The following is a 71728-nucleotide window of genomic DNA, read 5'->3' on the forward strand; positions in this document are numbered from 1 at the left end:
ATTGAGACCTAGGAAAGATTGAGAGTAACTTTCTAAAGATCATAAACCTGGGAATTGGCAGATTCAAATCCAGATCATTTGTTTTTGATGGTTTTATAACTGTCAATCAGAGGTCAGTTCTCATCCACACCGACTGAATGTAGATTTTTGGAAGTGGTGACAGATACATAGGTGACCAATGTATAGAGCTTGTTTGGTGAATCTTCATCCTCATTACATTTTCTGGACAGTCACACATGGATACAGTATGGGACATTCCTTATTCCTTCAGCCCAGACAGCTTTGCTGAGCCTGGCGTCAATGGGCATATCTGGAATTCGCATCTCCTCCGTGGCAAATTTCCGAACCTCTATGAGTGCCCACGGGGTGTGCTTCTCGAAACCCACTCCATGGATGTGCTTGTGAATGGAGATGGTGTATTCTCTGGTCGCTACCTTATGGTTGGCAGAACGGCCCTTGTCCTTCTCACCACGCTTCTTTCAGAGCCATTCACAGGGGCCGGGTTAGAAAGGAAGAGCATAAGGTATTCCAAATCCAGATCATTTTACTCTAATGCCCTGCCCTTCACTGTACTTACCTCCCTAAGATTCCAGTAGAGAGGAGCAGATTGAAGAAAGGGGAGTGATTTATTAAGTAAAGACCATCTAATACCTTAGAGAATGTATATAACATAACCTTAGTGAGTGGCAGTTGGTTCCATCTGGACCACGCTCCAGCAGTCCAAACGTGGAATCAGAATTGCCTCTCTTTTGTGCTCCTCATATAGCCTTCAGTTACCCTTCATTTCTTTATATAGTTGACCCTTGAACAACGCTGATTTGAACTGTGCGGGCCCACTATACGTGAACTTTTCTCAGTAGTAAATACTACAGTACTATACGGTCCACAGTTGGTTGAATTCACGGATGCCAAACCACAGATGCCGAACGGTGGTTACTGAGGGCCAACTATAAGCTATACTCAGATTTTCGATGGCACGGAGGATTAGCACCGCTAACCCCCGTGATGTTCAAGGGTCAACTGTATATTAAGCAAGGTGATAACCTACATTCCCTTTAATTGAAGTGTGTTTTTTCCCTTTAATTATACCCTTGGTTAATTACATGTAAGGTATATGTAATTTTGGCATCTTGCCTGGAATATTGATGCTGGACAAGCAGGAGAGGGGGGTGGGAAGCACTTGACCAGAGCGCATGGTGCCAGATGTGAAGAAAAACCTGGATCCACTGGAAATGCTTTGCAGTTCTGGGCAAGTGTCCTATATTGTGCAGTATTGAGAATTCACAAGAGGCAAGTAAAATGTAGCCTCCAAGGCCACACTAAGGAGGACAAAGGTCTCTCTGATTGGCTTTCCTAATAAACTACCCAGCTGACTTGGGATATGTTACAGTGCGGGGTGGGGCTGTGTGTGTGCAGAAGTTGGAGAGGCTTGTTAAGTAAAGCACTGGGAGATGAGATGGACTTGCATAGCCTTGTTCGTAATGCACCCTTCTGAACCAGGAGACAGCCTATAGCAGACACTGGTTGATTCCCCCTCCAGCCTTTTCAACCTAGGTGATAAGTCTAAGCTAATCACGGTACTCCCATCCCACTTGCTACTAGTTTGTTTGTTTGTAACAGCTTTTAAATGTCATTGACATAAAAATTATATTTTTATATATATTTAGGGTGAACAACTTGATACACATATACATTGTGAAATGACCACCACAATCAAGCGAATTAACATATCCATCACCTCTACATAGTGACCTGTGTGTGTGTGTGTGTGTGTGTGTGTGTGTGTTGAGAAGATTTAAGATCTATCCTCTTAGCAAATTTCAAGTACAGGCATACCTCAGAGATATTTCGGGTTCAGTTCCAGACCACCACAAAAATGCTAGTATCACATTAAAGTGAGGCACATGAAGTTTGTGGTTTCCCAGTGCATATGAAAGTTATGTTTACACTATATTGTAATCTATTAAATGTGCAGTAACATGTCTAAAAAAATAATATGCATACCTTAATTTAAAATACTTTATTGCTAAAAAATGCTAACCATCATCTGAGCCTTCAGCAAGTCATAATCTTTTTGCTGGTGGAGTTCGAAATATTGCAAAAATTATCAAAATGTGACACAGAGACACAAAGTGAGCAAATGCTATTGGAAAAATGGCCCCAATAGACTTGCTTGACCCAGGGTTGCCACAAACCTCCAATTTGTAAAAAAATGCAGTATCTGTGAAATGCAATAAAAATGAGGTAGGCTTGTGTATACAATAAGTATGTTAACTATCATTACCATGCTGTACTTTAGATCTCCAGAACTTATTCACCTTACATAATTGAAACTTTGTACCCTTAGACCAATATCCCTTTACTACTAGTTATTACTAGACATGGACAGAACTCAGCCAGTCTCAGCTAATAAAACATGAGACAAGAAAGCATAGAGCCCTCATGCATACTCGCAGCATCTTAGAACCACGGGAAGCTTTATGCTGAAGCCAATGCTAAGGACAGCAGAGGAGAGAAAAGAAGAACCTGGTCCTTGATGACATTTTTATTGACAGTCATCTCTGGTTTAGTGCCTGCCCTACCTCTGAATATCCTACGTAAGACAATAAATTTTCTTACTGTTTAAGCCAGTTTGTTTCTGATTTTCTATTACTTTGCAGCTGAGAGCATCCTACTGTATGTATCTGCTACAGCATAGCAAGCATAATGACACCAATAACATCCTCTAAGACTGTAAGCCTAACTGGACTCTTCAGGGTACCGTCAGGTCCCCAAGGGTCATGGCCACTCAAAGCCAAGGAAGAGGAATTGGCGGATCCTTGTGCCAGTTACAGGTGCAGGTATGTCAAAAGTAGAAATATGAAACTGGCTAGAATGTTTATCTCTGGGTTGTGCAAGTGAGGAGGGGAGGTAGGTAAGAAAAGCTTTACTTTTCAATGTATGCATTTTAATTTTTTTATCATAGGCATGTGTCACTTTTATAACTAAAAGCTTTTTATTGTGCTAAAATATACAATTTACCATTTAACCATTTTTAAGTACACAGTTCAGTAACACTTAGCACATTCATATTGTGAAATCATCACCACCATCCACCTCAAGAACTTTTTCCATTTTCTCAAACCAAAACTTCGTACCCATTAAACAATAACTTCCCATTTCCCTCTACCCTCAGTCCTTGGCAACCACTGTTCTACTTTCTGCCTATGAATTTGACCTAGGTACCACAAGTAAGTGGAATCCTCCAGTATTTATCCTTTTGTGACTGGAGTATTTTACTCAGCATAATGTCTTCAAGGTTCATCTATGCCCTAGCATGTTTCAATACCTCATCCCTTCTTACAGCTAAATAATATTCCATTGTGTATATATATATATCTCACTTTGTGTATCCATTCATCCATTGATGGACAGTTAGATTGCTTCCACCTTTTGGCTATTGAGAATAATGTTGCTGTGAACATGTGTGTACAAATAACTGTTCAATACTAAAAACTTTTAAATTAAGCCTCTAATAGGGCAGGATGAAATCTGGGGGAAAAATTAATGAAAATGTTAACTATGGTTGTGTATGGGTGATGAGGTTATTTCATTTTAGTTCATTATAAAGTCACAGACTTTAACAATCATATATTAATTTAAAGGAAGAAATGTACTTTTTTTTAAAAAAAGAAAGAAACTTAAAAAGAAAGGATAAACAACAAGGTGCTACTGTATAGCACAGTGAACTATATCTAATCTTCTGGGATAAACCATAATGGAAAACCATAATGGAAAAGAATATTAAAAAAAGAATGTATACATGTGTATAACGGAGTCACTTTGCTGTACAGCAGAGACTGGCACAACGTTATAAATCAACTATACTTCAATTTAAACAAAGACTAAAAAAAAAAGTTAAAGTAAAACTGACCTTAGGAACAGAAAAGTTTACACAAGGAAGGGAGGAAATAGAGCAATATTCACAAATTGCCTATTGTACGTGAGGCATTTAAGCAGGCCTTAGTACACTTTTTGGTGTGCTGGAAGCTTCTGATGAGGATCAATACCACTAAGTAAATAAATAGGTCATTAAGTTCAGAAAAGAAATGTTGTCTGAGACAGAAATGCTGATCTTCACAGAACCTTAACCAGTTAGTACACTCACAAACTTGCTTACTCTTATGCCCAGTTGGATAAATTAAGTAGAAACAACTGCACATCATCACCTATAGCCTCCAAAAGACCTTGTTTTTAAAGAATTGATTATGTGCTGGATTGTCCAAAAAGTTCGTTCAGATTTTGCCATAACATCTTCCAAACGAACTTTTTGGCCAACCCAGTAGTTCCTATTGTTGCAGAACTGTATCCAAAACAAAGTTTAATAGTTGGTTAACTTTCCTGAGCTCCTTCCCCCGCCTTTCAAACACTTTAGCTTGCCCCCTCTTCTACTCTGTAACAAGACTTCTGGCATTTCATGCCCCCAGGTCTCTAAATGTATCTTTGCCTCAAAAAAAAAATTATTCTGAATGTCTTTCCATGAAAAGGATTACTTGAAAACAATCATCCTGTTAAGATGATGCATTTCACAGTTCCTTGTCTACCACTGGGTAGTGTGCTAGGAAGAAAATCGCTTTCCCATCATAATAGGCACCAAATTCAGTTTCATCCTGTTGGCATCTGAAGAACTGAGCCAAAGGTGGGGCAGAATACTTAAATCAGCAGACAACACCGTCATCCTACAAGCCACCTTCCCTTAGCTCACATCCCACCAATGAAAGAAAATAAGAGGAAAAATATTAAAAATCCTGGGTACTAAATGGAATTAAAAGAATACTTTTGAGAAACTTGTCTCAAAACAAACTTGCAAAACTGAGATCTTTTGCCACCTGTTAAGGCAGAGGTTTGAATACTAATGTAACTGGCTGCTCCTTCATAGGCTAGTTGAGGTCTCCTAGGTGGTTCTGACTTCGGGGGACTTATTTCTTCCTTGTCTACTTTTTCTTCTCACCTCCTTATCTGAATCCAGATGAAGAAAAGGAAGTGATGCAAAACGACTGCCCATGGTCATTCTGCAGGCACTAGGTGACTTCCAGATGGCCACCTGAAGATCTTAGGAATATATTGTCTATTCAGATGCACAAAATAAAAACCAGCCAAATATGCAGTGGGTGGTTATAGTGTTCCAGGAACCATTCTGTGCTGGGGATACATTGGTTTCAAAAGAAATCCCCACCCTCATGGAGCTTACATTTTAGTGAGAAGAAAGAAGCAATAAATAAGTAAAATATACAATATGTCAAGTGGTAAAGACAAAAAGAAAGTGTTAGAGGAAAAAAACAGGCTGGAATAGGGATTTCTATGACCGGGGGAGATTTGTAAATTTAAATAGAGGGATAAAGGAAGGTCATTGAGAAAATAACATTTGAGCAAAAACCAGAATGAGAAGGAACAAATCCTATGGATACGTGAGGGAAGAGCTTTCCAAGCAGAGGAATATTTATTGCCAAGTCCCTGAGATGGGAACATGCCAAGAATGTTTAAGAAACAACAAGAAGGTCAGTGTCATTGGGGCAGAGTGAAGACATTGGCACAAAACTGGCTCCCTTTCACCCCTTCTCAGCTGAGTCTGAATGTGCCATCAGAAAATTTTCTCCTCTAGGAATCAAAACTCTCTGTAGATTAAAAGGCCTCTAAATCGCTGAAGAGAAAGCCTTCAAGTCCATGTCAAGGGATGATGAAGCTCTACTGAAATGGGCAACAAAATGAAACACATATTAGGCTTAGCTTATACATCCAAGGAGAAAACATTTAAATGGATCAAAATCACTGTTGAACTAAGGGGAAAGAACAGGAGCCGGAGTTGACATACATTGAAATCCATAAACCAGGCATCACTGAACTTGTGAACATGGGTTTTATGGACATCAAATAAGACAGCCCACAAAACTAATGTTAGCTCCGATTTTATTGATGAGAAAATTTAGACTGAGCATTTAAATAATAGCTGATAAGTAAAATTGAGATTTGAACTCAAGTCTGACTAAAGTTATTGATTTTCCTCCTGTTAACAAGCTGCCTTGAAGACCTCAAGAGGTCCTTGAGTCCATAGCATTCACAACTGGAGAACATTGCCCTGTGAGAAGAGTCATGAAACACTACTAATTAATTATTTCAGATGAGTGAAGCCTTATCTGGTCTCATCTGATACCCTAACCCTGCCATTATGGGAGTCCAGAGAGATTAAGTGATTTTCCAAGGCCAAATGATTATTATGTGGCAGAGCTGGGAGGCCTCACTGAGCAGTGCACAGGGCACTGAGATGGAAGGGAGAAGAGTTTCCAGCCTGATTCTCACTAAGTGTGTGCTCTGGGAAATCCTGAAACTTCTCTGGACTTCAGTTTCTTTGTCTGCAAAGCAGACGATCTCAGGTGATGCTTAAATGAGAATTCAGACAATAAACACACTGCATAATTTCCAGGAGATTTATTTTTCACCTCTATAATATAACTATTTCTGTAGTCATGATTCTAAAGCGAGAGACAGAGACGTCAGAGGTCGCTAACGTGCCCCACCCTCTACACCACCGCTATTAGGCCAGACTGGGCCCACCCACAGTAAGCGATCCTGGGCAGCCAACACCAAGACCTTCTCTGAGTTCCACCTTGGTTCTCCCTGGCAGCCTTGGTGTGAGAGGCTGTATTCGTCAGCTACTGCCACGGAAATGATGCATCACACATTACCTCAAAACTCATGGATTTGCAGTTCAGCTCTATTCCTGTGTCCAAAGCAAATCACATGGCCAAGTCCGATATCAAGGTTGGTGTGTTTGTGTGGCGGGGTGGGGCTGGGGCGGGGGTGACGGCGGGGAGAGTATACCGTTCTGAATTCAGGGAAGAAAACAAAACTTTTACCAGTTCAAGTCTTCCCGTGCTTCAATGCATGTCTGTGGTTTATCCCTAGCTATGTAGTTGAGACAATGTGACTATAGCCCCAGTGAAAAGATATTGACCATCATTTAATCTGCATATTTAGGTACTTTCTGAGATTTCAAGTTGTTGCAGTTCTAAAGGATCCTTGACTCATCCAAAGGCAGAGAACACAAGACCTCAGCCTTGCACCTGAAAGTAAGAAAGAACGAGCTCCAGGTAACTAATTGGGAAAACCCAGGGCACTGATTTGCAGCTGACACAGGTGAGAACCTTGGGTGTAAATAAATTCCAGTGAGCTCTTACTTGTTAGTTCTTGACAAGAAAGAAACTGAGCTAGAACAGCAATGATGAATCCCACCTGTTAAGCTTCTGTTTTCTCCGCGAGTAACTGGCCAAGGATTAGGCCAGATAGGGAAGGAATCTGATCAGGAATAGAAATTTATCAGATTCTCCACAACTAAGTCAGAACCTTCCAGAACCTCTCATACACAGCAGTCCTAGGCACCTACATCTGAAAGCAAGGGCTAAATACCTGTTATTCTAAATAGTTCAAGAGCTTTTACACTGAAAAAAAAATAGATAAAATACAGTTGACCCTTGTACTACACAGATTTGAACTGTGAGGGTCCACTTAGATGCGGATTTTTTTCCATAGTAAATACTACAGTACTACATGATTTCAGGTTGGTTGAAAGTGTGGATGCAGAATCTAAGATACAAAGGAACCGTGGATGTTGAGGAACTCTGTACATGGAGGGCCGACTCTAAGTTATACGTGGATTTCCCACTGTGGTGAGGGCTGGCTCCCCTAACCCCCGGAGGTTGTTCAAGGCTCAACTGTATCGCTATTCCATACTCTGTTTCACTAAAAAGCATCTCATTTGGGAAATCATCTTTCTTCATCCCACTCTTTTGGGAAAGGACTGATTTTGCCTTCGTTTTTGTTGAGAGAACTGAAAACATAGATACATCTTAGAAGCTGTCAGAATTGCAATCCAGACCTGTTATTTCCCTGGTGTCCAGTTTTGCAGTGAAACACCTTGCCTAATTAATACCAGAGTTCCTGTCCTGAGGCTACCTTTAAAGAGCAGCTCTGTGGGAAAGAGTCGGATACTCTGCATCCCCTCCTCTTTCACCAAAGGGACAGAGATTCTGAGTGTTTCCAGCCACTTCCGGCAGCATCTCTCGGCATTTAAAAAAAAAAAAAAAGGGCACTGCTTTGTGAAATATGGCAGAGTATGAGTGAACTGGAAAGGGCCTGCCAGCAGTTTTCCTTCAAGAACTGCTCCCTTGTGGAACCCGTTGTTCCCTCAGAAATTGTAATCTATCGCCACCTGGCGGTCCCTCCGTCGTCGTGTTTGAAATAGCGAGAACTGGGCGTCTTAAGATGTGCCCCAATACAAATTACTCTGTCCTCTTTGATTAATTTCTTTAATATTAGAATATTTTCATCTTCTGAATAGCAAGGGGGAAGGGACCATATGACGATTATCTGAGGAACTCAGCGCTGTTCTTTAGAAGAAAAGGTTGTAATTTCCGGAGTCCTCTCTGGCGGCGTTCTGGCTGGAATTCTCCCTCTCTCGCCACACTTTTAACCCTTTCCCATCTTCCAGGAGTGAGTGTGACGTCGTCTGTTGCGGGTAGGGGTGTTGATTTAGCTATGGTTCCCAAAGAAAGTCCAGAATGATTTGGGGAACTATCTTTAAAGTACACAAACACACCGAATAGACCTTCGCTCCCACTTACGAAAAGCCGAGTGTACGGTTAACGCTGCCCACAGCCCTCGTCTCGGGAGACAGACGTTTAAAAGGTGAGGACTGCCATTTTTTCCCCCTCTATTTTGGTCGTAAATTAGATGCTTAAAATAGACCTTAACGAGCAGGCTGAAACGAACCAACACTGTGGCTCTAAATTACCTTTCCTGGAGGCTAAAAATGCTAAATGCGTTAAAAAAAAAAAAAAAAAAAAAAAAAAGATTGACGTTTCATATTTACTCACCTGACGCGGACCATATTTTACGCATAAAAAATCTCCCCCGCAGCCCATCTGGGTGCCCCTTCCACTCCTTACTCCACCCACTCGCTTTTTTTCCTTTGACGAAAGGCTCATCTCCAAATCCAAATCCACTTGGAATATCTTTAAACCTCCCGGGGAAAGGGCATTGTGGGCGGAGGGTCGTATTCCCAAGTCCCAACCATCCTTAACCTGAAGGAAGGTTGTCCTCGGAAGACATAATCGAGTAGCTTGGGTTGCAGGCTGGCAAAACCTCCACGCCCGGCAGAGAGAGACCAGAGGGGTCGCCCTCGCCCCCTCCTTCTTCTGCCTCTGGACGTCTTGTTCCCATTTCTTCAAAGCGCTAAACCTTCGATCAAATGCAAACGAAACAGCTGGGCGGATACTACCCCCTTCCGGGCCACCCCTCACCACCGGCAAGAGTCCCCAGAGAGGATATCTTTTTCCCACCCCCAATATCCAAAGCATCTTCCCCCGGGAGTCATAAAAGATAAAAATAAGAGTGGAAAAATACCGACAAAAATATAGATCCCCAAATATTCTGAAGAGCCGAAAGACCACCACAACGACCCTCCTTGCAAATTCTTACCGGAGAGGCAAGAATGGGGCGACATACTCCACCACCACCGCGCCCCAACAAGGGAAACAAAACCCAGCAGTTACTGCGGGGAGGCGGATGGGGAGAGCTGGGCGGGTTTCCTAAATGCTGGAGACCTAAGCGGACTAACCCGAGGCTTAAGCGACCAAACCGTGGGCTCTGTCCTTGGTGCTGAAAGAGCCGTGCCCTGAGTCCGAACTCGCTGTGCTGAAACTGGAATTCCAGGCCTTCGGTTCCTTACCATCTCCGCTGAGCCCAAGAGTCTGGGTTGGAATGAGAGATAATTGGAAACTAAATCAAAGCCATGAAGTCCCCAACTCTGTTACTCTTCCCGCCTAATTGGAATGTTCATGAGTGCAGGGATAATATAAATTGCTGGACAGTGTAAGCTCCATGAGAACAGCGCCTAGCACAAAGTAGGTGATTAATAAACATCCGTTTAATTAATTACTAATATTAAACATTTTAAAATTAAGGACGAGCAAGAATCTTCATTCCTCCCTTCCCCCCTACATAAAGGAGAAAGGGAGGGATGTCCTTGCAGCTGGACGGACTCAGCTTTAATTTGAGACACACAGTCTCGTAGGAGATTTCTTTCTCCGGCGAGATTATTTTATTGGCTAAAACGTTAGGGGTGAGCGTTTTGGACACCGGGGTCAGAAGAGGGAGTGGGTGGAAATTTCTCAGTCTGATGCCACAGGTTAAGGTAAACGAATCTTCCTTTCTGGGGAATCTCGGATCTTAGGAGAAGGCAGAGGAGACAAGGTGAGCGGGCGTCTTCCTGGTACGGCACCCCCTGAGAGGAGCGGGGATTTGTTGCCTCCTCCCGCCGGCCTCCTTGCCCCAGGGCGTCTTGAATGATCGAGCACTAGCACCGGGCTCCCTGATTGGTGCAACCATTTCTTTTAGGAAGGCTCGAGGAAGGGGCGTGGGTGGAATTCCGAGCCTAGTCTCGTAGTAAACCGCGCATTCCAAGCGTGGCAGAGAAGCTGCGCGGTGCGCAGTTTGAAGGGTTGTTTCCTGCGCGGAGTGGGCACGCCCACCCTGCCCAGTCGTGAGCCCTGGCGCCCGGTGCTGCTGTTACCCACGCCCGCCGTTCGGGATGCTTTTCCGTCCTTAAAAAGTGCCCGAGTTCTTACTGTAAGATGGAAGAGGGGGCAACACTATTTCCTTTAGTATCAAGGGCAACGCGGTTATTTCAAACCTCACAACGAGATCCCTCGTACTAATCGAATTCCGTCTTCTCAGGGCTGAATCTTCGATCTCCCTTATGGAATATGAAGTGCTTTGTAAGATTTTCGGCATCCCCACTGTGTCATGGTGAAAGGCAATAAGATATTCAGAGAGAAGGGTCGGGACTCCGGTGGGCCAGCAAGGCCGCAGACATGTCCATATATAACCCCTGCCTGCTGCACCGCAACAGGGAAAGGAAAAAGAAAAAAAAATCACTGCGAAAACGAGTAAAGGAATCACTGGTTACACGGTGTCACCCAGACCCAAAGATCAACTTTGTTTTGCCCTCAAGAAAAAGAAACTGAGGTAGAGGAAAGAGGAGAACAAAAATTAGAGACGAGGGTGCCTGAGGGATGGCTTGAAAAGGCCAGAGAATAAACAGCCCCGCCAGCCAGTCTGGTTGTTGGCTCTGGCGCACGAGGAAAGCCCCGGCCAGCATAGGGCCTCTCGGTCTCTGGCCGCCTAGCGCCATCTGGTGGAAATTTTTCCGTGAACGTCTTTTTACCGTGAGGGGCTTTCCGAACCAGGCAGTTCGTTAAATACGTTTAAATATTGCAAAAGGAGAATTCTTAAAAAGCATGAAATCGAAGGGGGAGTGGAGGGGAGTGGGTCTAGGCATAGAGGGCCGGTCCGCTCCCCCCACCCCACCCCCAGGACACCTCTATGCTCGGGTTCCCCTTGTGTGTGGAGCGGCACTCGTGCGTGTTATTAACCTTCAGATATGATCAATCAGGAGGACTCCTTTCCCCATCACCAAGGGAACCAAAGCTAGGAGGGAGCGTACAGTGGGTTGGAAATCGGACCCTTTTCTCTGCGGAGGCAGTGGGTAGCTGAGCTCAGATGAAGTACTTGGGGAGGCTCTGAGCTGGATGAGGAAACTGAAATGAAAAGGAGATGGAATCCTCTAGGGTCTGAGTGTTCCCCCCTCGTCTCTGCCTTCTTTGCTTTCACGACAATCCTGGCTCAGTAGAGAGCCAGCAAGGACACGACCCAGAACGCGGTTTCGCTCAAGGAGGCATCGTGGGGTCGTAGAGCTGGAGGAACCGCGGGGAGAGTAATTGAGGCAAAGCTACTGCTCTTGTCTTCTCGAAGATATGGTAGTGGGGGAGAAGAAAGGGAGGGAGAAGCGCTCAGCGAGGCAGAATTCTTCATAGAAATTCTCTCTTGCCTCGCCTTACCCGACACTCTGCCTATTTCAAAAAATAGAGCGTGTTGAGTACGGTCTGGATTACTCATAGGGCTCTTTCTTTTTCTTTCTTTCTCTTTCTTTCTTTATTTCTCTTTCTTCCTTCCTTTTTTTTTTTTTTTTTTTTCCGGGCGCAAACCCGTGATCTGGATTTATAATCGCCCTACAAAGCTCCAGAGGCGGTCAGGCACCTGCAAGGAGCCCCACCGCTCTGCCGAGCTGCCCCCGCAAGCAGCGGCCTCGTGATTCCCCTGCTGAGCCGGTCCCCGCCTCCCCACTCCGCCTCCGCCTCCCCCGAAGCCAAGAAGCCGCCTCTTCGGGTTGCTCTTTTCTCTTCCTGGAGCTCCCGTGCGGGACGTTGCTAGCGAAACAGAGGCGGCAGCTGGAGGTGACGCCAGGCAGATTACGCCTGTGGCAGAGCCGGGCCGAGCCGGGCGGATTGCTGGGCGCTACGCAGAAGAGCGACCGGAGCGCACGGCTTGCTGTCTCCCAACCTAGGTGGGTAAGCGCGCGGCTGCCCGTACCTTCCCAGTACCCAGCCGCGACTGTTAGCTGGGTCCTCTTCACCCGCGGTTTCTTGACCAATCCCCACCCCAGTGTCTGCCATCTACCCTCCCGAGATGAGTGCGTCCCACCCGCCCCAGTCCTGACTCTCCGTTCCTGCGCGGCGCAGAGACCTCAGCCTTCTCAATCATCCTATCCCCATCAGCGAGATTCATGCCCCGGGGACGCACAGAGGCTGAGGCTCGCGCAGAAGTGGAGCGAGAGCGATTTTCCCCTCCGCTTCCCGGCTGCGAGCGCCGGTCTCACCAATGGGCTCCTGGCCAGCAGCAGCCGAAGGCGCGACTCAGAGCGGTAACCTGTTACTTCCCCAGAAGCCCCGGCCTCCCCGCTGCCTGCTCTGCTGGGCGAGTGCGCGCGCGGAGCTAGATGCGGAGTCCTATGCAGGGTCTGGAGGCCGTGGCCGGCGGGCGCTACTCTGCAGGCTCTTAGATGTACCCAGATTCGCCCGCACTCTCTGTCCCCTGGCCTTCGGAAGCCATCGCACCAGCGCCGAGCGCGGAGCAGGGGCGCCGCGCACCTATCCTTGTCTGCCACCTCTCGCGCGCTGGGCGCAAGTTCGTTTCCCCGGTGACGTTCCCCTTTCTTGCCTCTCTCACCCTCTCCGGGTCTGTACAGCGAGAAATCCGGGGACCTCAGAGAGTTGGGTGGAGAGGAAATACAGAAACAAGGATAGAGCCCCGTTCTTGGCTTCGAGATGACTCAAAGCGGGTGGGGCAAGAGGGAGACAAGCGAGGTTCCGACTCGCTGCTTTCTGGCTGTCTGGACTACAAGGTGACTGTATTTCTACCCCAGCCAAGTCCGAGGGAGAACGTAAAGACATGGACCCTTTTTTCCCTCTCACCTTGTCTCACCAAAGTCCCCGGTCCCCGGAGCAGTTAGCCTCCTTCTTTCCAGGGAATCAGCCAGACACAACAAGGGGAACCAGACACCGAACCAGACGTGCCCGCCCCGTGCGCCCTCCTCCCCCGCAACACCCGCCTGCCCGCCCGCCCGCCGACTGCTGAGAGCCCAATAGTGCTTGTCGCGGCTAGGCTGGAAAACCGCGCACTGAGCCTCCCTAGCCCTCCTAGCCCAGTCCCCCGCACCCGCGCGACCTGCACTGGCCTTGGGCTCTTCTAGTCTCACCGCTGCGCTCCAGGTCGCCGCGCCGCCAGACTGGAGAGCCACCCCGGGCTACGTTGCGGGCGCCCGAGTCCCCAGCTCGCGTGCACGTCTCTTCCTCCCCCCGTCCCCAGCCCGGCGCACCCCGACCCAGCCCGCTGGCTGCCGTTCCTCTAGCCTCTGTCTCCTGAGCCCGGACTTAAGCGGGAGCGTCCGCGCCCCCGACCGCTCAATCGCCTCCCGCGCGCCGGACCCCTGAATCCCTCCCCGTGCAGCTCTCGCTTCTCTTTGCAGCCTGTTCCTAAGCCCGGCCGGCCGAGGACCCCGGACAGCAGAGGACCGGGGACAACCGAGCAGATGGCGTCTTCGACCCCTTCTTCGTCCGCAACCTCCTCGAACGCGGGAGCGGACCCCAATACTACCAACCTGCGCCCCACAAGTAGGTCCTGCTCCAGTGTCCTATCAAATGGACTGCGTGGAAGATGGGGGCGCTGGGACGTGAGGAGGCTGCGCTGGCAGAAAGGGAAGGGGGAGCGCGGAGATGATGGAGGCTAGAAAGAAATGGGGCCCTGACCCAGGTCCCGACCAAAGGTCGTTCGACTGCCAGGGATACTAGGCGATTCCAGGGCGCTAAGGCAGTGGGAACCACGCAGGGTCGGAGCGGTGGCGATCCTTGGAGGCTTCGCTGCGGGGGAAGGACGCGCGGCGAGAGTGTTGTTTTTGTGTGTGGTTTCTTTGCTAGGTGGGACGACGGGGGTCAGCGCAAGGGGCGGTGTGAGGAGCTGGGAGTCTCAGCGGGAATAGAGTCTTCTGTCTTCGGCTTTCGTTGAGCCGAGATCTGACCCTCCCCCCCTCCTTTACCCCTGCATTGTGCTCGAACTCTATAATCAGCGGAAATTTCGACGTTAATTGCAGCTTTTAGAAAACTCGGGGTCCCTAATTGCTCCAAATTTGCGTCGAGCTATTGACGAGTGAGGAAGAAGCCAAGGGCGAGACAGGAGCATAAAATGGTTTGAGATTAAGCCTCGACATTTTAGACAATTAATTACATTTCAGAGACAAAAAAAAAAAAAAAAAAGCGGGCAGCATCCTGAGTGGCAAGAAGTGGGGAACCAGGAAGAGTCCAGAAGGTTTGCCAGGGCGGTAGGAGAGAGCAGCCCTCTCTTTTCTCCAGGGCAGGAGACCTGTCAGCAATGAACACCTCTGGAAGAGAGAGGAAGAAAAGGGGAACCAGATAAAGGTGGGTGGGGAGATGTATGCTTCCCCACCCCTAGCTCCATGCGGCGACTCAACCCATTTCCGGAATCTGTCTTTAATTCGGATTGATTTCCAGCATCTTTGTAGAGATGTGGAGATGGGGGAATTGTTTTCCTTTTTCCACTTTGGATGGAAATGCGCTCCCTCCAAATCCATGAGCTCTGGATAGTAACGGCCCCAGAATTTCTATATAAAAGGGCTTAGGGATGGCATTGTGGTTAGAAGGAGGGCTCATTGCTTCGCTTTTATAGCACTTTCTATAAGCTTGAGAAAACATCAATTGTTCCCATCAACGAAGGTTGGCGCAGGGGGGGTATCAGGTAAGCCCTCTATCCAACCCCTAGGTGCTGCCCTTGGCTTCCCGGCTGGAGGCCTTCTCTTAAATTCTTAGGCGGCGTTCCAGCTCCCTTTGCAGCTCCCTCCCCCAGCCCCCCAGGCAAGCTACAATTACCCACACAACAAAGAGGGGCTCAGGAGAGCCACCAGCCTTGGTGGCGCGAGAGCTGGGCACTGGCTACCAGAGCTGGTTGGACCAGGCCAAGAGAAACGGGAGGCCTGCGCGCCTTTGTCTGTTGCTCTGGCCCTGATGGATTTCTTTTCCAGTTCTCTCCACATTTCCTGCCCCTTTCTTTGCTGTCTGGCAGGGGTGGGCGGCCGTTGTGTTCACCAACCCTCGAGTCCTGAACCCCTACTGCGCCCCTACTTCCCAGAGGCAGCCAGCAGCAGAGCCCATGTGCCCAACTGCGGGTCCCAGACCCAGCAGAGGAGCTGACCCGAGTTCGCTCGTGGCCGGGCACGCCCGGAATTCGCCAGGGCGGAGGGAAGATAGCTGAGAACTGGGCCCAGGAAAAGCCTGCAGCACCTGTCCTGAGAACGCCGCCGTTGGCCCCGACAGCCCAGCCACCGTGAGCATTTCTAGGCTGTGCGCGCACGCCTGGCTCTCCACCCATCCTTGCCCTCCCTTGCAGACACATCCTCGCCCGCCCAGCTGGCTCTGCTTCTCTGCCCCGCCAGGGTCTCCTGGGAGGTGGCGTTGCTCAATTCGCACAACCTTACTCAACCTCTTGCTCCGGGGACACCTCCTCCTTGTTCTCAGCCACTCGGTCTTCCCTACTCTGGCTACGTCAAAGGATCTCTCTCACTACCTCTTCCCATCTCTCTTTCCCTTTCTTTCACTGCAATCCCCAACTCTAAAAGGCAGTGCCATGGGTCTGAACTCCAACGCCACAGCTGAGTGACCTTGGAAAACTCTCCTAGCCTCTCTGAGCTTCAGTGTTTTTATTTGTAAAGTGAGTCTTAGATTAACACTCCTCTTGCTTCCTAGGGTTATGAGGATTAGGTGAGATGGCGTTTAAAATGAAAGCACTCTATCGGATGAAAATAGCTCTTTACCTGCCAGGCATTTTTATTAGGGTTTAGCTTTCGCCCCGATTTACTACTGTCTGTTGCAAGAACTCCATCTGTGACACGCTCTCTCATTGACGTCGGGCTAGTTCTTCTCCCCGCTGGGGCTCTGTTGTGCCTCGGGTTTAATGGATGTCACTCTCCTTATCGCAGCAAACACTCGCGCCCGGCTGAAGGCACTGGCCCGGATGGGGTGGGGGATGGGAGTGATTGGAGGGTCTTGCTATGAGGAATCCGAGGGGAATCTCAGGCTAGGCCCACTACACCGGCTCGCATGCAGGCTCTGCAGGCACCGCCGTGCTTCTGGCTGGAAGTTGAACCCCGAGGGCAGGATAAACGCTGAGGAGTTTGAGAACACGGCAGCGCCTGAATCTGCGATTCAGACCTGGAGAAAAAGTGTCTGATTCCCTTCGCCTTCGCCTGCTCCAGATCCGAGACGTCCGAGGGAAGGGTTAATGAGGGGCATGTTGGGAAGAGGGGGCAGGGGATGAGACCCGAGGCGCACTATTGTCTTGCCGACTCCCCGGTCCCACTGAAGAGCGGCCATGCCAGCCCGACCATCTAGTCAAATACTATTTTTCACCCAATTAATTCCTGAACTCTTCCGCGACCCCATTTCATGCCAGTTTATTTTAAGCTGCCACTCAGCTGGAGACCCGCCAAGAAATTATGAGATGTGTTGGTCCCAGATGTCTCTGTGTTCCCTTTCCCAGCCGCTGTGGTCGCCCTTCGAGTCTGCGGGGCGGAAACCAAGGGACAGGGCCTGCGGGTGGGTGTTGGGCAACTCGAGGAGCCGGGCCTGGCCCTTTGCACCTGTGGTCAGCCCTGTTCCACTCCGACCCCGCCTTGGCGGCTACCCCATCGTGGTCGCTGGGAGCCGCGGGTGGGGCGCTGGGTGCGTGGCCTCTCAGAGACACTGTTCTGTACCTGAGGTCGGAGCAGGAAGGGACTGTGATGGGGTCTCGGGGGGCACAAGTCTCCCCGTCGGCCCAAAGATCTGGCTCTTAGCTCCTTTCGGGAAAGAGCTTTTTAATGAGGCGCACTGGCGAAGACCTGCTCCTACCCTCCCCAGAAAACCTTTGCCCTCGACCGGGTGCCGGACTGTCGAGCCTCACTGATCGCACGTCTCTTGGTTTCTAGCGTATGACACCTGGTGCGGCGTGGCCCACGGATGCACCAGAAAACTGGGGCTGAAGATCTGTGGTAAGTGAAAGGGCCGGCTGGGGCCCCAAAGGGGCTGCGAGGCGAGCGGGCTTTGCGGGTTTGGGAGAGTGGGACGTACGCGGAAGGGAATCCTGGCTCTTGGGTCTGTTTTCTAGTGTCTACAGCCCCTACGCCCGACAGAGAAGCTCCTCTACTGGCCTTGACCTTCCTCTGCCCTCTCCTGACGTGCCCCCCGAGGGACCTTTTCCGATGGGGGACCCTGGGCTACTTGAGACCTCGGAGCTCCCCTAGCTGGGCGCGAGCACAGCGCCCCCGCGCGACAGCCCCGTTCATCTTGCCCGGCGCTTTGGCTGTTCTGACCCAGGCACTCTGCCTACGCGACGCGAAGGCGGCATAAAAAGGGTCCGGGTTTACTGGAGAGCAGGCCCAAGGCGAGACATCCGCCTTAGACGGTGGCTGGCGCGTCGTATTCCTTCCCTCTCCACCATCGCGCGTTGAAAGTGGCTTCCTCAGCTGGATATTTTTGCCCGAGATGTCAAAACGGATTCAAATTTCGTTCTTTGAGGCCTTGGAGGCCAAGAGAATGGATTGCCTGCAGCCCTCGGTGGCCTACCTGGAGGAGGTGTGGGCGGTGCAAGCTAGAGGGTTTGAGGAGCTTGCCCTTGAAGGAGAGGAGGGAAGGGAAAGGGGGCAGAGGGGGCGTGGGGCCGCAAGACGGAAAGTGGGTATCGGGCACGATTTGCTAGAGAGGAAGGAAAATAGATCTGGGAGCTGGACGGGAGAAAGAACTGCTCTCCGGAGACGTAAGGATCTAAAATGAAAACGCCCAAGGGCTGTAATTTTTTTTTTTTTTAAGGAAAAAGGGAGATTTGTTCGAAGGGACACAGCTGAGTGGCTCCGGCTGAACAATGAGAACTTGCTTTCCTTGCTACATTTCACCGTCTAAAATTTCTAGCCTTATCGGGCCAGAAAATACGGACGTCCCCGGTCAGGGGGTGGAGAGGCGGGGTAAGATTAACGAGGGGCTTATTAAAAGGTCATCCGTCAGCTGCTGCGCTCTGGAGATAGTGGCGGCGCAGGCGTAGGCACGCCCGCTCGGCCCCTGGAGCGCCCGAGAGTGGGCCGGCGAGCCGGTGGCCTCCGGGCCTGATCTTCCCAGCTGCCCTGCAACCCGGGGCCCCAGGGAGGCGAGAGTTTGTGGCCGGAGCGAGAGGAGTTACTTGGCAGCTTTTGGGAGTCACCCTCCCTTCCCCGCCTTGCGGCGCGGCGCCCTCCTTGCGTTTCTGGGGCTCTGTCCCCTTGATCCCAGAAGCAGCTTTACGGTGAGGAAGGGTTGCTCGACTCCAGGACCTAGCCGTTTTGCAGGGAAAGCCCAGCCCTGCGGCGGGGAGGCCCGGGGGTTTGGCCCTCTCCCCAGCACGCGAGGCCCGCGGGGCGAGGCCTGGGCCGCGTCCCCGCGCGGGGGCAGCTGGCGGCAGTCGAGCTTTGTTCTATAAATAGCCCCCTTCTCCCAGCCGCCATTCCCGGCTTAATGGCCCATTTCGCGCCAGGTCCCTTCGGCGGCCGTGGCGCTCGGCTTCAGCAGCCGTCATTGTCATGCAGCCGGGCAAGCAGAACTGAGCAAGCCCTGGGCGCCCGCCACGGTCGAGGACAGGGTCGGGGGAGCCTTGGGGTGAGGGCTGCTTTCCTCGCGGTCCTAGGCCTGCCTAGCCAGCGGCCTTCATCCATCCCCATCCCCGCTTCCCGGCCTCGGACCTGGGCGGTGCCCCCTGCTGCCCCGACTGCAGACCCTCAGGGTCGGGGGAGAAGAGAACGTGTAAACGCCGCTTCGGGGACACACCCGAAGTGACCCGAAAAGGTAAAGGGGCAGGAGTATCCCCGGGTCCGGGAATAGATGTCCAGGCACAGGGGTACGGGAATTGGGGCGTAGAGGTTTGCATTAGCTTCCCCTGAGGGAGAGCTCTTGGGCATTTGGGGGCTACCATCCTCAGGGAGTTGCTTCTCTGTTTTTACCCACCTCCCCAACATTAATTTCAGGAAAGCTGAAACACCTGTGACAGGAGAGGGCTGGTAGTGTGTTGAGGGGAAATTGCCTTCTGCTAATACACATGCTTTGGGGGCCACAGGTTAGGAGGATTTACAATAGGTTTGATTCTGAAAGGAAACAAAACAACAGGAGGATTTGTTTTCCATACTTTGCGCCAACTCTGGCTTTCCATTTTAGTCTAGCTACCGGAGGCAAAGTGCAGTCTTTGGTTTTGACTTGAATCCACACACCCCTCCCCTCCCCCACACACAGATTCCCCCACTCCCTTCATCCCAGACGTTCACGGGCTTGAAAGGTGCCCTCTTGACCTGACACTCTCCAGGTTGGTTTGACCTTTCACCTTAAGAGAGTTGAGGGACTAATGGTCATCTTCTCACTTCCAGATCCATTGCCCTGGGGGACCCATCCATTGCCCTTGCCAAGATTCCACCCCACCCCCTCTCCTACCCCCTCTCCTGGATCCTCCCCCCGCCCCCCGAAGACAAAGCTGCAAGGAAGGCCCCTGGTCTCACCAGTGTAACCCTTAGCTCCGGAGGCAGAATCCTGTGGGAAAGCAGTCAGCCAGAAGACACCCAGGGTCTTGCCAAGAGGTAGAGAGCCAGGTGGCTACAGGCATGATAGCATGACCTAAATCGAAGGAGATGCAGGGAGCCCTAAGTTCTGGCTCTGGGCTCTGCTAACTTCCCAGTGTGTCCTTGGGCCTCAATCACTTCTGTATTCAGAGGTCCCAGACTGGCTGCTAGTTACAGCCCCCTGAGCTGTTTTATTTAGCCCATGCAGTGTGTGTGTTTGTGTGTTTAATTTTGTGTCAGTCACCAACTTTTAAATATACATTTCAAATATTCTGTATTTATTATGGCTTCTCTTGAAATTAAAAAAAAAAGTTTGAGGTGGGGGAGAGATCTGGCAGGGTACTTATAGCCCAGAAAAATCAAGAAAAGAGCCCCTTCCTCTAGGGAGATGCAACTCCATGCTACAGCTTGGTGAGAGACAGCAAGGGGGTTGGGCTTCAAGCCTCACTTGCCCCCTTGGCCAGGTGCCCTTATGCCAGGCTCAGTTTGAAACCCCACTTGGAAACAACCAGCTTGAACCAGGTGCTCTAGTTCCTCACACCTCCCCCCCCCCCACAGGGCTGAGTAGGCCTTTGAGTTTGGGGGCAGCTGTGAGGACCAGCCGCAGGATCGCCCCTCGGCTCATAGGTGGAAGCTAGCCAGGGTGCTACGACCGGGACAAAGCTCACCGCAGCTTCGGCTCCCCTCCACTTGCCTCTTTGCCTCTTAAGAATGTTCAGCTAAGTTACCTTAAACTAGGTCCTTATAGCTGAGGTATAGAGCAAAAGGGAGTACAGTCTGCTTTAGTCTCAGGGACCTCTGCTTCCAGGACCCCTTGCTAGCCAGGGAGGTCATCAAAGCACTGACCTCAATGTCATCCACCACCTCATTATCCTTGGAGAAGCATACGAACTTCCAGAGCCTCTCAGAGCCCAGAGAGGCCCGGCTCCTTGACCTTATTTTTGAGGCTCCCAATATTTTAGAAAACAAATACCTTCCAAAAAAGTGATATTCCAAAAATAATATCCATTAAGTGTTTATATTAGCAAATGGTTTTTAACACAAATTATAATGCAATATAAGTGTGCTTTGCATAGGATAGTTACAAGATGTATAGAAAACACTAATTCCTTGTGCACTCCAGGAAGTGTGGTCCAGGAATGGGATGCAGGTTTAAAGTGTCGTGATTGGCATCTTTCATTCCTATCAGGACACCTCTGGGAATGCCTGTGAGAAGAACTCCTTTGGAGATAATATCCAAAGCCCAAATGCAGGTCCTAGGTCCTTTCCCACCTAGGAAAGGAGTTGCTAAGGGGTTTCAAGGCAGAGACTTTCCCAGGGAGTGAGTCAAAACCAACCAGGGGTCAGAGACCTAAAGAGCAGGAGTTCAGCTAGGCAAGACCTCACCTCCATTAGGGCATGTGGACTTGGTCTTTTCAGCCTGCCTGAAACAAATTCCACTGCTGCCTGTTTGGGTGGAGGGGGGCAGTCTCACTCAGGATGCAGGTGATACTGCATCCCTCTGGCAAATGAGTGCTAGCTTCTCATTTTGGACTCTGGGGATTTGGAGGAGGAATTCAGAAAGTAGGAGCAGAGGTGAAGGGGAGGATGCACCCCCCATCTTTATATCCAAGTGTGGAGCTCTATTATAGTGTATTTCCCCCCTTCTGATGTCCTTTAGAGCTTTAGTGATAAGTTTTAAAGGTGCTGAGAACAATGAAAGGCCTGGTGCCTCTGCCTTCCTATTCTTCCCTCCAAAAATAGACCCTGCTTCTGTGTGTGGGAGGATTCTAATCACTGCAACTTTCCCCCTGCACCCCTCCTTCCTCCACCCCTCAACACTGAATTGCAGTCCTGGGGAAGTAAAGCTGAATTCCCCAGATTAACTTGCCTCTCGTGGAACCTCCCGGGACTTTCCTCCAAGCCTGCCTTGTGACGTATGTGACTCCCCAAGGATCTTGGTGTCTACAAATACAGCTTTGGGGTCACCAAGAAGCTTAGAACTTTCTTCGTCTTTTCAGGGTGTTGCATTTCAGACTAAGATTGAGGCTGAATTGGAGGAGATGCTGAGGGAAGGAGCGGGTCCGCGGGTCCCGAGCACCAGAAGGGACAGGTGGAGGTACTGAGAGAGGAAGTGTGCTCCTGGTTGGCAGAGCCTCAGCCCTTTCAGCTCAGCCTTCTTCTGGGTTTGCCACTGGTAGTGTTTGCACTGCTCAACTCAGGCAGGAGAGATTTCCACTCCTTCTGAGGGGCAGGGAGGAGGTGCTTTGACTCCCACCCTGGGCTCAGAGTTCATCTCTGTGGAGTTCTTGGATGGCTGTCTAGCTTTATTACATTGTTGGTCACCATCTGCCAGTCTGCAAGCTCCTGGAGAAGAGGGGATCTGTCTCATTTATCTTTATCTGTCCCTGGTCCTAAATGCTCAGTAAAGTCCTTTTCCACAATAGGTGCTCAATAAGTGTTTATGGAATTAAATGTCACCACACATAAGATTTTAGGCTTTCTTGTCTCTTTCTCCAGTACCTTTATTTAAGGAGAGGGTGTGGTACAGGGAAAGCTGCCCTTCAGTTTTGGGTGAGAAAAGTTAAACTTACATTCAACCCTGGTAGCATTTACCTGGAGTCCAAGGAAAGCATCTTCCCCAATCCTCAGTGCTGGTCTCACCCCCTCCTCCCTCTGGTTGCACAGCCCATAAACCCAGAGCTGGCAGCATCCTCTCCGTTTGTGTCCCTTCCCTTAAAACCCTATCCTGGGGCTGGTTGCTGGAGTGGAAGCTGTCCAATTGACTTAATTCTGCATTCACTGTCATGTTGAGAGAGGAGAATGGGCTTCACTTACTGTTTTTCTCTCTTGCATGACTGGGTCTGTGCCACTGATGACACTTGGTACTGCCCCCTCCCCGCCTGGAGGCGAGCAGTGCCAGAGCCCTTACATATAAAACAGACACTCGGCTTCTATTCGGGAAAAGTGAGAACCCTGCTTGGAGAGTCGACCTGGGCCAGCAGCAGACCCTCCGAGGCTGGGAGTTTGGTGCCCTTCCTCTGACCCAGCTTCTTGTGCTACAGGCTTCTTGCAAAGGACCAACAGCCTGGAAGAGAAGAGCAGGCTTGTGAGCGCCTTCAAGGAGAGGCAGTCCTCCAAGAATCTGCTTTCCTGTGAAAACAGCGACAGGGATGGCCGCTTCCAGCGCACAGAGACTGACTTCTCCAACCTGTTTGCTCGAGGTAGTCCCCACCCCCAGCCCTAGTGCTATCCAGTAGGTTGCTTATTGGAGTTTCTTTACTTTTTCATGAAACCTTGCTTCTTTTACAAAAAAAAGCCATTATTCTCTCTGAACCATCATGAAACTGCTTTCCCAACATTTGAATATACTATACTCCCTCCTTCCCTATTGCCCAGGTCTCCATCATTTGAAAGCTGGATGAGGGCAATCCGTAAAACAGCCAACTCTAAAGATACTTGCAGGGACGAATACACAGTCAGAGAATCTCAGAATCCAAAGAAATCTTTCATATAAGAAAATCCAGCTATTCCCTCCATAGCATTTATCCTCCAAGGGTGGTGCCCACAACAGCAAAAGCACCCTGTAGGAAGCTGTGTAGCTGGGCCTCATGACCAAGTGCTGTCCTGAAGGTCATTTTCCTTTTGAAGATTTTTCACTCATTACCGCTGCCCCTACAACAACGGTCTCAGGAGGTGCTTTCCCAGTCTTTCCTGACCAGCACAAAGGTAAACCCACCCCCCTCCCCCTTCCGTGAACCCCCCACAAGCCATGGAGGCCAAACCAGAACAGTAAACAAGATTCACTAAACCTTGGAGAGATAATCCAAAGAATAGACACAGAGCATCATATACAGCCAGTCTGTTCTTGAGCTATGGCTGACAACTTCCGTTGGGGCCCCCTACAGCTTCCCCCGCTGGCTACCCCCGAGCCTGACTCTACCTAACACAGACCAGAACCCAGAGTCACCTTCTGGCATCCCAGAGGCCAAGCCCTAAAAGGTAAGGTCAAGAGAGGGGCAGGAGTTCCCTCTCCCACCTTCCTGAGCCCCACTTTCCAGTTCTAGTTTTCTGTCCAAGGACAACATAAAGAACCATCCCCTTCGGTGTGACCTCAGCCTCTACCCACAGAAGCCTCACCCGCCACCAGCAACAGATCAAGCACATCATAACACCAAACCGAAAGCCCAGTATCTGAGCCAGATGTACAGAGACACACCTGGTACTAGGGGAGCAAGACAGATGCCCCGTCCATCACATGCCTGACAGGTGCCCAAATGGATAACTGCAGGGGAGGCTGCTCGTGACTTCTCAAAGCGTTTCAATTAAGAGCAGCCTAACTATCAGAAACTCTGTGAACCCCCAGAGAATATATGCAGCGCTTCTGTGTATACGCCGATGTGCATTGCTCTGGGGAGATGGTACATCAGATTCTCAACGCGTGCATATCCTGGAAGAAAATCAGTCCTGTAAAGATACGGATATTAGGGAGTTCTAAGCTGACTGAGGAAATCCGGATAGGAGTCAGGCGATAACTCCTCATGGGCTTCCCCCCACCAGATCTGCTTCCGGCTAAGAATGGGGAGGAGCAAACTGTGCAGTTCCTGCTGGAGGTGGTAGACATACTCCTCAACTACGTCCGCAAGACATTCGATCGCTCCACCAAGGTGCTGGACTTCCACCACCCCCACCAGCTGCTGGAAGGCATGGAGGGCTTCAACCTGGAACTCTCTGACCACCCTGAGTCCCTGGAGCAGATCCTGGTTGACTGCAGAGACACCCTGAAATATGGCGTCCGCACAGGTAAGGGTGAGAGCCAGGTGGACACGCAGTGGCAATCTTGGCCTGCGTCAGACCTTTGCCAATTGCCAGGATGTCAAAGTCATGTTGAAGGAGAAACACAAACCGGGGTGAAGGAAGGCAGCAAAGCACTCCATGACCTCAGAACCACCAGACGCAGTGACAAAATCCAATCATTATTTATTGTTGTAAAAATAGATTTAAAAGATACAGATACATGGTGCTGTGTCAAGTTCTGTATAAAGAGTTTTAATTCTTGGTTTGAGGCTATTCACAACCTAAAGAGAGCAGAATGATCCATTCTCTACTTCTCCCACTTCCATTTTCACGCCTACTTCATTCTGATAAATCCGACCCTTGCCTGTCCCTGAAACTGGGGAGAATTGGGCCCATTTCCTTTTCTTTCTGTACTAGTTTCCTAGGGCTGCCACAACCGATTACCACAAACTGGGTGACTTAAGACAACAGAAATTTATTATCTCACAGTTCTGGAGGCTAAACGTTCAAAATCAAGGTGTCTGCAGGGCCATGCTCTCTCTGAAGACTCTTGGGAAGGAGCCATCCTTGCCTCTTCCAGCTTCTGATGGTTGTGGGAATTCCTTGGCATTCCTTGGCTTGTAGATGCATCCCTCCAATCTTTGCCTTCATCTTCACCTGACGTTTTCCAAGAGTCTGTGTCCAGGTTTCTCTCCTCTTTGGATTAATGCCTACCCTAATCCAGTATGGCCTCATCTCAACTTGTTTACATCCACAAAGACCCTATTTCCAAAGAAAGTCACAGGAATCGGGTTAACACTTGAACATATCTCTTACAGGACACAATTCAACCCCCCACACCCTCTATTTGCTAGGCCCAAAAGCCACACACTTACACACCCTTTGCATTCTACTCCATCCTCTGGAGTTCAGGTATTCTGAGGCACCAAATCCTCTCTCCAACAGGGAGCCCTGGAGGATGCCCTCTTGCCTCCTTTCCATGTTATAGAAACTCTCTCTACTCAGCAATCCTGGCCAAGTGGTTACTCTCCAGTTGCCTCAAGTTCAAGGACTTTTGGGATCTCTGTCTGGCTCTTTCTAAGCCTAGGAATCAAGCAGTGGTTTCTTCTCCCTACCGTCTTTCCCCACTGCAGTCTGGCTCTCCTGAGCCCTTGGGCAGACTGATGTACAGGAATTGGCAGTCCATAGCATGGTTGTCCCCACAGAGGAGCCCCTGAGGCCATGACTGGTAGCCTCACTCTTCCTAGTCATTTGAAGATATGACTGGGGAGGGTGTCGTGATAGGACTGAGTAAGGCTATTGGATGTCAAAAACAAGGGTTATAATGAAATAATGAGGCTGGCCAAAGAGGCATTTTTAAATAATGAATCCCAAACAGCTTTTAAAGTCTGCCAACACCACTGGTATAGGTGTAGCTTTCTTGAATCACTGCAAGATGGACAAGACTCAATTATATTACAAAGTCTGTGTTTGATTTTTAAAGAAAAACACGCTCATCAATTTAGTGACATCTCACCTTGGTCTGATGGCTAATCTGTTCCTGGTGGAGATCAAGTTGTTATTTGGCTAGGGAAAAAAACAGAGTTCTCTGTGTATGTTTTAGCTTGACCAGCTTTGGTCCACTATTTTTATTTTGTCAGTTCACGCCACAAACACTTTATCAGAGAGATGAGACCACGTACGTTTATCACGAAGCTCAGAATAGTGTTGCCCCTCAAAGAAAAATACATGGATTTGTCATAATAGCAACTCATATCGCCTACAAAACTGAAGTATCACATGGTCAGAGAAGCATGGACTCTTACTAGAGTCGAGTGTGTGAATCCAATTAGATACTTAGCCTGGAGCCATTCATCCCTGTTCTTCAGAGCAGCTTCTAGAAGCAGATATTTGCATTTGTAGAGTTCATAGTCTTCAGGCAATGTGAAACCTGCATCACAGGGTGTTGACCCTGGCAAAGTGTACTGTTGCTTTCATGGGAAAACACATTTCCTAGTTGCTGGTGTGTAGTTTAGATGTAGTTACTGGAGCAATAGAGTAAACCCACAGGTATTCTGCAATGGAAGTGGAAGATATTTCTTAAGAGTATTAATGCACAGCCAGAATAATGAATAGGGTTTTAGAATGAAAACATACTGATCTGGGAAGCATCTGTGGAGGGATGATGATGGCCTTTGGAAATTTCCCTACAAATTAACAAAGACTTCTGAAAAAGGAACCAATGTATATACATTCTCCAAGAACTCAGAGAAACGCTAGTCAGCCCTCAGTCACAGTAGACATGCTGACTTCCTTAGTTTTCCTTTTTTGAACTTTTTATCATGGAAATTTTAAACTTATACAAAAATAAAACAGTGTAATGAACCCTATATACCCAACACCCAGCTTCAGCTATTAGTAGCTCTTGCCAGTGTTGTTTCACCTGACACCCCACCCACTCCCCTCTCTTCTATAGTATATGGAAGCAAATCTCCAGCATAATATTATTTCATTCATAAATATTTTTTATCCTCAAGGACTCAAAAAAAAACACATTATCATTGGTACATCCAAAAAAATTTATAATTTTTTAATATCACATAGTGTTCAAATTTCCAGTTGTCTCATGAATGTCATAAATGTTTTATTTTGTTACAGTTTGAGTCAAGATCCACAAAAGTCCCCCACATTGCAATTGCTTAATATGTCTCTTAATCAATAAATTTCTTCCTGCATCTCTTTTTTTTTTTTGAAGCTTATTTGTTCAAAAATTTTACTTTAAAAAATTACTCTTTCTTTCTCTCCAACCTGACTCTAAGCCATGTGCTGCTCAGTACCACGTCTATCATCTGTTAGTATTTTTGTTGACTATAGACAGTTGAAATTGAAATTTAAACTAGGTCATTTTGTTGCTTGATAGAAATTCTGGTATGAGATTTTGGGGACATTAAGCCATAGCCATAAGAGGAAAGTAAGGTTTGGGGGGACTTTGTGTCCTTTTATATTTTAATAGACCATGAGATACTGTTTCACTTTTGTTTGAGGGTATTTGTGTCAGTCTGTCTGTCTGTCCGTGTCCATCTTTTGTCTCTGCTATGCGATGTGATTTTGATACATTGTCAAATGGTGTGATTGCATTTATTTATCATTCAATCTTGTCTTAAAATGAAATGTTTGTTGTTAAAAGTTTTCAAATGGGTATTTTGTGTGTGTGTGTGTGCGTGTATATATATATACACACACACACGTGTATGTTTATATATATGTACATACATATTTATATTTAAATGGACTTCAACAAAATTAGTTACATTGTAGGAGATCTCATAGATTTTGTTGGCACTGAGCCGAGTAGAGCAAAATGGACCAGTTTAAACTATTTAGAGTAATCTACATGAATGTCTGGAATCTGGCCTTGAATTTACACCAAGCTTACTGTTTATGCTTCTTTTATTCTTTCTAAAGATCAGTATTATTTTTCGAGGACTCTTGAGGTGCGGGGATCTATATATTCTGCTCTAAGAAGTCCTAGTCTAGATGTTCTGAATGAGTCCTCATCGCAAGGAGGGAAGGATATACTTCCTCAGAGAGGGGACTTAGACCAGGAACATTCCAACATTAGCTCTCTGACAGTTATTTCAGAGGCAAAAGCAATTTCCTCTGGAAACACAGCAGTCAGCACATCTTTCTAACACCAGTTCTCTGTCACACACCCCTAGATAATGTATTGCGTTGGCGCCTTTGTGTCAGCCAAGCCAAGCCTGCTGTATGGGGTTGAGTTTTTCTGTGAACGCCAAGTTGGCCAAAATTTGGCAATAATCCTGAATTTGCTGAGAACAAAGCCTGATAAAGCATAGAGTAGGTTGAAAAGGACTTTTGAGTTACATAATAATAAAAATTATTTTATCAACAACTCAATGAGTGAATGAGGCTGTGTCTGCCCCTGTTTCACAGAGCAGATGCCAGGTCATCTCAGCAATACATCTAGTGTAACAGTCACCTGACTATACGTGGGCAAAACACACCAATGCTTGGCATCGTATTTGACTGACACAGAGGCCCAGAGAGTGATGGCATGCCTCGGCATCAGCCTCAGAGCTGGCACTTACCCTGGGCTTGGTTCGGTTCACAGAACCACTGACCCCTTCTGAGGCCTGCAGCCTCTCCTCCTCCCTCAGCATACCTTGATTTGGAGAATAAAAGCTTGAGGTGTTAAATTAAAAACTGAAATATTTATGGAGAAAAACAGGACCACCACATCCAGATTTGTATTTTAAAAAATACAACAGAGGAGCTCATCTGGAAATCAACGATACTGGACAGATTACTTGTTTTATGACATTGGATTTCTTTTACTTTAAAAGCATTATGCTTTAGAAACATGTAAGTTTGGGAGACATCTTCAATGTTAAAGGTTGGTATAGGGTGGGTCAACGTGCCCTTCCTTCAGTATTCTTGGGCAGCCCTATTAGACCATGGGGATAGAGGTCCCATCACTGTGGCCTAGTGGAGTGGACCTTTTGATTTGAAGACAGCTTGAAAAATCTGGATTTGCCTTGATGCTTGTCTGTTACTTACCTCTTTAGGTCATCCTCGATTTTTCAACCAGCTCTCCACTGGATTGGATATCATTGGTTTAGCTGGCGAATGGCTGACATCAACTGCCAATACCAATATGTAAGTCCCACATATTATTTCCACGTAAGCAAACATGATGTCTGAGTATGGCTTGTTGTATTAAAAGTCCAATTCCAATGGTTCTATAATAATTTTATTACAGTTTGCCCTAGTCATCTTTTCTCTTAAAATCTTTAGGTTTATCACAGTTCTGAGTTAAAGGTAGATACTTGATAAACTATTTTTTAATTGAATAATGCAGTTTAATAAGAGCATGGTCATAAGAAGTCATGACTCTAGCTTTCAAAGTTTAGTGTGAAACTTCATGTTAAAAGACTCCATATTTCTTAATGATGTATTTAAAGAGAACATGTTCTGGGGTATAATCTTGGTCCATTTTCCCACCCAAGCATATTGCTCCTTATTATTTAGGTCATATTTTCTTCATAATTAAAGAGGCCATAAAGCCACAAACCAATTTGATCAGCCTATTGTTCAACTAAAAATTCTAAAACAATTCATGTAGTGATATCCCTTTGAAAGGAATTATATATCCCTTTCAAAATAACTGTTTTTCTGAATGTGAAATTTTTTCATACTTGAGTAGGCAAAGCCTTTGTTTGTTTCTAAGTTCTTGTAAATTTATTTGAAACTGGCTCTAAGGTCCTGGCAGTAGGAGGGTTGTGTGTGCAAGTAATACCTGGGTAGTCTTCTGGTAATCACCCCACAGTTTCTTCTACACACAACGTGCCATCTTTGGAGACAAGGACAGGTTACAAGTTGATGGAGGGGCATCATAGCTTACTAAGTACTGTCTTTTCTTTCAACGCTAAGATAATGTTTTACCACTCTCTATGTATCCAGACAGTGGTACCACATTCTATGAAAGTGTCCAGAGGGAAATAATAAAACAAGGTTATCGCAATAAGTTAAAAATAACTACATAAGAATTATATGGGTTTTAGTCACTGTGGAAATATTTGGAAAATAACCGTACACTTTTTAGTTCATGGTAAAGTAGATTTGAAAAATGAATTTAGGTGAAAGGGTGGTATTATTTAAAATGAGAAATTCCATTTGATGTCAAGATAGAATGTAAGTTATTAAAGTTCAAGGTATTCTATTTTTCTTAAACTACTACCAGCCACAGAACCTGAAAGGGCATTTTAAACTTATATATTGATTTGTGTGTGTTCCAAAGCTGTTTAATGCTGTGACTCAAAATACTTAACTACATTCAGAAAAGTTTCTATTCATTAAGGCCTCCTACTTTGTTTGCTAATGTAAAACAACAACAACATTTAAAAAGCAAATGTGACAAGTGAAACCATTAGTGCTAAAAGATTAAATTGATTGAAGTCAAATGGTTTTCCTGCTCCCTGCTTGCAGGTCAAGGTTAACTTCACAGAATGTTCATGTTGGATCACTGAGGCTCTGAAGGGCTGGGAGGAATTCAGGTCAAAGATAACAATCACCTGTATGATCTCCTCAACAAAAAACTCCCCTTTGCAGTCTTTATGTTTATGGTTTGTGAGATAAAAATATATCAGCAAGCATAGACATCATAATATATTAATTATAACTTGAAAAAAGACAGTAATGTTTAACTGAAACATCTCACACTAAGGAATGATTTTAATTAGAAAGTACAGCTTTAAAAAAAAGCTTAACTATTTAGAAAATAAATGAGAAAAATAGAGTAAAAGGTACATACCCATTAAGGCCCAAGTACCCTTATTAATATAGGCACCAAATTCACCCAGTGTCTTTAAGTATGTATTCTGTAGGCCTCTCAGCTGTGATTTCCTAATATATATAGCTCAGTCTCAAGGTAAATAAAAGGAATTCACCCCGTTGAACCATTTATGACCACATATTCTCCTAAAAGACTTTTCTTTAACCAGGGAAATCTCACAAATTTTCCTTTTTTTTTTTTTTTGTATATGTTCATAAAATGAAAGTCCCTTACTCTTCCCTTACCTCAGCTCAGCCATATGAAACGCTAAAGTATTGTCCAACCATCTGAGGTCAAGGCCAGTCCAACTAAATGGCGCATAGTAATTGCAGCTGTACTGAACAGTGGATATTTATAAAATATGATCCGATTCCAACAGATCGATAGCAAAGGTTATTTAAAATACTGAAATAGTTTCTGTCAGTTCTAGAGACAAGGCATTGTCTGAAGAAGTAATAACTATAATCTAGAAATTGTTCTAAGCCAGTTCCCCTGGAAGCTCATGAAATGTGGCAGCACTGTCAGGAGCTTATGCAGAAATTTGCTCCCTTGTGACAAGTCCTTCTGCAGCTGGGAACAGTGTTCGTAGTAGGCCTGGGAAAGAATGGCAAAAGGATCTTTTTTGGCAGCGTAGGATTTAATTAGTGATACACTCGTTTTTTGGACCTGTACTTCATCGAGTTTGGATGGCACTGGTAATAGAGAATAATAACTACATTGCTCAGTATACTCTCCCTAAAAGAACTGTCCAATATTTTAATCCAAGTGGCAAAGTGTAAGGTATCTGATGGTTAGAATAGAAGGAACATTTATGCCCATGCTTTCACACCCACCTGTGCATTCAGCTTTGAGATATATTCTTCCAAGCTAGGACTCGGTGAAGATGCAAAGAAACCGTCACCAATGTGTAGTTGGCCGTGGCATGTACAGCTCTTTTCTTCCGAAACACGGGCACCGAGCAGGTGTAAACAACAGCCTGCCCTCAAGCACCTGACGATAATACATAATCCTAGTGGCAAGATCTATCACAGCCCTTTGTTATGAGGTTATGACTTCAAGTATCTAGCACTTTATTTTCATAGAAATTACACAGGAGAAATTTTCTATGGGGGTTATCAGTCATTTTACACTAGTAGGCAGGTTGTTACAGAGGAGCCTGCAGTAAGTAGTTCTCATTTGTCATAGAAAAGCAGCCGTGATGTAAAGGACATGGAATTCCAGCTTGGAAACATCCTACATGTGAGATCTTAAAACAACTCACTGAATTTCTCTGAACCCCAGTTTCTACTTCAGAAAAATGAAGAATAATTGTATCCACCTTACATAGTGATTCTGAAGACTAAAAAAGACACCAGTCTTAAGTGCCCAGTGTATACAAGGTACAATGCACACACCCAGGAAAGGCAGCCAACCCATAGGTCACTGTTGCCATTTGCAACCCCTCCCTTCAACATCCCAGCTCTTTTGTTTCTGTCTCTCATCATCTCTGGACACCAAAGGGGCTCACTAAGCTCCCCCTCAGGTGTATTATCTTTTAAGGTAGAGATGGGCCACCCACCACATCCATAAGGAGGATAAAATCTAAGAGGAATGTCAAGTTAGAGAATCAACGTAGAAAATTATTTCTTCCTCTCATTAAAGAAGTTCCTGGTTTGGCAGTCACCAGGGATGCAGGATCCTTGTGCCTTCCTGGTTCATACTGAGGCATGTGGCTCTCATCTTCAAAGTTACTTCATGGTGCAAGCTAGCTGCTGGAGTTCCAGCCATCATTTATGTGTTCCAGATCTCAGGAAGGAATGCAGGCAGAGGGAGGAAGGAGGAAGGAAGGAAAGAAAGAAAAGAGGGAAGGAGGAAGGGCAAAAGGGAAACACACTCTTTCCTTCTAAGAAACCTTCTCAGAAGCTCCACAAGACATTTCTCATAGCATCTCTTTAGCTAGAACTTAATCCAATGGCCACACCTAGGGAGGCTAGAAAATACAGTCTTTGATCTGGATGAACTGCAACTCCAAATAAAATTGAATGAAGGAAGGGAAATTTTGATACTGGTTAGCAACCAGCAGATTCTGCCATCAGAGAAAATCAGCTTAACAATCAATTTGCCTCTGTTAATCCCACTGAGAAGGTGAGTTGAACTACTAAAACAGGGCTGACTCACTACTCTACTCAGAATATAAAAACTCTCCTTTAGTGTCATTCCCTGAATGTCACAATCATACTGTTTTTAAACCCTTACTTTCAATCCCATGTTCTTATGCTTCAACCCAGAGCTTTTAGCAGGTTTAGTTTCTTATCCTCCGATTCTGAAATGTCATCTTGTACTATGACTTTAGCATCAAACTAGCTTCTTCTGAATCCATATTTGACCTTTCATCTCTTGCCTTTATCCACTTTCATCTGTCACTTACGGAAGGGGTACCAAACCTGGAGTCCCAGTTGCAAGAGGAGACTCTCCTACAAGTGTATATAAAATGATGTGCATATCCTCATTTTCTTCCTGGAGAGAGGGACCATAGCTTTCCTAGGAGGCCCAAAAGTGTCTGTGATCTCAATTAAGTTAAGAACCACTGCTCTAGGGTGAACTTCAAGGTCTTCTCTAAGGCTTTGGATGCAGGCAGACACCCAGTTGTAAACACGGCCGAGGATGAGAAGGCAAGTTCAGAGGAAGTGTCAGCAATGGGGGCACCACGTTAGCCCATGTGACAGGTCTGGCTGAGGATCAACAGCCATGGGGCAATCTACCAGCTTCTAGGAGAGGGTGTCAGGACTAAGGTCACGAATCAGAATAAGCTTGGTGTTAGCTGTAGGGTAACTGATCCTTCAGACCCAGGCAGGGACTGTCAAACAGGATGCAGCTAAGGCCAAGAGGCTGGATTCATCCTAGTAAGCTTCCTCCTCAAGGTTGGGAATTGTGTCTTATGACATCTTTGTCTCCTCAGTACGTAAAAAGCCATTTGGAAGAAAATAGTCATTCATTAAATATTTGTTGAACAGAACTGAAAGAAAGGTTTCAGAATCAGGAACCTGGTATAAGTAAGGAACCTGAGATAGATGAGATCAGATAATCTCACGATCAAACTCTCTAGACTCTTCCTCCTGATCCTGAGAGTAATAACCATATTCCTGGTAAGAAGACTAATTCATGCAAACCTGGGCCCTAAATTGATTCAAATCCTGAAGTGGACCAACCCTCTGGTCTTCAACCCCATCCTTTCTCCCTTCCCCATGTGGTTCCTGCACTGACTTGACTCTGGTCCAGCTTTCATCCAATCCTTGATAAGGTTCTGATATTATGGTGTATGATTCCATTGGTTCCTTGCCTTACCCTAGAGAGCCTTCTCGTTTGGTACTGTGAGACTTAAACACACACACTGCCACCAGTACCTCTTCACCATGCAAACATTTTTGCCATTCCAACATTTCCAACAATCAGTGGCACTGTTGATAACGCATTTGTTCAAGAATGGTTAGAACCACATCATGAGTTTGCCCCTTGGTACACTCAGCAGCACAGGCTAAACCAGGAACCCTTCTCTTCTTCTTCCTTTATCAGGCCATCAGACATGAGGGAGTGTTGGTTGCTACGGTGATGGGGCTCAGAGCAGAACCAAAGCATGATTGTGACCTCCAGAGGTGATGGTAACTGAACACATGATTTCCAAGGGTCTTCCTCCTAAATTTCAAGGTTCCTCCCAAGGAAAATGGACATATTCTTTTTGCAAACAAAATTCTTCTATGAGGAGATATATACCCTGAGGATCCTTCAGGATCTTTTTGTCCTCTTTTACCACCATGTGATTAATTTGATTATTTTTCTCCATGATTAAAATTTAGTACCTTCACCTGGGTCTTTGTACAACAATTGTTATTTCATCCTTGCAAATAGCTTTTCTAAATCATGAAGCCAGCAAAAATTCCCATTAATTCCCAGCATTGGCATTCAGCCTAAACACCCTAACCAGGGATGAAGTCTCCCCATATCACTTGGCTGAGTCAATCTAGGAATCTCCCTTCGGCGAGCATTGTCTGAGCCGAGCCCACAAACTCTAATGCTTAAGAAGGCCAAGCAAAAAGAAGAAAGACAAAGTCTCACAGTCAGTAAATATCTTTTTGTTTTCTGGTTTAATTTTCTGTAGATGGACCTTCTTTGATTTCTCTTAAGCCCTTTGCCTTGGTACCATGATTTTGTTTCAATGATTAGTCACCAGACTGTGTTTTGAATGGCTTTGAGAAGAGCATGGCTTGCTACTTTTAAGTCAGTTAATTAGAAGATAAAGCTAACCTACCAGAATATCTTGATACCCACAGTTAGCTGTGTATGCCAGTTGACATTCTTCTTGTTTTTTTTTAATTGGTAATTAGAAAATCATCACTTACAATTATTCTTGACAGATATCGACTTCAGAGAATTATAGAAGCATTGCTGTCCTTAGGGATTATCAGTAGAAAAACCATGTAGATAATTATATTGAGATCTTTAAAACCTAGGTCAATACTTCCAATTATCTTCATGGTTAGCTTTCAGGTATTTACATTGTTTTTAAAAGATAGACTTTTTGGGAATTCCCTGATGGTCCAGCGGTTAGGACTCCGTGCTTTCACTGCTGAGGGCGTGGGCTCAATCCCTGGTCGGGGAACTAAGATCCTGCAAGCCACCTACCTCGGCCAAAAAAAATTAAAATATAGACTTTGGCTCTGGGTTTTATAAATTCTACAAGTGTGAAGTTGGCAATCAGTTTTTTTAAATGTTGCAAACCATTTATATAGAATTTAGAATACATTTTTTAAATTAGCATTTGCATCATCCTATAATCTTAGAGGTGAAAGGGACCCAGAAAAATCATTTTCTTTCCTTCTATTTCTCTGGGTGGACCACACCTAAGACATTCCGTTGAGATGAAAGTCTGTTTTGTTGGTGAATCACAGAGCAGGTACTTCCACCACCTCTCTCGGTAACCCAGGCTGGTTTCTGACATTTTATGATTGATGACAGTGCATTTCCAGGAAATTAATTGTTTTAGTGGTTTTAAACATCTTTTATTCGAACCCAAGTCCAAATGCTAAACCAGTTATCTGTGTTCCCCAAATAAGTGGTTTGACTTCTTTATTTTCATTCTTTTTCTCACCACCTTTCCAGGTTTACATATGAAATTGCACCAGTGTTTGTCCTCATGGAGCAAATAACACTTAAGAAGATGAGAGAGATAATTGGATGGTCAAGTAAAGATGGTGATGGGATATTTTCTCCTGGTAGGTTTCTGTTCTCTTTCCCCGGCTCTCCTCAAGGTTTGCAGTATGGATCCTTGGGATCCATGAGAACACTAAACACAAAGTGAGTTTGTAGAAGAATAACAAGTTTTTCAATAGTCCTGCCTTCTTATCTTTGTCAGAGTGAAGGCTAGCAAGAATGCTACATTCTATGTGTACTAACCAACAAAGGCTGTGCCTAAACCTGTACTAACTGACAAAGGCTGTGTCTAAATCATGCTAAACAGCTCTGGTCTGTCGATAGCAGTTTGATTAAGGTGGGGATCAGAGAATCAAGACCTTATCAGTGGACAGATCAATTTTGGCCAAAAGAGTATATCTACTTTAAATCTCTAGTTCAATATAGATACAATAAGAATCTTTAAAACAGGGACAGATAATCTTGTAGAAAGGAGGGAGTTTGGAGTGGTGTCAGAGACAGTGTGACTGTGTACAAAGGGAAGAGAAAAAATAAAAATTGCAATTGTTCAGGCAATTGAATCAGTCCATGAATTTGCCTGTTTGTCAGGTAACTGATGCAAACATGACTGTTTGTGTTGGCCAGACGTACCTGGTTACCTCAGTTCTCCTTGCATCTTGATTTAAGTAAACACGAGTTTGGTTTTATTTTAATACACTTGGAGTTCTTCTAAATGACTCAATAACTCAGTTGGGCTGTTCTTTGAGGAGAGTATCCAGGCAATGTCACTGTTCCCTTCCATAGGCTCTATTACTCTCTCTTCCTCTGTCTTTCTGACTCAGAGAAAAGATTCATCTTTGTTCAGTAAATAGATTGAGTAGAAAATGGAAGCAGGAGGGTTGTAACTCACCTATCTCTTTGCAGCCGCTGCTTCTGCCACCCCTTATATTCCTGTCTAGGCTTCGAGGTGGGACAGGCACCAGAGTACGTGAATCACCTCCAGCCAAATTGCCTAAATGGCTTTGGTAATAAGTGTAATTATTTGTATCTCCAGGGCAAAGGGACCAGAGGGAAGCCCAGGCAATAGGGAAGCCAGCAAAACCTATCACGATATTGTCCTTCCCCTTTCTGACCTCCCTTGTCTCTTGAGACACCACGTCAGCCTTTTTTGGTAGAAACAGTAATGAGGAAGTCCCAACAGCTCCCAATGTGTCTGCTTGCCGATAGGGGGAGCCATATCCAACATGTACAGCATCATGGCGGCTCGCTACAAGTACTTCCCGGAAGTTAAGACAAAGGGCATGGCAGCCGTACCCAAGCTGGTCCTCTTCACCTCAGAACACGTGAGTTGGGTGCTCTTGCACATGGATTGTGGTGTTTTCCAAGGGACTGTCTAACATCTAACCTCCAGCCTCTGTTGCAGAGTCACTATTCCATAAAGAAAGCTGGGGCTGCACTTGGCTTTGGAACCGACAATGTGATTTTGATAAAGTGCAATGAAAGGTAGGCAGGGGAGAGTGAATATTAGGTTCTTGATGTATTAAATGTGCTCATCTGTTAAATTTGTTTTATTGTGCTTAAGGACTGACTCAATACAGTGTGCCAAGCTGCTAATGGTCTGTTGAAAATATCTGATTAAATTACTTTTTGCTGCTGTTGAAGTTTTTTTCCATGTGCAATCTCACTGATTGTTCATTTTAATTTCTCTCCTTTTACAATAATTACAGGGGGAAGATAATTCCAGCTGATTTAGAGGCAAAAATTCTTGACGCCAAGCAAAAGGTATGTACTCTACGGTGCATCTAAACTCTGGTGAATATCGATTTTTTAAAATACCTTCTTTCTGCCCTAGACAATAAAAGTGTTTGATAATATAAGAGATAATTTTATTGTGTTTCTAAAATTCTTTTCTCAGATGTTTACTTATTTTCAACTTGTGTGATGACATGGCTTTAAAGCTGTGTCTACACAATATCAATTTTTTTTGAAAAGTGGAAAATTCAGTCATTAAACCACTTGTTCTGTCTTCACTGTGCTAAATGACTAGTTTGATGTACTTCAATAAATCCACTATCCGCGTCTCATGAAGATGCAGCCTAATTGAGGTTTTCACTTGCTACTTGTTAAGTGTAATCTCATTTTAACAAGTATCATTTAAGGTTAGGATTCTATTTAGCAAACTGCTTGCATGCCCTGGCAGTTGGCCCATGATACTTGGTGAATCCAGCCTCAATAAATTCTCTTAAACAGAAAAAATCGCATAGAACAGATATATGCACGAGGCACTGCCAAGTAGCTGTCAGGCCATTTACCAACTCATTGTTGTTTTGGTTACATTCTTGTACCTCCTTCTCTAACTATGGTTGTCTGCCGGGTCTCAGCAGAGGAGACAGAAATGTCGCTAGGACTGAGCAGGGAGCAGAGGAGGAGCTCCTAGAACTCATAGACTTCCCCAACCCTGTCTGAGCTCTATTACTTCACTTTCTCATTTATTTCTTGTTCACACCAAAATTTTACTGTATCTACTCTTAGGGAAACTGTGTATAGACCTGTTTTCAATAACCAAACAATGCTTCAGTATTATTCCTTCAGTATTATTATTACCTCCATACACTTAGAACAGCACAGCTTCTAAAATGTAGAATGTCCAGATGACACTCAGATACCTGCCCATCACTCCACTTATTACTCTTTCCTGCTTTATTGTTTGCCATAGAACTTATCACTACTAAACATGCTATTTATTTTGCTTATTTAATTTTGTTGACTGTCAGTCACTCCCGACGCGAATGCGAACTCCACAAGGACAGAAATATTCGTCTTTTGTGCTCACTGCTGTATTCCCAGCATCCACAACAGGGCCTGGCACATGAAAGTCTTCAAAACTATTTGTTGAATAAATGAAGGAATGAGTGAATGAGGTAACAGAGAATAGTCCCAGATATAGTATCTGGTAACACACCAGCTTAGCTGATCTCTGCTGGAAATAAATGCTACAGTAATTCTTCTCCTTCATGTGGAAAGGAGGGAGGTTAGAAAGACTAATCAGCTTGTCCCTCTTGCCTTATAGGGATACATTCCTCTGTATGTCAATGCAACTGCCGGCACGACTGTTTATGGCGCTTTTGATCCCATACAGGAGATTGCAGATATATGTGAGAAATACAACCTCTGGCTGCATGTCGATGTAAGCGCTGTAACTCAGAGTGGCCTGGTCCCGTCGGGGGGGCGGGGGTGGAAGCAGCTCTGCTTTATAATTTGCCTCCAGCTTCTCCCATTGCCTCTCTCCCCACTACATTTCTCTGGCCCCTAGCAGGCCATTCATGACAGGTGCACACCACACGCCTGTCCATCCTCTGGGGCTCACCCAGTCCTTACTGGCCAATTGCTGTCATCTGTGATTCATCCTAGAATTTCATCTCTGTCACTTTCCCGGAAAGCTTTTGTCTGAACAAATGTTTAAGAGTGAAGGACAACTGATTTCGGAGGGAAAAGATGTAAGATACAACGTATAGAAAGTGGCCATGAGTCTGAATCTGAGCACTCAGCTATCTGCCTTCAGTCCAGCCATCTATGACACTTTTCTTCCAAAAAAAAAAAAAAAAAAGGAAGGAAGGAGAAAAGAAGAAAGAAAGAAATGCATACTGGTACATGTAGGAAAAATAAGGCAGCATATGGAAGGTGTTATCAATTAAGAGATTTAGTTCCAAATTTTCCTAGGAACATAAGAGGTACATTTTCACATGTGTGACTGGATGTGTTTTTTCCTTTTTCTCTCTCCATTCTCTTATGGGTTTAACTTCTCACAACTAGACAGTGGGGTGATCTGCCCTGCTATTGGACAAATGATAACAAAGGCTGTTCTTGTGTCACATGGTATCCCAAGATATTCGATCCCCATGCATCAGAGGATGCATAAAAATGTCATGCTATTGCAGGAGTGGTTGTGGGACCTCCAAGCCCACCAGGGCTGCTGCCTTGTGAGTTTTTGAGGAGCCCTTAGAATTCTGCTCTGGGCAGAATCAGACAGCAGTCCCTAGTCCTTTGTGTCGCTCCCAGAGCTCCACCCCTTGTCTCCTCAAGTGTCCCTGGCTTTCCAGAGCACTTTGGGCCTTGGGTCTCAGCACCACAGACTCAGCCCCTATTTACCTGTATCACTTGCACTGTGACTCTGACAACCAGGAGGAACTTTTGAAGAAGTGATAAACGATGAATAAGCACAACTGCCCCTGGTGGAACAGTCAGCGTGGGTTCCATTTGTCAGAGAAGCTTACGCTTTTCGCTGTTTACATTCTCGCTCATGTTTTGCTAGAGATGTGAAGTGACCGGGTGTGGACTCCTCAGCGCCACCTCCCTCTCCCTCTCTTTTTCTCTGTCCTCACAGGCTGCCTGGGGTGGCGGGCTGCTCATGTCTCAGAAGCACCGCCATAAACTCAGCGGCATAGAAAGGTAAGGGCTGAGCACAGGGCCTCCCTCCGTTCAGGCCATGCAACACGCTGTGCCGCTGAGTCCCTAATGTCCCTGCCCTGATTCCCAATGTCTTATTCACTCTAAGCTCACTTTTGTTCAGTAGGCACTTATTGAGCACTTACTGTATGCCAGGCACTGGGAAATTAAAGATGATGGATTTCCCAGTCAAATGAGTTCTCGCCTCAATTCACGATTTGGAAAGAGAAAAAGACAAGTATGCAGATAGTTACCACACCATGTGATATGCTCAGCAATAGATGTGATTGCAAGGTGCCCGGGTAGGAGAGAAGAGAGACTTACCAGTGTGGGGATTTGGAGGCTAAATGGGAGTTTGTCAAGGGCACAGAAAGGGGAGCTGATTTATTTCATTCTTTATTCTCACTAAGCTTACGTTTCCCATTAAGCTGGGAAAAGGGTAAGACACTCAGCTTACCTGACTTGTCTCACGAACAAAGATATTTCATCTGCCAAGCCATGCTATTTTAGACAGTGTAGTTGGAGGCCTTTCTGAGGAGGAGGCGGTTCAGCAGATACTGGGATAAAGGGAGAGAGGAAGCATGAATACAAGGAAGAGTGTTCCAGGCGGTAGGAAGGGCAAATGCAAAGACCCTGAGGTAGGACTGTTCTTGGCAAGCTGGAGGAAGGACTGTCACCGAGACCATTGTGGCTGGAGCAAAGTGAAAGCAGTGAGAGCAGACCGAGGGTGGAGAAGTGGACGGGGAGCAGGCGTCAGGGAAAGCACTCCAGTGGCTTCAGTGTTTGTTACCTCTCCTGTGCCTCTTCCCTTGCATTTCAGTTTTTTGTGTTTTTTTGTTTTGTTTTTGTGGTACGCGGGCCTCTCACTGTTGTGGCCTCTCCCGTTGCGGAGCAACAGGCTCCGGACGCGCAGGCTCAGCGGCCATGGCTCACGGGCCCAGCCGCTCTGCGGCATGTGGGATCTTCCTGGATCGGGGCACGAACCCATGTCCCCTGCATCGGCAGGTGGACTCTCAACCACTGCGCCACCAGGGAAGCCCGCATTTCAGTTTTGAAAGGCCAGTATTGAAGCGAGTGAGACTGACTCGTTGAAGCATAGTTATATGACCCTTAACTTGGAGGACAAGATCTTAAATGTGGATAAGCCAGTCCAGCTGTACTTTAGATTTCTCAGGCAATTTCCATTTTCCATCTTTGAGTCAAGGAAAACTTGAAACATTTTGCACTAGACTTTTTCTTTTCTAACATTTTAAAGTACATATGTCTTCTGAAGGAAATTGAATCCACGTCATGTCTTATTACTTTCCACCTGTAGCACCAAAGAATCATTTACTTCAGACCTTTAGGACATTCAAAAAACATTTAAGACATTTTGTGAGATCTATGTATAACTGGTTTTTAAAAACTTATTTATTTATTTATTTAATGTTTTGGTCTGCGTTGGGTCTTCGTTGCAGTGTGCGGGCTTCTCATTGAAGTGGCTTCTCTTGTTGCGGAGCACGGACTCTAAGCGCGCGGGCTTCAGTAGCTGTGGCACGCAGGCTCAGTAGTTGTGGCTCACAGGCTCTAGACCACAGACTCAGTAGTTGTGGCACAGGGGCTTAGTTGCTCCGCGGCATGTGGGATCTTCCTGGACCAGGGCTCGAACCTGTGTCCTCTGCATTGGCAGGCAGATTCTTAACCATTGCTCCACCAGGGAAGTCCCTATGTGTTATTGTTTAATGATTCAGTGAATGATAGCAATGAGAAAATGGATTAAATTCACTACCTTCTAAATAAGGCTTGACAGTGATTTTTTTAAATAAATTTATTTATTTTTGGCTGTGCTGGGTCTTTGTTGCCATGCGCAGGCTTCTCATCACAGTGGCTTCTCTTGCTGTGGAGCACAGGCTCTAGGCACGCAGGCTTCAGTAGTTGTGGCTCGCGGGCTCTAGAGCGCAAGCTCAGTAGTTGTGGCACACAGGCTTAGTTGCTCTGCAGCATGTGGGATCTTCCTGGACCAGGGATTGAACTCGTGTCCCCTGCACTGGCAAGCAGATTCTTAATCACTGCGCCACCAGGGAAATCCGACACTGATGTTTTTTAATGAAATAAACATTTAGTCAACTTTTCTCAGAACTTTTCACAGTCTCTTTCATAAAGGTTTTCTTTATTACGCACATGGGGGAAAGTACATCGGGTCTTTCTTTCTTCTCCTTGAGATACAGCGTACGCCTGTGGTCATGTATACACTAAATTATTTTCCCTCTTATGCACCTAAGCAAGATGAAGAGGTTAAAAATTCGCAGCAGGAATTTAGCTCCAGGGAGAGCAGAGGCAGTATAATTCGGAGCCAATTGCTATGTCTGGGGAAAACATCCTTCACAGGTATTAAAGCATAGAGCCCAGCTGTGGGCTAGGCCATTGGAAAGGAGCTACCTAAGCTTTAATCATCATACATTACGCGTAGTTGTTTCCCTCATGTCCTAGCTAGTGTGCTCCTTAACCATTTAATTGTGTCTGACGGAGTGTTGTGGTTGCTAGGAGACCATGCTTGTTAAGCTATCATTGCAGCCTAAATAGGCAAGATTATGTTTATTTAGCATTTAAACAATGCTGCTAAGTAGTCAAAGTCTAGAATTGTCCAACTGATCCTTGCTTTTATGTGTCAGTCTTCATACTACCTTATAAGCAGGTAGGTCAGCGTCACCGGTCCAATGTATTAGTAAGAATGGGAAGGCAGAAAGAAGCTGAGTCTGTAGCCTAGAGGGAGGCAGTCTAGTGGAGAGGATATGAACACTGGCTTGACAGTTAGACTCCCTGAACTTGAATCTTGGCTCCAGCGCTTCCCAGCTGTGTGACTTTGGGTGATGTACTGAACACTTTTGTGCCTCAGTCTCTCCATCTAAAATAGGGGTGATAATAGTCCCTATATGATAGGATTGTTGTGAGAATTAAGTATTCAAGCATGGTTATTAGCATTATATATTTACTAACTCATTTAATTCAGTTCCTTGAGGCAGATACTGTTCTCCCCACTTTACGGACAGGAAAACTGAGGCTCAAAGGAGTTATGTAACTTGCCCAAACTAGCAAATGTCAGAGCCAGGTTTCAGACTCGGGTACTCTGGCTCCAAAGCTTGAGCTCTCAGCCATGACACTGCACTGTTAAAATGCCTGTAACACTCTTAGAACGATAGGATACATAATAAACGATGTTCGTAAATGTTAGGTAGTATTAATACAGTTATTTAGAAGAGGCAGTCTGCCACTTAGTACTCTTGAGACTGCCTGCAAAATATTTGTTTACCACTTGATTAGTCAATTTAGGGGACGAGGTGTCGAAAACTTGTCTTGACTTGAGTTGCGGTGGGTGATGTTTTCCTCAAGAGGACGGTTGCCTCTTGCTGACTCCTACACCTCCTCCTCAGAGCATCATGTGTTTCTTTCAGGGCCAACTCAGTCACCTGGAATCCTCACAAGATGATGGGCGTGCTGTTGCAGTGCTCCGCCATCCTGGTCAAGGAAAAGGTCTGCCCTTCCCCCAAAGATGAGCTGGTGGCCTGCACACCCTTTAGAAGGCACAAAAAGAGAAAAGCATGGGTTTTTTGTTTTTGTTTTTTTTTTTACAGTACTGGCTGAGGAACTCACAAGATTGACAGCCCCACTGGGCCTGCCATGGCTGTTCTTTCCCACCTGCACATGTTAGCCTTCGGCTAACCCAGCATATCCTGTTGGCCCTTGTTCTGAACTGTCCTTCTTCCTTGTTCAGCCCCCACGGCCCTGCCAGTGATAGAAACTACAAGGGCATTATTTGAGTTTGTGGTCCCAAGAGCTGAAACAACTTATTTGGAACCACAACTACAAATGTCAACTTAGGGCAACAAGGAATATTGACCAAAAAGCTTCTGTAAATGACGATAGTTGTATAACTTGCCCAAATTAGCAAACGTCAGCCAGATTTCAGACTTGGGTACTCTGGCTCCAAAGCTTGAGCTCTTAACCATGTCACCGCACTGATAAAATGCCGGTAAGGCACTTAGAACAATAGGTAGTATATTCTCTTCCTAAGAATCTAATAGGACCCTGCCGTGGAGGGCCTTGTTCCTCCAGTAAAACTGTTGCACACTGAGCCGTCCTCAAAAGCCTGTCACCAACCTGTGGGGGCCAGTACCTATACAAGCTTTTTACTCCCAAGTAGAGCACCTGTTAACTTCATAGGAGCTCCCGGAAAGGATTGGAACACTTTTTAGGGGGTGCTTTGGCGGAGGAAAATTCTTCTACGCATGAAACTGTCCCACCCTCTACAGGAAGTTTATATCCCCAACCCCTGCTGACTGAATGCCATAGCACTTCCAGTCTGTGAAATAACCGAAAACACCCATGGACATTTCCAGATGCTCCAGTAGGGTGGGCTGTTGGCATCTGAGACAAAAGATCGTTTTCCAGTCAGAGTGATAGAGGAGAAGGGGCGAAGGGTTTTCCAAGGGTGGTTTTGGAGAAGGACATCAGAACAAGTGCACGGCCTCATGAGACGTTAGAAGAAAGATTGTATGTGACCCTAAGTCCGGCCTGCCCTGTTTCAAAACCATCCACACCTCTGCCCTGTGAATACAGATGCACGCCTGTCTTGATTTCCATTACAGGGTATCCTCCAAGGATGCAACCAGATGTGTGCAGGGTACCTCTTCCAGCCAGACAAGCAGTATGACGTCTCCTACGACACTGGGGATAAAGCCATTCAGTGTGGCCGCCATGTGGACATCTTCAAGTTCTGGCTGATGTGGAAAGCAAAGGTACGAAGGAGGGCATTCAGGAAATAGAGCAGAAATGTAATTTGCACAGGCTAGCTGGCAAAAGTGAGGCAAAGATATATCCCAGATAATCCATTATGTGCGAAATCAATATCTAGATAATTGAGTTAACTATTTTCTTTGCAAATGAAATCACTTTATCCCTTATGTCAAATTCTCTCTCCTTCCATTCAGTCTTCTCAATTTGAATTAGCATGACTTTTCTTATAACTTTCTCTTATAAGCACTAAAAATTTTGTCAAGATAAGGACTTCCACAGCAGTCCTTAGGGATGCTGAAATTGTTTAGTGCAGATGTAGAGAAAGAGATAAAGATAAAATTACTACATTATTCTGTGCAGAACCCTGAGTTCCTTTATATGGTCTCAAATCATGGGATATATATGACAGTTTTAAGTTCTATTTAAATAATGGCTTTCCCATTATTTGTACTTCTATGCTCTCTTCTAGAAAATGCATACTTTATTCTAAGAAATCCTAGACTGAGGCATGCTGTGTCTGCATTCATCAGTCTTTCAGGATGCATTTCTGTGTCTAGAAAAAAAAGCAAACTACTGGAATTTCCCCCAGTGGGGGTGAGGGAGAGGAATACCATGGGACTATTTATTTCAAAAGTATTTGTATGCAATCAAGTAAGGGCAATTTTTATTTCACAGCTTTATATTGCAACCATCGTTTTATTTTTCTACTGTTAAAGTAATTTTAATAAATTTCCATATATAAGATCGGGTCACCTAATACCAAAACAAAGAAGGGTTTCCAGCCAAACATCTAGTCCAATGTTTTTTCTGTAAGAAGAATTTGATGGATTATTAGTTTTTTTCCTCATTAAGTTATTTTGTCTTAATATAGAAACAGTGTGAATTTGATTTCTACCACAAAGTAATCATAGGTATTTTAAGCATATAAATAGTCATAAATTGCAACAAGAGAAAGAGCCCTATCATTCAGAAATATGATAACCACATGGCCTGTCTCAGTAACTTGTGCCTTGGTTTTGCCTGACAATAACCGCTTGAACAGTCTGCTGGAAGTTTAGCTCAAAGAGTATTTATTGGTTACCGACGTGGGACCTGGTGCGGGCTTCCTTCCCAAGAAGAAAGTGGACTGGCCCGAGCACTGCTCAGCGGCAGCTGCTGCTTTGCCAGTGCTGGGCTTGGCCCAGACACATTAGCAACCCACAAGCCTCGTGCATCTGCTCTCCTTGTTAACACCGACGCACTCAACACCCCCCATGCTGCTGTTACTAATCAGCCATGCTGGCTTTGGAAACTCATGCTCAATCAGTTTGTCCATAGATGGAGCTACTGCCATCTCAGGGCACATCCCGAGACCAGTGCTTCCCCATCTGCCTGCCTGCCTCTCACTAGAAAGGGGTAATACCATGTTATGTGGAAGGTAGCCTGCCTGGGAGGGAGGGGGACGTGTTTGGCCAGGACTTCCTGCTGCGGGAAGGTGGGTTCTAAAGTAGTATTTCTCCAACTATCTGTGGTGAAGAACCAGCTGGGGTGTTTTTAACCTCTCATAGACCAGTACAATAAATTGGTCTTCACTTAATTCATTTATTGTACACTACAATAAAGGAATTGCTAGAAAGGTGAAATAAAAAGCCATACCAAGTATGAACACCGGTTTTAAAAATGCAGTTCAGTAGGCATAAAAGTACTCTGTCAAGTGACCATAAATGTTCCTTATTACTTCATCTCAATTTTTGGACTCATCTTATCATGGACTGGTTACATTTTGTGGACTGGCCTCAGTCCATAGACAACAGTTTGGGTGGCATTATCCTAAAGCAAACCAGAAATGGGCTTCAGGCTGTGAATTACTAGCAAGAAGCTAAAAGCCCTGTTGAGAATAACTGCCCAGAGACTAGAGTGCCTTCAAAAGAGATGAGGCACACTTTATCGCATGCAGAGCTATGAGAAAGACATACATATTTAATGAGATGGTTCTTGCTAACCATCTCCAAGAATACTCTTATATATATTTCCGATAGACAAAGACAGCATAGCCCTCTCAATGCCATCACAGGGAAATTCAGCCTGTCACCAACAAACATGACTTTTCCTTTTTTAAAACAGGGCACAGTGGGCTTTGAAAATCAGATCAACAAATGCTTGGAGCTGGCAGAATACCTCTATGCCAAGATTAAAAACAGAGAGGAATTTGAGATGGTTTTTGATGGTGAGGTAAGTTATCATCCTGGACTAGATATATAGCATTTCTGGAAAATCTCTTGAGGGAAGCTCCTGAAGCTGTAGTGTCCCACATTGCTGGAAGCTGCTTCTGAATTTTCATTCTAGCACTCTTCATTTACTTCCCTCTGTGTCCATGAATGTTTCTTCTGGTAGCATTGGGATGACTTTTCCCCTTCACCTCTTCTAGAAAAGACATAGTTCTCAGCCAGCCCTTCGTAGGCAAGAGGTCTTTCCTTGGCAGGTCTGAATCCTGTATAATTCTGGGGTCTTATTATGGTGTTGTACCTCCATGATAAAGTGTTCCTCAGTTCCAAGAAGCTTATAGGATGGGTATATCCTTGTCTTCCAAGACTGGTTCTAAAATGAAGTTCTACTTTACAATAGATTCATTATGAAGAGAGCAAGATACGGTTGTCTCTGCCCTGAGTTCAGATCCGTATTGCACACAGTAAGGTACTTGTCATACCAGTGTTGGCTGAGTGCCTGCGGTGTGCCTTGCCCCAGGCCAGGAGCTGGATTATAGTGTAGTGACCAAAACAGGTACTATCTCTGCCCTATTGGAGCTCACAGTTGAATAAAGAAAGTTGGGGGCTTCCTTGGTGGCGCAGAGGTTGAGAGTCCACCTGCTGATGCAGGGGACACGGGTTTGTGCCCCGGTCCGGGAAGATCCCACATGCCGCGGAGCGGCTGGACCCGTGAGCCATGGCTGCTGAGCCTGCGTGTCCGGAGCCTGTGCTCCGCAACGGGAGAGGCCACAACAGTGAGAGGCCCGCGTACCGCAAAAAAAAAAAAAAGAAAGTTGGAATAGGAGCCAGTGCTGAACAAAAGGACATCCACTCATAATCCAGTGTAATAAACACCACCTGCATTCAATTCAGTCCATTTATCAGGCACCTAAAGTACTGGGAACACACCGGAGTCACCAACTGAGCAAAAGAGCCCTGAGCAGTTCAAATCAATCATACAATGCTCATGCGTTCCACCTCTGGGACCTCACTCTCATCATTTACACTAATTTAAACATTCAACCAGCAGGTTAAAACAAATGTAATGTCTCTAGACCATGAGAGGCAGGCACAGTGATGGCAGACAGCAACTAGGAGGGAAACTGAAAAACTACAGCGAGAATACAGAAGGACTTAAAAAGCATGAGTCTTTAGGGCAGGAGCACTAAACAGTTCTAAGCATCTCAATAAGCCCTGTCTTACAGATTAGAACCAGTTTTAATTTTCATTATGGTAATCCTGAGTCTTCAGAGAAGGTTCAGTATTGATAGAGTAAACAGAATACTCAGTACCAATAAAATTAACTATGTTTTGAGCATCTTCTATACATGAGGCACTACAAAATGGCAAGATGGATAATACCCTTTTTTAAAATGACCCAAATGTAATTTTTTTAACATTTCAGTGTTGAAAGGTGGGTAACTTTAGTCATCTAGAAAATGGGTTATGGGAAACAGTTCTCTTGTCAGATATGATGGGATTGACCAGGCTTTGTTCTCCCAAGTATAGAAGTAACATGAAGCCTTTTTTTTATCCTTTTTTTTTTTGTCTGAGAGACTTCCGCCAAGGGTCCATAGGGGTTTTGGGACAGCTCTCTCTCAAGTTCTCATAATTTTTCTGTTTTGTTTGTACGCATGCTTGTCTGTGAAAATCTCCACAGCCTGAGCACACGAATGTCTGTTTCTGGTATATTCCACAAAGCCTCAGGGGCGTCCTGGATAGCCCTGAGCGCCGGGAAAAACTACACAAGGTATGGAATCACTCCTTGTCTCATCTAACCCTCTGCAATTTCTCTGGCTAGTCAGAAGATCCTCACTCTGATGTGTCTTTCTAACGGAGGAGAAATAAAAGCTAAAGGCTTGGGGTGGTAGGGAGACATCTTGTTATAGTCTTCTTGGGTCTGAATTGTCCCCTCACTGTGGCTCAGATCAGTGGGAACCTCTGGAGGACGCATCCCTGCCTTAGGTTGGTGTTCGTCATTAGAGGGGTCATATGCAGCGCAGTTGAATAATATACATATTCCTAGGAGCTTTCGTATTAAACTATGTCTGTTAAAATATCTTTTACTAAGTTCAAGGCTGTTCTAATGCTGATTCGTTCTAGTTGTCGGTTTCTATATCTAGTTTATATATTACTTATAGTTGTTTGTATTGTATTTAATTTATATAATATTTCATTCATCTAACCATTCAGCAAATATTTGTTGAGCGGAGTCCATGTGCCAGACGGTATCCTAGGCACTGGATTATACAGAAGCCCTAATTTGTGTTGTTGCCCATGTGAATTTTTTGTTTTTGATTTTGAATTTATTATCATTGTCCTGTGTCCGACTTTCAAAATTCAGTTGCGCTGTACTTTCTGTAGGAATATGTGATTGGGTAGACTTAAATAGTCATTAGAGGCCATCATCAAAAAGCCTACAAAGAATAAATGCTGGAGAGGGTGTGGAGAAAAGGGAACCTTCCTACACTGTTTGTGGGAATGTAAATTGGTGCAGCTACTATGGAGAACAGTATGGAGGTTGCTTAAAAAAACTAAAAATAGGGTTACTATATGATCCAGCAATCCCACTCCTGAGCATATATCCAGAGAAAATTCTAATTTGAAAAGATACGTGCGCCCCAATGTTCACAGCAGCAGTATTTACAATAGCCGAGACATGGAGACAACCTAAATGTCCATAGACAGAGGAATGGATAAAGAAATTGTGGTACATATATACAATGGAATATTACTCAGCCATAAAAAAGAATGAAATAATGCCATTTGCAGCGACATGGATGGACCTAGAGATTATCGTACTAAGTCAGTCAGAAAGAAAAAGATAAATATCACATGGAATGTGAATGTGGAATCTTAAAAAATGATATAAACGAACTTACAAAACAGAAACAGACTTCACAGACATAGAAAATAAATTTATGGTTACCAAAGGGGAAAGGGGATGGGAGAGGGATAAATTAGGAGTTTGGGATTAGCAGATACAGACTACTTCATATAAAATAGATAAACAACAAGTTCTTAGCATACAGCACAGGGAACTACATTCAATATCCTGTAATAACCTATAATGGAAAAGAATCTGAAAAAGAACATATATATATGTGTGTACAACTGAATCACTTTGCTGTCCATCTGAAACTATCACAATGTTGTAAATCAACTACATGTCAATTTAAAAAATTAGTCACTAGATATTAGCCAAGGAAGAAACTTGTACAAGTAATAAAAAGAAAATTGCTCTTTTTTCCAACTAAGAAATGGGTTGCATTTTGAAAAAGAGCATGGTATATCAGTCTTGAGTTTTGTTTTGTGTTTTCCCTCACAAGGTGGCCCCGAAAATCAAAGCCCTGATGATGGAGTCTGGCACGACCATGGTTGGCTACCAGCCTCAGGGGGACAAGGCCAACTTCTTCCGGATGGTCGTCTCCAACCCAGCCGCTACCCAGTCTGATATCGACTTCCTCATTGAGGAAATAGAGAGGCTGGGCCAGGATCTGTAATTGCCGTCCATAGAACATGAGTTTCTGGGACTTCCCTTTCCCCTCTGGTATTCTAGAACAAACTCTATATGTTGCTGAAACACATAGGCCATTTCATTGAGGGAAAACATAATATCTTGAAGAATACTGTTAAAACCTTACTTAAGCTTGTTAGAGTTAGCAGGAAATGATGTTCTTTTTCAAAAGTTGCACAGTATATATGTACAGCTATATATACCTGTCTCTATAAATATATGTCTGTATAGTGAGTGTGGCTTAGTAATAGATCACAGCATGTCTCCCACTCCAAGAGAATTCACTTTACCTTCAGCAGTTACTGAGGGCCAAACATGCTGCAAACCAGCTTGCGCAACAACCCCAGGAAAGATGTTTTTCAAAATGCCAGGTGTCGGGGACCAAGGGAAATGCTGTTGGCAGGAGTTGACTTCATTGTCGGTATTTCTCCCGCCTGAAGTGATGATGGATGAGAAAAAGCACCACTGGCTGACAAGAGTCCCGCCCTTCCCATCAGTATCCTGTGAGGGGAAAACAGTAGCAGAGTCATTGATTGTTTCAGGTGTACTATTGCTGTATTTTTAGAGATTAATTTGTATAGATTGTGGATATTTCTGTTGTCTGACCTTGGGGCGGAGTGGAAGAACACATGTAATGATTTCATTGACTGTTTGACAGTAGGTATATGAAATATTTGCTTATTTATATTCAGAGATTTACCATGTTAAAGAGGCGTCTTGTATTTTCTTCCCATTTGTAATGTATCTTATTTATATATTAATGCAGTAAGTTCTAAAAACTGATTATGGTATTTTCGTGCACTTGTGAGCCAAAGAGAAAAGATTAAAACTAGTGAGACTTGTATTTATATTAGAGTGCCCTTAAAATAATGATTTAAGCATAAGTTTACTGTCTGTAAGAGAACTCTGATACTGTACATAACGTATATATGGAAATCCTGTTACTTACATAGCATCTGCTCTTCTATTACCCTCTCTGGCTATATGTCTGGTGTTCTCTACGCTTTTCTAGTAACTGTTGCGTGATAACTAGATCCCCTGTAATTTTGTAGTAGCTCATGACCAATCTCTGTGACTTTCTTAGCACAAACCTAAGGCAATGTTTCCGAAGACCTTCTGAAGTCGGATAAACTGACCAGGCTCACAACTGTTTTTGAAGAAAGGAAATTCACACTGTGCATTTTAGAGTATGCAAGAAGAATATAAACAAATAAAAATATTCTCCATGGAGAATTTGAAAAAACATTTTCTTTTAGTATCTGTTTCATGCAGAAAGAGAGGTTTCCAGTTATAGTTACGGGGGTCACCACAGCCCATTCACTCTCCACTAACTGACTTTAGGTGATGCTCAGTACGTTTATTAAGTTGCAACTCAACCCACAGTCTTAGGTTCCCAAGCCCCTCGTCTAAGAATCATTGGGATTCTAATTAAATAAAATTTGCAATTCACACCTGGAAAAAGAAAAGCCATTCCTGTTTTTCATTTTCCTATCTGCATCTTGGAGTTCCATTCATTCAGTTACTCAACAAATGTTTTCTTCCTCTGTAGCAGGCAGTGTTCTAGCACTAGGTAGGGTTGCAGAGGTGTGCATGGCAGACAAATTTTCCTTCTCGTGGGGAATCTTCCATCACTTGGTGTCTGTGGTATCTGAATACGTCTGAGAGCATAGAATTGTACCTTCCTGCTGTTTATGCTTGTACAGTGGGCCCAGTTCACTTCCTCAGGAAACATATTTTGGTGCTGGATCATTATGAAATAGGGTCCATTTTCTACACTATTCTATTAAGCTATGATAATACTATCTTACTCATTTGGAATACAAGTAGTTCCCTATCTGGCACTTGTAGGGATTAAATGAGTCATTTGTAATTAACATACTGATTGTACACGTAACCATTGTATTAAACAAACTGGGCTCCATAAGGAGGTGATGATAAAGTCACTTTATTCTTTTTCTTACTGTCCCTTCAAATCCCCTTGTGGGCTGATTGTTTCCACACCTCCATTTGAATTCAGGCCGATCCCGTAGCTTTCCTGGCCTCTCAGTCACAAGAACAGTCTCATTTAGCAATTAAATGTCCAGGTCAGTGTCATAAGCAAGACCTCAAATTTGTATACAATATAGAGTTCCTCCCCTTCCTCCCTCTGGTACCTTTCAGGCTGCAATTCCTGGTGCGAGGGGGGGGGGGCGGGTGCGAGGCTGGTGGTGGGGTAAAGTCAGCTGCTTTTTTTACTCTTTCAGCCTCATTTCTACTCCCTAGCTACCGTATTTTCCCATCTAGGGTCAGGTCTAGGGGGAGAAGGGGTCAAAGTAGCAAAGACACAATTTTAGGTAACTGTTAAATTGGCATCTGGCATCCGCGCCCCTGGTCTGAGATTTTCTTCTCACGGGATAATATTTTGAGGGGAATGGTTTATTTTTTTATTAAGATATAATTAAGGTACAGTAAGAGTCACTCTTTATAGTGTACTGTGTATAGTGTTCTGTGAGTCTTGACCAACCCATTCAGTCATGTAACCACCACAATACTTGGAAGAGTTCCGTCACACCAATAAATCCCCCATATCCTTTGTGTGTAGCACCTTCCCCAAGCCCCTGTTCTTGGCAACCTCTGATTTGTCTGTTTCTAGAGTTTTGCTTTTCCCATTTTGGTAATAGAATCATATAATATGTAACCTTTCGAGTCTACCTTCTTTCACTTAACACAGGGCATTTGGAATTTATCCATGTTGTCTGTATCATTTGTTTGTTCCTTTTATTACTGTGTAGTATTCCATTTGTATGAATGTACCAGTTTGTTTATCCATTCCCTCATAGAAGGAAATTTGGGTTGTTTGCAGTTTGGGGCAATTAAAATGAAGCCACTATGAACATTAGTGAACAGATTTTTGTGTGAATGTAGGTTATCATTTAACTTGGGTTATTAACTAGGTATAAGATTGCTTGATCATATTGTAAGAGTATGTTTAACTTTATAAGAAACTAACTAGTTCTGAAGCGGCTGTACCATTTTGCATTCTCACTAGCAATGTACAAATCTTCCAGTTGCTCTGTATTTTTGCTGACATTTGGTATTGTCAATTTTTTAAAATTTTAGCCATTCTTTTTGTTGTTACAGCTTTATTGAAATATAATTCACTTGCCATGTAATTCATCCATTTAAAGTGTACAATTCCCTGGCTTGTAGACTATTCATATAGCTCTACAGCCATCACCACAGTCAGTTTTAGAACATTTTAATCATCCCACAAAGAAACCTCATACCCATCAGCAAACACTTCTCATTCCCACACACACATCCTCTCCAGCCTTTGGAAGCCACTACTCTGCTTTCTGTCTATAGATTTGCCTATTCTAGACATGTCGTATGAATGAAATCACACAATATGTGGTCTTTTGTAACCACATGTGACTTAGGATGCTTTCAAGGTTCATCCATGATATAGCATTCATCAGTACTTCATTCCTTTTATTGCTGAATAATATTCTATTGTATGGATATACGTTTTACTTATCCATTCATCAGTTAATGGACATTGGGGTTGTTTCCACTTTTTGACTATTATAAATAACACTACCTACTATGAATATTTGTGTACAAGTTTTTGTATTGACATTTTGTTTTGTATTGTTTTTACTCTAATAGTGGTATCTTGCTGTGGTTTTAATTTGCTTTTTCATGGAGCACTTTTGAAGGATCCCATTGGAGTCCTCCCACCTCATCGCACATGAGACATCAAAGTCTCTCCTCCTGTGACCACTTAGGACTCAGACTCTCAGCTCTGGGCCCCTAGCAATATACCCTGTCCAGCCCTTATGTTGATATCCCTTCTCCAGGCAGTACTCCTGGGTGGAATCTCTTTTATTTAAAATCAATTATGTGGATTACATAAGGAGGGCTTTTAAAATATACGTGTACAGGATAAAGAATGATGATAACAGAATACTTGACTACCCACTGCTCAGCCAAAGAAATAGAGCATCATCAGTACCTTTTAGAGCTCTCCACCCCCATCAGGAACTCTTCCGTAATTGGTTGCTCTCCTTTCCCCAAGAAATGATCACTATTCTGAATTCTGTGTTAAACACTCTCTTGTTTTTCTATATAGTTTTAACACACGCATATGAATCATTATGGTTTAGTTTTATTTGGTTTTGCACTCTGTATACATGGAATATTACAGAATATATACACTTCTGACTTGTCTTTCAACATTATGATTTTGTAGGGCCAGAGCTAACCCATAAAGAGCCTTTGGACAGTTAAAAACTTTTTTAAAGGCACCGCTTCCTTCAGGGATAAACATCCCTGTACCAGTGTGTTCAGCTTGGCATGTGGAGCATGTAGTAGATTCTAGCACCTACTGAGCCCACTCCCATAACTTGCAGGCACAGCCTTATGTGACAGCCTTATGTTTTTGAGATTCATCTTTGATTATGCTGTAATGCGTTCATTTTTATGGCTTTGATGCTATTCATTGGTATGAATATACTTAAGTTGGTTTATTCCTTCTATGAAGGTGGATATATGATTTTTTCCCCCAGTTTTTGCCTTTAGGGACAATGTTGCTATGAGCATTCTTCTTTCTTTTTTTTTGATTTTTTAGGTTTTTTAAAAAATTTATTGAAGTATAGTTGATTTACAATGTGTTAATTTCTACTGTATCGCAAAGTGATTCAGTTATACATATATATACATACTTTTTCTTATTTTTCATTATGGTTTAATCACAGGATATTGAATATAGTTCCCTGTGCTATACAGAAGGACCTTGTTATTTACCCATTCTATATATAATAGTTTGCATCTGCTAACCCCAAACTCCCACTCCATCCCTCCCTCAACCCCCTCCCCCTTGGCAACCACAAGTCTGTTCTCTACGTCTGTGAGTCTGTTTCTGTTTCGGAGATAAGTTCATTTGTGTCATTCATATTTGAAGTTCATTCATATTTTAGATCCCACATATAAGTGATATCATATGGTGTTTGTCTGACTTTCTTTGCTTACTATGATAATCTCTAGGTCCATCCATGTTGCTGCAAATGGCATTATTTCATTCCTTTTTGTGGCTGAGTAGCATTCCATTGTATATATATACCACATCTTTATCCATTCATCTATCAATGGACATTTAGGTTGTTTCCATGTCTTGGCTATTGTGAATAGTGCTGCTATGGACATTGGGGTGCATGTATCTTTTTGAATTATAGTTTCCTCCATATATATGCCCAGGAGTGGGATTGTAAGATCATATGGCAACTCTATTTTTAGTTTTTTGAGGACCCTCCATACTGTTTTCCACTATGAGCGTTCTTTGCACTTGTTTCCTGGTGCTCATGTGCAAAATTTTTTCTAAGGTTTAATACTTAGAAGTGAAATTGCTGGGTCTTAGAGTACTTGTTGAACTGGACTGAGTAAAGCAGAGTGGTCAAACCAAGTTGCACATCAACCAGCAATGCACGTTTTCCATAACCTCACCATCACTTGGCCCCAGATTTTTGCCACTCTGGTGGGTACAAAAGAGTATCTCCTTGTGGTTTTAATTTGTCTTTCCCTGATTACAAATGAGATTGAGTATCTTTTCACATTTTACGAACCATTTGTTTTCTCTCTTCTTTGAAACGCCTAATTCATACCCTTTGTCCAATTTTAAACTTAGTTGTTTGCCTTTTTATAGTTTTTAGAAGTTCTCTATATATTCCAAGTACAAAGTCCTTTTGAGTGTATGTTTGATAAATATCTTCTCCTAATTTGGGGCTTGACTTTACATTTAACTAATGGTCTTTTTTTGAAAATATAATTTCTTAAATTTAATGTAATAGAATTTATCAACATATTTCTTTACAGTTTTTGGTTTTTTGTGTGCCTTCTTTAAGAAATTCTTCCCTATCCCAAAGTCATAAAGATATTCACATATTCATATTGGCTTCTAAGTTTTATGGTTTTATACCTTTCACATGTAAGTCCTTAATCCACCTGGAATTGATGTTTGTGTTTGGTCCTTCTTCAAGAATGAAAGGGCTATTATTAGCCCTTTAATCTTCCATATAAATTTTAGAATTAACTCATCAAGTTCCACCAAAAGATCCTGTTGGAATTTTTATTGGAGTTTCACTGAATCTGTGAATCAATCTGAAGAATATTAACATTTTCAATATTGAATATCATAACCTTAAACAAAGTTTATATCTCCACTTAACTGGGTCATCTTTAACGTCTTTCAGTAAAGTTCCATAATGGACATGCACAGCTTTTGATAGACTTATTCCTATGTGCTTTATATTGTTGTTATTTTAAATGACATCTTTTTTAAATTAAATTTTCTAACTGATGGTTGCTGATAAATAGAAATGTAACTGCCTTCCTTCAGTAATGATTTTGTATCCTGAAAACTTGCTAAAACTCAAATAATTTCGCTTCTTCAGTGTTTTCCAAATAGAGAAATATACCGTCTATGGATAATGACAGCTTTGTTTATTCCTTTCTGATCCTTATACCTTTGTGTGTGTGTTTTGTTTTCTGTTTTACTCTTTATTTTTATTATTATTTATTTATCTATTTATTTATTTTTGGCTGCGTTGGGTCTTCGTTGCTGCACGTGGGCGTTCTCTAGTTGAGGCAAGCAGGGGCTACTCTTCGTTACAGTGCAGGCTTCTCATTGCGGTGGCTTCTTTTGTTGTGGAGCACGGGCTCTAGGCCCACAGGCTTTAGTAGTTGTGGCACACGGGCTCAGTAGTTGTGGCGCACAGGCTTAGTTGCTCCGTGCTCCTTATACCTTTTTTTCCCCTTTTCCTTGATATACTGCACTGGCCAGGATAACCAGTATGATGAGGAGATGAAGTGTTGGTAGTAGGCATCTTGCCTTATTTCTGATGTTAGAGGGAATGTTTTCACCAGCCACCATGAAGTTTTATGTTTCCTTTAGGGTTTTTTTTTTTTTTTTTTGTAGATATACTTTATTGAGTTAAAGAAGTTTCCTTTTATTCCTAGTTTGCTAAGAGTGTCTCTAATATATGAATGTTTAATTAATGTTGTATTATACATAAACAATTTAAGTTTTCCATGTCTTCTTGAGTCTGTTTTTGCAAGTTGCATTTTTCCAGGAATGTATACATATTTTGAAGCTTTCAGGTTATTATGAAGTTGTCCACAATATCTTCTTTTTTTTTAATCTGTTGCATCTGTACTTATATTCTCCATTTTTCCCCTAATAGAGGTAATTTGTGTCTTCTTTCTTTTTTTATTGATTAACCTTAGCAGAAGTTTTTCAGTTTCATTAAGCTGTTCAGAAAATATTTGTCTTGGTCAATAGTCTCAATCATATGATTGCTTTTTACCTCATTATTTTCTGCTTCTGTGTTTATTATTTCCTTCTAATTTTTTGAGGCTTATCTGCTATTCCTTTTTCTAACTTCTCAAGTTCTGTGCTTAGGTCATTAATTTTGAACGTATCTTCTTTTCTAATGGAAGCATCTAAGGATATATATTTCCCTACAAGCATTCCTTTAGCTGTATATTACAAGTTTTGACACACAATAATTTATTATCATTCAATTCTAAATATGATGTTTGTCTATTTTTCCTTGTAGTTTAATTTTTGCTCTTTATTGGGTATAAACAAGCTTATAATTGTCATATTTTTCTGGTGATCTAAAACTTTTATCATTATGTGGTGACCCACTTTTTTTTGCCTTCTTGTCTATTTTGTCTGACAGGCAAATATAATTTGCCTAATATATATTTTCTCTTCCTTGAACTATAATGTTTCTGTATCCTTATGCTTTAGGTGTGTCACATATAAATAACTGGATTTTATCATCTTTTCCACCTGACCATCTTTGTATTTTAACTGAAGAATTTCGTTTATTGTGATGACTGATATATTTGGATTTAATTCTACCATCTTATTTTGTGCTATCCATTTGTTCCACCTTTTCTGTTCTTTTTTTCCTTCTTTCTTGTAAAAGATCTGGATTAATTGAGGTCTGTTTTTTGTTTCTCTTGCTTTTCAGTTTTAACTTATGAGGGTATAATTGCTGATAAATGATACTCTTTATGTCTACCCTAAAGATATTAGCGTGAATACTTTACCATTTCAAAAGTTAATTTTACTCTCCTCATGAATCACAAAAGAACCTTAGAATTCTTTTGCTTTGATCATCCTCCTCCCAATATATACGCCGTTGTTATCCAGTATTTCAGGTATCTCTTTTTTAACCCTATAATTTATACATTATTAGTAGTTTTATTCAATTGATTATTGCTTAGATATACCCACATATTTACCACTCCCTTGTGCATGATTCCTTTTTACATCTCAGACCTTCCATTTGGGTCATTTTCTTTTTCCTTGGTCTGCATGTGTTTGAACTTTTCTCTATTGAAGCTTATTAATAACCCCTCTCTGAGGATGGGCTCTCTAACATTGCTTCCTGGGCATCATTTGTGAGGCTGGTTTGAAAGCATAGTGATTCAGGCAATTTGCTGCCTTGAAGCTGGAAAAGGTAACTCTTAGATAAGGCAGACTTTGTTAAAGAGAAAATGTTCCAGTCACATCAAGGGGCCCTGCTTCTAAGCTTTATGAGGATCCTGTTATCTCTTACAGATAAAAGAAACTAGATACATGCATCAGATTTACCTGCAAGAATCTTAAAATCCTTTAATCGGACCAAATGATGTAAAGCAGTTTAATAAAGGGAATCTCACTTTATTTGGGGTTGAAGAATGGAATTTTTCATAATACAGGGTTGCTTTAATATTCCAGTAAAACCACTTCAAAACTCCATCTCCTGATTCCCTCAGTCTCCATAGTGGACATCTGTGTTTTATGCCTGCCCGACATCTATTCTCTTTTTTTCTGATCGTAACACTCTAATTTTCCTTTGAGAGGATATCCTTTCTTCATTCTTGTTCCATGTAATTGGAGGAATGAGCCCACCCTCTGATTCCAGAGCTGGTCATCTGACTCAAGTGTGGCCAATCAGGGTTTTCCATCCCCTGGGCTGCAGGGATGGACTCTTGACCCTGGACAGGCTGACAGGTGAGGTGATGAAGCCCTAGTCAATAAGGACTTAATGAGCAAAGCAACATGTGAGAAGCCTTAGCAATCTTGGCCTTGACACAACAGATGGAACAGAGGCCCCATCTTGAAAGCCTAGACTAGGTTTATCCAAGATTCTTTAATAATGGCTGAACTTGTCTGGAGGGCTGTATTAGTTTTCTACTGGTACTGTAACTAATTAACACAAATTTAGTGACTTAAAAAACAACATAAATTAATTTTTTTTACAGTTCTGAAGGTAGAGCTGCATTCTTTCTGGGAGCTCTAGGGGAAAAGCTGTTCCCTTGCCTTTTCTAGTTTCTAGAGGCTGTCTGAGTTCCTCGGCTCATGGCTCTACTTCACATCTCCATCTTTGACTCACCTGCCTCCCTCCTTCCATGATAAGGACCCTTGTGAATATATTGGAACCACTTAAAAAATCCAAGGGAATCTCCCTATTGCAAGATCCATAACTTAGTCACACCTGTAAACTCCCTTTTACCATGTAACACATTCATAGATTCCAGGGATAAGGATGTGAAGATTTTGGGGGGGGCCTATGGGTAAGATCCACCATGAGTTAAATGTGCACTGGGGCCAAGGTACCTCCTGACAAAATCCTCATCTGAGGAAAAGAGACAGCTAATGGTCCAAGGACAATGAGTTGGTGTGACGAGGAATCTGTTAAGTTCATCAGGGAATGTCTTACTGAGATTAGTTTTTCGGAGAGGGAGACCTTGAGTTATTCCTAAGAACTGATACCAGAAATCTGTGAAGAGGAGGTGGTAAGAAAAGAATTCATTTCACTACAAACTGAGAAATTTAGAACACAAGCTGGCATAGCTTTGGAGCCACATAGCAGAGTGGAACCCCCATGGGGGTGTTTGGGGACTAGAGTCCAGTGGCTCTGTGGGAGGGGCTATGCCTTCTGCCTGGACCTCAAGTTACTGGGTGAAGTTTGGCTAGAGCAAAGACTCCCATGACATGGCTTCAGAGTGGTTAACTTTTGAGGGTACTTTCCCCACTCATACGTACATTTCATAGGCCTCTGAGAAAAGGCTGAAAAAGGACAAAGGTATCCTGCTGCCAGGGCTCTGGATGCTTCTGCTCCGACACCAGGACAACCTGGCCATCATTGCGCTACTCAGGCCACTCCAGCGGGCGTGAACAAATGGGGGGAGGATGTGGCTTGGTGAGCTGTTTCAGAGTCCGCCTGTGTTGCTGGTCCTCGTAGCATGTGGAAGAGGGAGGGAAGCGGGTGTGAAGGATGGTTCTGTACTTTGTGGCAGGTTAACAGGTGGGATTTTTCTCTTTGCCCCCAAATTGGTACTTAGGATCCAACTGGAGAGATAAAAAGTCGTAAGTACTTCACATGCTAAACCACCGCCAGGTCGCTCACTTGCCCAGAGCTTACTGGGAGGTAGTAGAACTGGCCCTTCTAACAGCAGCCGTAGCTGCTGACCAGCCCTCCAAGCCCACCACTTTTCCAGACAGGAGAGAAGGGATTTGTCAGCGTTGTGAGCTGAGACCCAACACCCTGGAGCAGCTGGAGCCTGGAGGTTGAAGGGGGGGTGGCCTCCCAGAGGAGATACAAGCCCTTCCCTGATGAGGTGAGGGCAGAAGGAAGAAGGACCAGCAGTTCGCAGCCCTGCCCCTCCCACTCAGGTCGGTGAGCCGCCAGCCTATACGGATGGGGGAGTGGACAGCTTTGAAAAGCTGGACTGTCTTTTAATAATCAAGAGTGAAAAGTAAGTTATGAAATCTAAGCTATTGCCAAGGGACCCCCTACACAGTGAGAAAGAAAGTTTCAACATCTGGGGCTACAGATTGGAAGATGAATAGAACAGGTTTATGTTTTACCCTTCCCAGAGTTAGGGTTATTAGAAATCTTTACAACCAATTTACAGTAATGGCAGAATAAGCACCAAGAATCTTATTTTCTCCTGATAGTAGGCAAGCTGCCCTACCCTTTCCTAGAAGGAAAAATACAAAACACCTGGAGAGAAGGGACGAGAAGAAAGAGGAGTGAAAGGGGAGGTGGGGAGGGGAGTGGAGCGGAGAGGAGAGAAGAGAGAAAAGAAAAATAACACCTGTGGCTATACTTAGTTGTGGGCCTTGGAGAAAATCAGGTGAAAGGAAGGAATGGAATGTGGTGAGGGTTACACGTTCTCAGCGGGCTCCAATTACAACCTAACAGCACTCGAAACTCACTGGGCCGTCGTTTTGGACTTGATGAAAAGAACAGCCTTCTTGCCTTAACTTTAGTCCGGGCAGTCAGAGAAGCTGGAATCCTCCCGGGAGGGAGAAGTAGAAAGGTGCCTTGTTTTCATGTTATTTTTAGGGTTGGAGGTGGTGGCGGTGGCGATGGTGGTGGGTGGAAAAAAATAGAAAAGAAAAAGAAAAGCAGCAGAACACTTCCTTTGTGCTGTTTTAACAGAGAAGCTCTCCTTCTCTCCTCAGGCTCAATAGACGTCACCTAGTGGGCAGACGGCAGACTCACACTCAGCCGGCTTCCGTGGCCAGCCCAGGTTTGATTTCCTATTTCCTTGCTTCACCTACCAGACGCGGGGGTGTGAACGGTGTTTCAGCCTCTCAAAAGCTGCCCCTCACATTGGGGTGGAGGCAGCACATGATTCGGGCTGGCAGAGAGTGGCCCAGGAGAGCCAGAGAGCCCCGAGAGCTGGGGTAAACAAAGGGGACTCCGCGGCTGCCGGACTCAGGGCAGGAGCTGGGAACCAGAGAAGCTGCGGGCTGACGGGGGCCTTACACGTAGCTGTGGTCAGCGACAAGCTGAGGGTCTGGAATCTGGGGTGCCTGATGAGGCAGGTTGGGACTCATTGGTCCTCAAGACAGAGATCTGACATTTAGAAGGTCATTAGCATTCAAGGCAGTGGCACTGGCCAGCAGAAATACAGTATATTCATTCTAGCCAGGGACCATCAGTCCTCTGACCCATTCTGTATTTTATACCACTGCATGCATATTCTGGGCCTGGCCAAAACTTCTGGGGCCCATAGGAGTGTGGGTGTAAGGAATGTTTCAGCCGGTGTGAATTGAGGTGTTTTTTTCCTGAGGTATAGTTGACATATTAGTTTCAGGTGTACAACGTAATGATGCCGTGTTTGGATATATTGTGAAATGATCACTGCAATAAGTTTAGTTAACATGCATCACCATACGTAGTTACAAAAAATTGTTTTTTCTTGTGATGAGGACTTTTAAGATCTACTCTCTTAGCAACTTGCCAATAGGCAATACAGTAGTATTAACTATAGTTGCCATGTTGTACATTACATCCACATGACTTATTTATTTTAGAACTAGAAGTTTGTACATTTGACCCCCTTTCCCCATTTTTCCCACTCCCCAACCCCCAGCTCTGGCAACCCCCAATCTGTCCTCTGCATCTATGAGCTTAGGGATTTTTTTGTTTTTGTTTTTTAGACTCCACATATAAGTGAGATAATGTGGCATTTGTCTTTCTCTGACTTATCTCTGGCTGATTTCACTTAGCATAATGCCCTCATGTTGCATAATGTCCATCCTTGTTGCAAATGTAAAGATTTCCTTCGTTTTTATTGCTAAATAATAGTCATATATATATCACATTTTCTTTATCCATTCATCCATCAATGGACGTGTAAGTTGCTTCCATGTCTTGACTATTGTAATGCTGCAGTGAACATGGGGGAGTATTTATCTTTCTGAGTTAGTTTTCTTTTCTTCAGATAAGTACCCAGAAGTGGAATTGCTGGATCATATGGTAGTTGTATTTTTAAATTTTTGAGGAACCCCCATACTGCTCTCCACAGTGGCTGCACCTACTTACATTCCCACCAACAGTGCACAAAGGTTTTTTTTGCCATATCCTCACCAACACTTGTTACTTCTTATCTTTTTGATGAAAGCTGTTCTCACAGGTATGAGGTGATATCTCATTGGGGTTTTGATTTGCATTTCCCTGACGAAGAGTGTTGTTGAGTGTCTTTGCATGTGTCTATTGGTCATCTGTGTATCTTCTTTGGAAAAATGTCTATTCAGATCTTCTGTCCATTTTTTAATCAAATTGCTTGCTTTTCTGCTGTTGAGTTGTACGCCTTCTTTATACTTCTTTGGATATTAATTCCCTATCAGATACACGATTTGCAAATATTTTCTCCCACTCAGTAGGGTGCTTTTTCATTTTGTTGATGGTTTCCTTTGCTGTGCAGAAGCTTTTTAGTTTGATAAAGTCCCATTTGTTTATGTTTGCTTTTGTTGCCTTTGCTTTTGGTGTCAGATACGAAAAATCCTCATCAAGACCAATGTCAGAGAGCTTACCACCCATATTTTCATCCAGGAGTTTTATGGTTTCTTACATTATTTAATGTATTAGTATTTAATCCATTTTGAGTTAATTTTTGTGTATGGTGTAAGATAGTGGTCCAGTTTCATTTGAATTGAATTTATGACACTCACAATCAAAAAAATTCTGACTAATACATCTGCTCAGTCCTATTGCAGGAGACTTTGGAGAGTGCCAGTGGTCAGAAATAAAGTGGCAGTAAGGCAGTAAACATGACCTATACTTACCTGCCCACATCCCCTTCTCTGGGACTGTCCTGCCTAGACAATCTTGATGAAGGTATGGGCCTAAGCATGTTATTCCAACCCAGCACTTGGCCAGGGGCAGGTGCTTGACGCCAGGACAGTCTAGATAGTTTAGGTTATGCTACCTTAAGAAACAACACCCACGTTATTAGTGGCTTAAAAGAACATGGGACGGGAGAAGAATGTAGGCTTATTTCCGGATCATACTCCCTGCCCATAACATGTCAGGTGGGGGTTCCTCTCCAGATTGTCCTCAATCCAGGAGAGGTTGAAGGGACAACCACCTACTGGAGCATTGCTGGTCACTACAAAACAAAAACCAAAAAAACAAAAACAAGAAAATGGCTGAGATAATACAAGGGGTTGAATTGTCAGACCAAACATGCAGGGATTATAGATCCTACCTGATACTAAAATGTATTAATAATTCAAAAGATATAGGCAATTCCAAGATGGGTTCAAGATGGCAGAGTAGAAGGACATGCCCTCACTCCCTCTTGCGAGAGCACTGGAATCACAACTAACTGCTGAACAGTCATCAACAGGAAGACACTGGAACTCAACAAAAAAGATACCCCACGTCCAAAAACAAAGGAGAAGCCACAGTGAGATGGTAGGAGGGGCGCAATCACAATAAAATCAAATCCCATAGCCGCTGGGTGGGTGATTCACAATCTGGAGAACACTTATACCACAGAAGTCCACCCACTGCAGTGAAGGTTCTGAGCCCCACATCAAGCTTCCCAACCTGGGGGTCTGGCAAAGGGAGGAGGAATTCTTAGAGAATCAGACTTTGAAGGCTAGCGGGATTTGACTGTAGGACTTTGACAGGACTGGGGGAAACAGAGACTCCACTCTTGGAGGGCACACATAAAGTAGTGTGCACATTGGGATCCAGGGGGAAGGAGCAGTGACCCCATAGGAGACTGAACCAGGCCTACCTGCTAGTGTTGGAGGGTCTCCTGCAGAGGCGGTGGGTGGCTGTGACTCACCGTGGGGGCAAGGACACTGGCAGCAGAAGTTCTGGGAAGTACTCCCTGGCGTGAGCCTTCCCAGAGTCCGCCATTAGCCCCACCAAAGAGCTGGGTAGGATCCAGTGCTGCATGGCCTCAGGCGAAACAATCAACAGGGAGGGAACCCAGCCCCACCCATCAGCAGACAAGCGGATTAAAGTCTTACTGAGCTCTGCCCATCAGAGCAACACCCAGCTCTACCCACCACCAGTCCCTCCCATCAGGAAGCTTACACAAGCCTCTTAGATAGCCTCATCCAGAGGGTAGACAGCAGAAGCAAGAAGAACTACAATCCTGCAACCTGTGGAACAAAAATCACATTCACAGAAAGACAAGATGAAAAGGCAGAGGGCCATGAACCAGATGAAGATAAAGAACAAGATAAAACCCGAGAAAAACAACTAAATGAAGTGGAGATAGGCAACCTTCCAGAAAAAGAATTCAGAATAATGATAGTGAAGATGATCTAGGACCTCGGAAAAGGAATGGAGGCAAAGATCGAGAAGATGCAAGAAATGTTTAACAAAGACCTAGAAGAATTAAAGAATGAACAACTAGAAGAATTAAAGAACAAACAAACAGATGAACAATACAATAACTGAAATGAAAAATACAATAGAAGGAATCAATAGCAGAATAACTGAGGCAGAAGACCGGATAAGTGACCTGGAAGACAGAATGGTGGAATTCACCGCCACAGAACAGAATAAAGAAAAAAGAATGAAAAGAAATGAAGACAGCCTAAGAGACCTCTGGGGCAACATTAAACACAACAACGTTTGTATTATAGGGCTCCCAGAAGGAGAATAGGGAGAGAAAGGACCCAAGGAAATATTTGAAGAGATTATAGTTGAAAACTTCCCTAACATGGGAAAGGAAATAGCCACCCAAGTCCAGGAAACACAGAGAGTCCCAGGCAGGATAAACCCAAGGAGAAACACGCTGAGACACATAGTAATCAAATTGACAAAGTTAAAGACAAAGAAAAATTACTGAAAGCAGCAAGGGAAAAATAACATACAAGGGAACTCCCATAACATTAACAGCTGATTTCTCAGCAGAAACTCTACAAGCCAGAAGGGAGTGGCATGATATATTTAAAGTGATGAAAGGGAAGAACCTACAACCAAGATTACTCTACCAGGCAAGGATCTCATTCAGATTCGACAGAGAAATCAAAAGCTTTACAGACAAGCAAAAGCTAAGAGAATTGAGCACCACCAAACCAGCTCTACAACAAATGCTAAAGGAACTTCTCTAAATGGGAAACACAAGAGAAGAAAAGGACCTACAAAAAAAAGCCCCATAACAATTAAGAAAATGGTAATAGGAACACACATATCAATAATTACCTTAAATGTGAATGGATTAAATGCTCCAACCAAAAGACACAGGCTCGCTGAATGGATACAAAAACAAGACATATATATATGCTGTCTACAAGAGACCCACTTCAGACCTAGGTACACACAGAGACTGAAAGTGAGGGGATGGAAAAAGAAATTCCATGCAAATGGAAATCAAAAGAAAGCTGGAGTAGCAATACTCATATCAGATAAAATCGACTTTAAAATAAAGAATGTTAGAAGAGACAAGGAAGGACACTACATAATGATCAAGGGATCAATCCAAGAAGAAGGTATGACAATTATAAATATATATGCACCCAACATAGGAGCACCTGAATACATAAGGCAACTGCTAACAGCTGTAAAAGAGGAAATCGACAGTAACACAATAATAGCGGGGGACTTTAACACCTCACTTACACCAATGGACAGATCATCCAGACAGAAAATTAATAGGGAAACAAAAGCTCTAAATGACACAATAGGCCAGATAGGTTTAGTTGATACTTATAGGACATTCCATCCGAAAACAGCAGATTATACTTTCTTCTCAAGTGCACACGGAACATTCTGCAGGATAGATCACATCTTGGGTCACAAATCAAGCCTCAGTAAATTTAAGAAAATTGAAATCATATGAAGCATCTTTTCCAACCACAGTGCTTTGAGATTAGAAATGAATTACAGGGAAAAAAACATAAAAAACACAAACACATGGAGGCTAAACAATACGTTAGAAGAAATCAAAGAGGAAATCAAAAAATACCTAGAGACAAATGACAACGAAAACGCAATGATCCAAAACCTATGGGATGTAGCAAAAGCAGTTCTAAGAGGGAAGTTTATAGCAATCCAATCCTACCTCAAGAAACAAGAAAAATCTCAAACAATCTAACCTTACACCTAAAGAAACTAGAGAAAGAAGAACAAACAAAATCCAAAGTTAGTAGAAGGAAAGAAATCATAAAGATCAGAGCAGAAATAAATGAAATAGAAACAAAGAAAAGAATATCAAAGATCAATAAAACTAAAAGTTGGTTCTTTGAGCAGATAAACAAAATTGATAAACCTTTAGCTAGAGTCATCAAGAAAAAGAGGAAGAGGACTCAAATCAATAAAATTAGAAATGAAAAAGGAGAAGTTACAATGGACACCACAGAAATACAAAGCATCCTAAGAGACTACTACAAGCAACTCTATGCCAGTAAAATGGACAGCCTGGAAGAAATGGACAAATTCTTAGAAAGGTATAACTGTCCAAGGCTGAACCAGGAAGAAATAGAAAATATGAACAGACCAATCACAAGTAATGAAATAGAAACTGTGATTAAAAATCTTCCAACAGGGCTTCCCTGGTGGCGCAGTGGTTGAGAGTCCGCCTGCCGATGCAGCGGACATGGGTTTGTGCCCCGGTCCAGGAAGATCCCACATGCCACGGAGCGACTAGGCCCGTGAGACATGGCCACTGAGCCTGCGCGTCTGGAGCCTGTGCTCCGCGACGCGAGAGGCCACAGCAGTGAGAGGCCCGTGTACCGCAAACCATAATTCAAAAAGACACGTGCACCCCAATGTTCATTGCAGCACTGTTTACAATAGCCAGGTCATGGAAGCAACCTAAATGCCTGTCGACAGATGAATGGATAAAGAAGATGTGGTATATATATACAATGGAATATTACTCAGCCATAAATAGGAATGAAATTGGGTCATTTGTAGAGATGTGGATTGATCTAGAGACTGTCATACAGAGTGAAGTAAGTCAGAAAGAGAAAAACAAATAGCGAATATTAACACATATGTGTGGAACCTAGAAAACTGGTACAGATGAACCAGTTTGCAGGGTAGAAATTGAGACACAGATGTAGAGAACAAACGTATGGACACCAAAGGGGGAAAGTGGCAGGGGGTGTGGTGGTGTGATGAACTGGGAGATTGGGATTGACATATACACACTAATATGTATAAAATAGGTAACTAATAAGAAGCTGCTGTATAAAAAATAAATAAAATGCTAAAATTCAAAAAGAAATAGATATAGGCAATTCCAAGATACAGGTGAACATGGAGAAATTTGGGACTGTCACTGCATTTCTCCCTTTCTTTCTGGATTAGAAAATATTCTTGTTTAGATTTAAAATCTAAATCTAGGTTTTAAGAAGGGCATCACTTGGAAAAAGGGAGGCTTTCAGCTAGGAAATATCTCCAGTTTATACTCTAGTCACGACATAGCTGACTGAGAGTTTCCCAGTGGGCCATGCCCCGTGAATGCATAAATTCCAGATTTGTTGACCGTAAGCAACCAAGCAGACCAAGTCCCTCCTGCTAATAACATTCTATAGGTGAAGACTCTCCATTATCTGCCATCAGGAGGTGTGCTTAGCACATTTACAAGGAATAGTTTCTGTCTTTGAATCCCCCCTACTACCTGTTGGTATCCCCAGGAGAAAGAGAATGGGTTGCAGGCCAGCTGCTAATCTTTTCCTTTCTGGTGATGAATCATGCTTTGACTCTTAAAAAGGTTTCCATCTGGATATTAAGCATATCAGTTCTATTCACATTTCATTGACCAAAGCAGGTCACATGGCCAAGCCTGGAATCAAGAGGGTGGGAAGTATAATCCTTCCTTAGGGAAGGAAACCAGGTATTGCTAAACAGTGATATAGTCTACCACAGGCAGCCAATCCATAGTCAGGAAGGGGGATCCTGATGTACAGATTTGCACTGTGGTAGGGTAACGCTAACTGCTGTAACAGTTAAACCTCTCAATTTCACTTGCTTAACCCAAAGAATGCTTATTTCTCTTCCTTTTTCTTTTTAAATTTTATTGTTGATTACAATTTTGTGTTAATTATTTCTCTTACATATTACAATTCTATGTGATATTTGGCAGGCAGCTTTTACATGGTAACTCAGGATACCAGTCTCCTCCCATTTAATTACCCTCTCCGGTGGCCTGAGTTCTCTTCTGTCTGGTTCACAGGGGAAGAAAGGATGCAGAAGTGAGAACAGGTGCTTCCTAAGAGCTTTGGTTCATAAGTGACACACACAGCTTCACTTACATGCAAGGTAGACTAGGAAACGTAGTCCAGACTGTACAGCTTCTTCCCAACCACAACTCTACACAGTGGAAAGGGAACAAAATCTCTGGTGGAAGCCAGTCACCTCTGCTGCAAGCATTAAAAGAGGGGACTAGACAGATCTATCTTTCTCTAAGAAATTCCAACTGGTGAACACTAAATAATTTTCTAATTTGTGATAGAGCTGTAGCTAAAGGAATGTATCAGTTGGGATTGGGTTGAGTTGTGAATGGCGGGGAGGGGGGTGGGTAAATAGCAACTTAAAAAAAAAAGTTTATTTCTCATATGTAAAAGTCCCCAGATGAGCAGTCCAGGCTCTGCTCCATAAAGTCCTCGGGGATCCAGGCTCCTTCGATCTTGTTTTAGAAGGCATGGCCTCCATTCCCAAGGAATGGTTTCCTCCTGGTTCCCAATGACAATTCCATGTCCAGCCAAAGTCTATAATCTAACTAATAAGAAGGAAGACAGGACAAAGAAGAGGGGAGAGGGCTCATACCTCCTGTCATTTTCCTTGAAAAGTTCCTGGAAGCTACCAGAGGACACTTCTGTTTATATTCCACTGGGCAGAGCATAGTTATATGGCCAAATCTAGGTGCAAAGAGAAGTCTTTATTCTGGTAGGCCAGAAGTTGACTGGTAAGAAGAGAACTACTCTTTTGTTTTACAAAAACAGCCTGATGGATGGAATTAGTTATGAACAAGTAGGCTCCTTGCAGATTAACCTAGATGGGAAAGAGTTAGTTAAAGAGAATTCAGTTGCTTTTCACAGTAAAATCAGAGAAAATTAGAATCTTCCTCTGTTGTGCAAAACAGCAAGATTGCAGGAATATAGGAGAGAAAGAGAACAGTCTTGGTAGAGGGTGGATCTGGGTACCATGGTGTATTGGTTTCCTAGGGCTGCCTTAACAAAGTACCATAAACTGAGTGGCTTAAACAACAGAAATTTATTGTCTCACAGCTCTAGAGGTTTGAAGTCTAAAATCAAGGCACTGACAGTGTTGGTTCCTCCTGAGGGCTCTGAGGGAAGGATCCATTCCAGGCTTATCTCCTTAGCTTGTAGATGGTCATCTTCTGCCTGTGTCTCTTCTTATCATCTTCTCTCTATGTGCATCTGTCTCTGTGTCCAAATGTCCCCTTCTTATAAGCACCCAGACATATTGGATTAGGACCCACCCCAATGACCTCAACTTGATTTACTCTGTAAAGACATTATCTCCAAGTAAGGTTACATTCTGAGGTACTGGAGATTAGGACACCAACGTGTCTTTTTTTTGGGGGGGACACAATTCAACATATAACAAATGGTAAGGAAAAGGATGGCTGGTGAGAAATTCTCTGGGGACGGATGACAAGGACCTTTAAGAATAGCAGTA

The 71728-nt window shown here is 44.0% G+C and overlaps 1 protein-coding gene and 1 pseudogene across 2 annotated transcripts; one reads left to right on the plus strand and one right to left on the minus strand.

The window, feature by feature from the left end:
• Positions 1–113: 113 nt before the first annotated feature.
• On the minus strand, positions 114–2782 carry LOC136125376 (large ribosomal subunit protein eL31-like; annotated as a pseudogene).
• Positions 2783–12271: 9489 nt separating this feature from the next.
• On the plus strand, positions 12272–52523 carry GAD1 (glutamate decarboxylase 1). Of its 2 annotated transcripts, XM_065880786.1 has the most exons (17): positions 12272–12439; positions 13901–14045; positions 17408–17470; positions 23095–23253; positions 24590–24832; positions 29392–29482; positions 36294–36406; positions 37551–37666; positions 37747–37826; positions 38051–38105; positions 39394–39510; positions 40708–40772; positions 44201–44279; positions 45395–45544; positions 47646–47753; positions 49428–49517; positions 51097–52523. In XM_065880786.1, exons 2-17 carry the CDS (start codon positions 13964–13966, stop codon positions 51268–51270), a joined length of 1785 nt encoding a protein of 594 aa, XP_065736858.1. In that variant the 5' UTR covers positions 12272–12439; positions 13901–13963; the 3' UTR covers positions 51271–52523. The 2 variants fall into 2 exon arrangements, with proteins under 2 accessions (XP_065736858.1, XP_065736859.1); XM_065880787.1 differs by lacking the exons at positions 12272–12439; positions 36294–36406; positions 37551–37666; ... (7 more) ...; positions 49428–49517; positions 51097–52523 and adding an exon at positions 34710–34746 and having other exon boundaries at positions 13964–14045.
• Positions 52524–71728: the final 19205 nt, after the last annotated feature.

The sequence above is a fragment of the Phocoena phocoena genome, chromosome 7, assembly GCF_963924675.1.
Source record: "Phocoena phocoena chromosome 7, mPhoPho1.1, whole genome shotgun sequence".
In the NCBI taxonomy this organism is placed as follows: Eukaryota; Metazoa; Chordata; class Mammalia; order Artiodactyla; family Phocoenidae; genus Phocoena; species Phocoena phocoena.

Coding starts and splice junctions, on each gene's coding strand:
- GAD1 (XM_065880786.1), top strand. CDS start 13,964: ATGGCGTCTTCGACCCCTTCTTCGTCCGCAACCTCCTCGAACGCGGGA. Junction 29,483..36,293: donor TCAACTGCCAATACCAATAT/GTAAGTCCCACA, acceptor CCACCTTTCCAG/GTTTACATATGAAATTGCAC. Junction 45,545..47,645: donor GGCTGATGTGGAAAGCAAAG/GTACGAAGGAGG, acceptor TTTTTAAAACAG/GGCACAGTGGGCTTTGAAAA.